Source organism: Schistocerca americana, chromosome 2, assembly GCF_021461395.2.
Source record: "Schistocerca americana isolate TAMUIC-IGC-003095 chromosome 2, iqSchAmer2.1, whole genome shotgun sequence".
NCBI lineage: Eukaryota > Metazoa > Arthropoda > Insecta > Orthoptera > Acrididae > Schistocerca > Schistocerca americana.
The window spans coordinates 876,958,235-877,030,323 of NC_060120.1; the positions used below are offsets into that span (position 1 = coordinate 876,958,235).

Consider the following 72,089-nt stretch of genomic DNA (forward strand, 5'->3'; position numbering starts at 1 on the left):
AGTCAGTATCCCTGGCTATACGCCGCGGCCCACTGGACTCACGTGGCGAGCTCATATGCGCCGACGCTCAAGACGGAGAAGTCATCTTGTGTCTCAGTGCGCGACCGACCAACCGATCGATCCAACCGCCAATGACCATTGCCTGAGCAAACTCGAGCAGACTGGCGGCCTAACGCGCAGACTCAGATGCAGGAACTAAGCCCAGACCTGGCGACCACTCGCTGAGCTATCTTACTGGCGGAGTGAAAAGACTCTCATTTTGCCGGCTTTAAAAGTTGATCCGAACGACAGACACAACTGCCTAACAAACGCGGACGAGGGACAGACTAGCAATCTGAGGACGAGAGACTGACCCAGACTGACCCCTGGCGAGTTTTTTTTTTTTTTTTTTTTTTACTTTATTGTTATTTTAAAACATGTACAACTCAGGTAGGCTGGCAGCGGCACACTACGCCGCTCTTCAGCCATAGCGTTTTACAAGAGTATAAAACATGGTGAATGACAATGAACAAAGTGACGGGCAAAAGAGAGAGGTCACAGAGACATAAAAAACACGGAGTCGTTCACATGTGACGATAACAACACTGAAAACACGTCGGCACGGCGCACAAAACACTGATGAGTCCGACGGCACAAGTGAACGTAGGAGTGGGACGGCGGACACCAAAAACACTATACGTCGTCACACACACGAGACACAAAAGGCGACGATCTCCGGCGCGCGAATGTTCACTATACGTGTGCGAGTCCGGGGACCTGCCAAGAGAGGAGGAGGAGGAAGGGGAGTGGGAGAGCGAGAGGGGAGAGCAGAGATGCCACGGGCAGGGGAGATAGGGGGGAGGGAGTAAGGGGGAGAGGAAGCCTGGGGGAAGAGGGGGAAGGGAGGGGACAGGGAGACGGACAAAGAAGGGAAGAGAAGAGAAGGGAGGGAGGGTGCCGAAAGGAAAGGACACGGGAAGTGGGGGGCGGGGCAGGGTCAAAGTTGATAGGAGGGGTAGATGGAGGGGACGAGGACATCATCAGGGAGAGGGAGCTGGCGGAAGCCACCTTGGGAGAGGGTATGGAGGGTGGAGAGATGGAGACCGGGTGGGACGTGAGAATACAGGCGCGGCAGCGGGCGGGGGTGGGAGAGGATCGGGGAAATGAGCGGGTGAGGAGGATCAAGTTTACGTGAGGTGTACAGGATACGTATCCTTTCAAGGAAAAGGAGGAGGTGGGGGAAGGGGATGAGATCATACAGGATCCGCGTGGGGGAGGGGAGACGGAGGCGATAGGCAAGGCGGAGAGCATGGCGTTCAAGGATTTGGAGGGATTTATAGAAGGTAGGGGGGGCGGAGATCCAGGCTGGATGGGCGTAACAAAGGATAGGGCGGATGAGGGATTTATAGGTGTGGAGGATTGTGGAGGGGTCCAGACCCCACGTGCGGCCGGAATGGAGCTTGAGGAGACGGAGTCGGGAACGTGCCTTGGCTTGGATTGTCTGGAGATGGGGAGTCCAGGAGAGGCGACGGTCGAGGGTGACGCCAAGGTACTTAAGGGTGGGAGTGAGGGCGATAGGACGGCCATAGACGGTGAGATAGAAATCAAGGAGGCGGAAGGAAGGGGTGGTTTTGCCTACAATGATCGCCTGGGTTTTGGAGGGATTGACCTTGAGCAACCACTGGTTGCACCAAGTGGTGAACCGGTCAAGATGGGATTGGAGAAGGCGTTGGGAGCGTTGCAGGGTGGGGGCAAGGGCGAGGAAGGCGGTGTCATCGGCAAACTGGAGGAGGTGGACGGGGGGCGACGGCGGCGGCATGTCTGCCGTGTACAAAAGGTACAGAAGGGGGGAGAGGACGGAGCCTTGGGGCACACCGGCGGAGGGGAAAAAGGTGTAGGAATCGGTGTTATGGATGGTGACATAGGAAGGACGGCGGGAGAGAAAGGAACCGATCAGACGGACGTAGTTAATGGGAAGGGCAAAGGTTTGGAGCTTGAAGAGGAGACCGGAATGCCAGACGCGGTCATAAGCGCGTTCGAGGTCAAGTGAGAGGAAGATGGCGGAGCGACGGGAATTAAGCTGTTCGGAAAGGAGATGAGTGAGGTGAAGGAGAAGATCGTCGGAAGAGAAGGATGGCCGAAAGCCACACTGGGTGACGGGAAGGAGGCGGTGCTGGCGGAGATGCTGGTGGATGCGGCGGGTGAGGATAGATTCTAGGACCTTGCTGAAGACCGAGGTAAGGCTGATGGGACGGTAGGAGGAGACGGCGGACGGCGGTTTGCCAGGTTTAAGGAACATGAGGATACGGGAGGTTTTCCACAGGTCGGGGTAGTAACCGGTGGACAGGACTACATTGTAGAGCCTGGCCAGGGTGGAGAGGAAAGAGACAGGAGCTTCACGAAGGTGACGGTAGGTGGCACGATCGTGACCAGGAGCGGTGTTGCGTTTTGTGCGGAGTGTAGCAATGAGATCCTGTGTAGTGATAGGGGCATTGAGTTCCGTGTGTGTAATGTTGTCCAAGTACTGGAAGCCAGGAGCGAGGGGAGGGGAAGAGGTGTCAGTTCGATCGCGGATATCTGGGAAGAGGGAGTAATCGAACTGGGGTCATCGGGGACGGAAAATACATCGGAGAGGTAGGAGGCAAAGTGATTGGCCTTACTAAGGGAGTCAGGGAAAGGGTGATCATCATGGAGAAGAGGATAATAGGGGGAGGGTTTAGTTCCGGTAAGGCGACGGAAGGCCGACCAGAACTTGGACGAGTTGATTGGTAGGGTTGCATTTAAACGGGTGCATGTCTGTCGCCAGTCCCGGCGTTTCTTAGCCGCGAGCAAATTACGAACGTGTCGCTGGAGTCGCCGGTGGCGTCGTAGTGTGTCCGGGTCATGCTTGCGGAGGAAGGCACGGTAGAGACGACGGGATTCACGGAGGAGGAGAACGGCCTGTGGGGGTAAGGTAGGACGGTGGGGGTGGATGGCGACAGTAGGAACGTGGGCCTCCACGGCCTCAGACAAGGTCCGCTGGAGAAAGGAGGCGGCATGGGTGACATCGTCAGGGTGGTAGTAGGTGAGAGGGTGGCTATCGACCTGGGTGGAAAGGGTATCCCGGTAGGCATTCCAGTCGGCTCGGGAATAGTCGTGGACATACTTAGGGGGAGGGTCAGTACGAGGGTCGGGGCGAGGGCGACGACCGTCTGAAACGGTGAGGAGGACAGGGAGATGGTCGCTACCAATAGGCTCCAGGACATCCACCGTTATGCGGCCAAGGAGGTTGGGGGAGGAGAGGATAACATCAGGAGAGGAGTTGGATTCAGGACGGGTATGCCGGGGGATGGGGACGAGGTCACCTTGAAGGGTGGAGAGGAACCGATGCCATCGCCGTAACTGGGCAGCGGAACGACTATGGATGTTGAGGTCGGCGGCGATCACGTAGGAGGAAAAGGTACGATCGACGTGGGAGAGGAAGTCGAAGGGAATAGGAGCGTTGGGGCGGACATAGATGGTGGCGCAGGTAACGGTAAGGCCGGGGAAGAAGAGACTAAGGATCAGGTGTTCGGTGGGGTCGGGAAGGAGAGGTTGGAGCCGAACGGGGATCTGGCGGTGGTGACCAATGGCAACTCCGCCACGCGCAATCGGGAGGGGATTATCGGAGCGGTGGAGGAGGTAGGGCGAAGTGTGGACTGTGTGGTGGGGTTGCAGGAAGGTTTCATTGAGGAGGAAGGCATCCACGCGGTGGGTGGCAAGGGTGTGCAGGAACAGGTTTTTGTTGGCGGGAAGGGAGCGGATGTTGTTGAAAAGGATACGTTGCTGTTGCGCCATGACTGGGATTTAAACGAGGGTGTCAAGACGGGAGAAGGTGAAATGGGCCTGGTTGTTGGAGTAGGTGGCGTACATCTTGAGTTGGAAGATGGAACGGGCAGCAAGGGAGATCTGCTGGAGGGTGTGAGGGCGCTGAAAGGGATGAACATTCTGGAGGACGATGGTGAGGAACCTGATGATGTCCTCAGCGGTGGGTGGGGGACGAAGGGAATTGCCAGGAGGGGTGGGGGCGTCCAGAGGACGGACAGGTACGGTGAGTTCAGGAGTGGTTGGAGGGGGTCGGGCTTTACACTTTTGGGAGTAGGTGGGATGAGGGAGATTGCAGGTATTACAGGAGGGAGGGGATTGGAGGTTAGGGCACTGCCGGAGGAAGTGCGCCTGCCGACAATGCGGGCAGGTGGGGGCCTCGCGGCACTCAGCTGTGGGGTGCGCATTATAGCGCAGACACCTCTGGCAGCGCAGGGATTGAGGAGGGGAACGGGAAGGGTCGACCTTGTGCCGCTGGTGGAAGAGGAGGGCACCCTCCTTCAGGAGACGGTCAATGGAGGGGGCGTCCTCAGAGAAAACCCGCATAAGGCGGGTGGGGCCGGCCGAGTTGAAAATGCGGCGGACCGCCCGCACCTCCAGCGTGGGATGGGCCTGGAGCTCCGCCAACACCTCCTCCTCCGTGATCGACGGACTGAGCCGCGTGATCACAGCGGTGAGGGTCGGCGGGCGACGCGGGGGTTGGGGTTGGCGGGTAGGAGATGGAGAAGGAGCAGGGGTAAGGGAGGCGTTGGGACCAAAACGGGTGATGGGGAGACGGGAGAGGATGTCAGTATGGAGGGTTGGGCTGGGGGAGGAGATGAGAACAGAATCTCGGCGAGGAGTGAGGAGGGAGATGGGGGCACCAGGACAATGCTGGCGAAGGAAGAGGGTGAGGTTCCGGGCTTCAAGGAGAGAGGGATCAGGATGGGAGAGGAGGTAGCGGTAGGAGGAAGGGGGAGAGGAGGATGATGAGGGGGCAGGGACAGGCGGGGAGACTTCCATGGCATCATGGGTGGGGGAAGGAGGACGAGGCGCAGCCTTTTTGGAAGCAGAGGAAGCAGGGGTGCCACCGGGGCGCTTGACGGCGGTGGAGGAGGTGTGGGGGATGGGAACAACGGGAATGTGGCGGGGAGGGGCAGGTCCCGGGGCCGGAGTCGGCGCCGGAAATGGTGACGGTGACGGTGAAGGCGACGGCGACGATGACGATGACGGTGGCAGTGGCGGCGGTGATGGCGAAGGTGATGGGGAGAGCTGGGCGTGGGCAGTGGCCCGACGGGCCACCACCCGAGCTGGAGCTGCAGTGACAGGCTGGGGGAGTGGAGGGAAGGGATCAGAACGAGAGGAGCGGGAGGAAGAAGCGGGAGAGGGGGCGACAAAGATAGAGGGTGAAGGGAGAGTGAGGAGAGGTGGAATGGAAGGAGGGGGGTGGGACTGGGCACACCAAGTTATAGTGGTGGAGGCGGCGGAAGGGGAGGTATAGACAATGGCGGTGGTGGTAGTAGTGACAGTGGTGGTGGGGGCGGACATGACGGGAGAGAGAAACAAGAACGAACAGAACGAAGAGGAGAGGACAGAAACTGGGGACAGACAAAGACGAAGACGGATGAAGACGAAGACGGCCGTAGACCAGGGTCAGGACGGCGGCGATGGCGGCGACCAGGCGGCACCGGATGGCGGCGGCGGCGGGCACCGGATGGCGGCGGCGGCGACGGCGGCGGGCACCGGCGGCGGCGGCGAGCCCCGGCAGGCGGCGACGGCGGCGGCGGCGGCGGCGGCAGCGGCGTCGGTGGCGATCAGCAGGCGGCGGCGGCGGCGGCGAGCACCGGCAGGCGGCGACCAGGCGGGGGCGGCGAGCCCCGGCAGGCGGCGACGGCGTCGGCGAGGACCGGAATGCGGCGACCAAGCGGCGGCGGCGGCGGCGGCGGCAAGCAGACGACACGGCAGGAATCTTCCACGTCGAAGGCGCACCCTGAGAGTAGCCCAGGCAGTGAAACCCTTCGATGAAGAAGAGAGGGAATCCAACCCTCGAATGCCCCTGGCGAGCTCGTAGTGCCCCTTAAATGCACGTGAACAGGCAACCTTTCCCCTTTCCCACAAGAGGGAGACACCAAAACTGCGATTGCCACAGCAGCGCCACCGCCAGAAATGGAGGGCGACTTTTTCACACAACGCGCTACGGCGCGCTCTTCAAAACAGCAATTTTTACCACAACTCAGTCACCTTGTCAGCAGCGCTACTGTTCAAAGCAAACTGCCGTGCAATAGCCACAAAATGTTTGTGTTGAAAGTTCGCCAGATGCCGCTGCTGTAGGCGATTAATTGTACAATGTAAAATAAAGGGGGGATACAGTCACTGTAGCTTGTAATGGGTCTATGTGTAAGAGACATTAGTGTAATAAAACCAATGAAATAAAACATGACAGAAGTTAGATTGTTAAAAAGGAAAATGTTATGAGACGTAACTGAAATCCACTCAAGTAGCGATGTTATAGGTAATCACATAAATAATAAACAGCATCTCGAGTACACATAATAATATAAAAAATTACAAAACACGTAGCTAAAGAAGCGCAATGAATCAAAACAGATTGCCGCACGTAATCAGCGCCCACTGTCAGCGCTAACGCCAGAACGCTGTATAGGCGAGAAGTGGTTAGAGGACCGTGGCCACCAGAGGACCACTCGTACCCTAGGGACTCCGTTCCAAAAAAAGGATGATAAAACCCTATATCAGTGTATGAGCAAGACTATCTAGCTAATTAAGTGTATTATATAAACAGAGAAGCAACTAGAAAGCAATGGAGTTATGGGCACAATGTAAGAAACCGAAGTAAATATGTAAGGCACTCTATACTATGTGAAACTGTCAACAAGATATATAAAACAGAGGCGTTTAGTGCTTATGAAAAATTAGTGCTTAAAGCCTCAGAACAACCCACGTGTGCCCGTTGTTTGGGCGCTGCTCACGATCACAACCGTTTGGCTTCCTGGAAATTTTGATGATGTTTGGTTTTGTGGGGCGCTCAACTGCGCAGTTATCAGCGCCCATACAAATTCCCAACCTTTGCTCAGCCAAATCTCGCCACATTCATGAATGATGATGATATGATGAGGAAAATACAAACACCCAGTCATTCCTGGAAGAGTTGTCATATATACCAGAAGGCTATGAAGTCTTCCCGCCATTCACTAAGGAAACCAAGGACGATTCGGCCATCTCCGCGTTCAGGGTACCGCATCCATTTCCCTGTCTTACGGGGTAAATCCGATGACCATCCCACAAGTGACACTTAGGTGTCGCAGGATCAAGCAGCCCATCCAGGATTTTCCCCCAGTGGTGGAGACATATGCTTCTTTCCGGGATGGCATGCGGGAGATACTCCAGGTCATCTCTCTGTTCACATGGCCCCACATTATGGATGTCATTCGTGAAACTGCTTAGAAGATCCGTCAGTCGGAGAATGGGCTCACTAAGGTCATGGCCCTTGCTGAAAGGCTGACAGATTTTGTTACAATGGCTAACCGCCCACCACACAATCATCAGCCCCCTCTAGATCTAGTTGTCTGCATTTTTAATGCTAAAGGCCTTAAAGCTATGAAAACTGAGCTGAACACTTTCCTCCAAGACCACTATGTGTACAGTTTACTTGTATCAGAAACCCCCGTGAAACCTTCCGACGATTTTCGTCTCCACAAAATGGTTTGCTATCGTACTGACCGACTCCATCGCTGAGGAGGGGGCACAGTAGTGTTTTTATATGACTCACTCGTCCGTAATCACGATTTTCTCCAACTACTCAAATATATAGAGGCTAATGCGGTCACTGTTTCTACCCATCTTGGTGGTATAACTTTTGCTGCAGCTTATTTGAGCCCTAACCTGCCATTTCTTGAAGCTGATTCCGTACCTTGACATCTTTTGACAAACTCATTGTTGGGGCAGATCTCAATGCCAAGCATCTGGCTTGGCATTCTCGGGTTGCTAATCCCAAGGGCAGACTCCTCCTTCACCTAGAAGATCCTCTGGTGCTGTTGATGTATTGCCCCCACAATCCCACCAGTCTGCACTGACTGCCAGCCGGATATTCTCGATGTGGCCACTTTCAAGAATACAATGAAGCGTTTCACGACTAGATATTTCAGCTGCTGAGAATTCTTCTGGGTTGTATGGCCGTAGTCCATAGAACTCTCCAATCCCTGACGTTTCGTCCAAGGCTACGTTGGACGTCTTCAGAGATGCTCCTGGTTGTGCTGAGTCTTGCCGACTAGTCGGAACATCAGGGGTTGTAGAGTTCCATGGACCACAGGAATACAATCCAGAACAATACTCAGCACATTTTGAAGAACATTATGGCGCAGTTTTCATTGGAAACACTCCACGAACTAATCTCTAATCACAACTCCATGCTCCTGCACCTTACCGTCGTCGCGCTATTCTTAGACGTCCATTCTACCTTACGATCATGGACTGGGACAAATTTTCCAGCATCCTTTAGGACACCACTCGGCAACATGTCGACCTGACAACGCCTGCCAAACTTGTTTGTGTTGTTGATTATCTAAGTATAAAAATCCCAAAGGAATTGAAGGCCTGTACTTTCACTGGCACAAGGGCGTTAACCACGCTCGATGATTTACCTCCCCTCTTGTGCGAACTCAAAATCCAGAAGAACCGTTACCATAGGTGGTGGAAGCAATTTTGTGAACCTCAGGACAAGCATCACATGAAGCATCTCCAGCGTGAATCTGCCACTGGCTAGCCGATCGGAAAACAGAATAATGGGAGGACAAGATGTCCGCCTTACTCCTCCAATATAAATCCGAATGTGCTTTTGTCCAAGCCTTGTGGCGCTCTGCAGTGAAGACCATCCCATCCACACTGTGGATGGCTTAAATTATGATGCCCTCTGTGTGGTAGAAACTCTGGCCGATGCGTTTGAGGCTCAAAACCAATTGATTATCTAGGACCCCACGCCTGATGAGCTCCAAGATGAACACGATATTCTAGCGGTCGTTGCCGATTTCAGACAGAGACCACCTCTGACTTTCCCTCACCTTACGTACCCAGTGGAAATCCAACTGATCCTCTGGCGGAATCATGGGCAATCAGCTCCCGGTTTGGATTGTATTTTAAACAAGACTCTGGTCTTATTTACCAGCATCCAGAACCACTGTCTCACAACTGGCAATTCCCCCCCCCCCCCCCCCCCCACACACACACACAGTGGAAGAACGTCAAAATGATTTCCATCCCGAAGCCTTCAAAGGATGCTACAGTCTCTACTAACAACAGGCCCATTAGCCTTCTGAATACAATGGCCAAGTCCTAGAATGTTTGATCCTCCACTGCATTTCCCAGCCTCTTGGGGCGGCTGGGACAATCCGTCTAGGATACTTTGGCTTCACTTCCTGTCTGTCAGCCAAACTCCAAGTTTTTAGGATCACAGAACATGTCAACAAGGGCTTTAACTCCAACTTGTCGACGCCAGCGGGTTTCCTGGTTTTGCAAAACGCGTTTGACAAGATCCGGCAGGACAATCTTGTGTACAAAATAGTGACACAGAGCCCCCCCCCCCCCCCATCATCTATGTGAAGGTCGTGGATAATTTCCTCCACGAGAGGATGGTCAACGCTCCAGCTTACGTCGCATGTCGATGAGTATCCCTCACGGATCTGTGTTGTCTCCTGTCCTTTTTAACATTTATGTTAGCGCTATGCCGGTCCTCCCACACTGCCACTTGGCCTAATACGCCGATAATACGGCGCTCTATACCATCGGCCGCAACACAGACCAGCTCATTGCACGCCTTCAGAGATAGGTGGACGTGAGAGTGACCTTGTGTCGTCCCAACAAGATTGCCCTCAATGCCGCCAAACTAAGACACTCTTCTTCACTAAACAGCGCCCCATCCTCCGCCACAACATCACTATCGTAGACGTCCAGGTCCCGTGGTCCCCTGATACCAAATACCTAAGTGTCCAGATGGATAAAACACTGGTTTTCCATCGTCATACAGAATTTTTAAACCAAAAATGACTCAAGGTGATGAAAGCATTGTACCAAACGTTCACCAGCAGGGAACGGAACCTTGACACCAAGCTCCGGCTGTACTCGATGGTTGGCCACCCTTCCCTCACCTATGGCTCCACTGCGTGGGCTATGATTAGTCATCCCGAATGCAGACCCTCCAGCGCTTGCAGAATAAGGTGCTTCGGTGGAGTCTGCATGGCACTCCTCTTACGAGGGTAGTTATCCTCCATGAGGAAACGGACATGGCCACCCTTAAGACGTCCATGCGAGAGAATGAGAGCCCTACACGACATGGTCGCTGGCTTATAAAACATTGGCACAACGCCTCCTTAGCACTGGCACTGACATCCTGTTCCTCTCACCGTCCTTGAGGACTCCGATTCTGACCAGAGCTAACGATAGCACTGTTAGGGCCACTAATGAATCGTTATGGTTGACCTTACCACTCGATGGGTATCGACCATTGACAAGCACCACTGTTGGTGTGTAATATAGTTCGTAGTTAGTTAACACTTGCCTGCGATCTGAACTTCCACTGTCGGAGGGTTGTGTGGGACTTCAAGTCCCACCGCCACACCTTCAACGTGCACTCCAGTCATGTTTTTGGAATGACATCATTGTCGAATGGAACAGTTTTACTGTCCACCAAGGCAGTAAGACCGAGAGCCATTGGTGAAGAAACTGTATTAAAAAAAAAGTGCTTCAAGATAAATTTCAAGCTCTTCTAACAAACAAACAGCCTGGCCTTTTTCCACCTTATGGAGAATAAGCATACTATTCTCAATGTTTCCTATAGAATGACCAGTTTTAGATAAATGCTGTCCCAAAGCAGTTTTGTTCTGTGACTGTGAATGATCTTCATGCCTTACGTTAAAAGAGCGGCCCGTTCTACCGATATAATATTTGTCACAGTTACAGCAATCAATCTTGTATACTCCACAGCCATCAAATTTGTCAAACGTCCTTTTCAGTTCATGGTTTACTCGCGGTTAAAGGGTCTTGTTAATCTGAAAGACGCGTCTACTGTCAAATATCCCAATACACTTTTCTATTTGCAGGGACATTTCAACATTAAATTTCGTAGGAATGGTTTTCGTTCTCTCTTTACTGGTTCTATTTTCTGTGTGAGAGTATGTGTGCCTGCTGTTTGTCATACGTTTCTTTAGCCTATTGTAAGGGCGCGTGGCGTTGTTTACAGAAAAGTCATAGCTACTGCGATCTGCTTTAAAATGCTGAGTTCTTTACGTATTTCGCTTTCGTCAAAAGACAGACGAAGTAACAGGCGAATCATTGAGGGGAAGAAAGCGTTTTTGTATCGTGGATGATGGCATGAAAAATAGATATATCTTTTCATATTTAAAGCTCACAAATTCGCATGTACGTCTGTAATACTTTTCATTATGGTCTATTTTATTGTTTTAAGTTGTGGACAATCTGCTAGTGTGGTTGTGTTTCCACCTTTTACTGCAGATCTGAAGAGGGTCATTATAGACCGAAACCGGTAGACTGATGACGAATTGTGACAATAGACGTAAAGTAAAGGAAATTTATTCTATATTTTGGTCACTGTTCAATTCGCGACTATGTCGCAGCTTGTTGAATTAATTTACCCAGTGTATATACCTTTCGTGCTTAGTGAGAGAAAAATAGTTTAATAATTTAGAAAATCGGATACGCCTGCAACTTGAGGATGACTCTCTATGGAATCGTTGTGTGGCGGAAAACAAAAGGGATTTACATTAGCAAGAGAAGTACGAACGGGTTGTTTCCTAGTGCCACATTTCGTGAGTGAAGCTTGTTTTATGAACTAAAAAAAATACATGTCTCGCTTTGTATCGGTAGGCGGGAGGCAGAGTGCTTCTCTGATGAGCTGACCTGAAAAAAACTGTTATTCCTTTAATGTATTGACCGTGAAGTTAAAGGCTACAAGCTCTTGAAAAGGGTGAGGATTAAGCTCTTTATTTTCACGTCCTTGGAGCCTGGAGGGTGGGGGGAGGCAGTATGTCTTGGACAAATGCACTCTACGAGACAGCGCTCACCACGTCTACGTCATATCCGCAAAGACCCAATGCTTGTTTGCAGGCAGAATCCGCTTTCAGCGCTGAAGACCACAGCACGCATTCCATATTTCAAGTTATCCCTTGATGGCACCAGGTGAGCAGTGCGGGTCTGTGCTATGGCGTGAGCGGAAGAGGGTCTAGAGGTGTGCTTTGCCGTAGTTACACCACTAATAACCTGTTCTCAACAGTTCGTGTCAACATGTGTAGGCTCACAAGCCGTCTTATTTCTCTGGTAGCTGCACGATCCGCCTCTGCCGTCCTGGGTGGTGTTAGTGCTGCATGGGTGTCCAGAAACTCATCGGTGTGAGGATGTTCACGTAACCACTGATACCAGCATCATTGCACAACTGATGCAGCACATACAACTTGGGTGGCAGTTCGCCGAAGGGACCTTCCCAGCTCGGAAGGCCACAACTTCATCCCTTTCAAACTCGCTCAGTTGGTTTTAGGAAGTGCACGTGTATTTCCGTGGCATGGTTGCCTGCTTGCTTCACATGTATGCACCATGCTGAGCTTTCTGACTGTGAGCATTCCCTGTTGAAAGGTAGACACAGATGGCGGTGTGGTAGCAATGCATCTTCGTTATCTGTTGACGGACGACGTTTATATCTTTATCTGTACATCTACTATCCCCCAGGTGACACATGCCGTCATCGGATCAAAAAACGATGTCGTCTTTCAAGGTGTACAATTTTTTTTTTCCGACGGTGTAGGTAAACGACCTTCCGTCTAACGAACATCAAGTAAAATTCCTTCTTTTTGCGAATCACACTAGTTTTGTATTCATCCCAAACCTACATGCAACACCAGAACAAAATGTAAATAACGTTCTTAAGAGCATTATTGGAGTTGTAATGCGAATGGTCTCACTATTAATTTCAAAAAGGCACAAAGTATTCATGTCCGGACATATTGAGATAAAACACGAATCATGAGTGTAAATCGTGGAAAGGAGATTATAACTATACTGGAAACTTCAAAGTTTTTACGTGTCCACACTGATAGAATGAAAACTAGAGGATACACGCCTTGGAACTCCTAAAACAACCTAGTTCAGCGATATTCGCACTTTGAACATTGCTGATCTTGGGAGAGACAAGTTAATAAGTCGACATATTTTACACATTATTATTGACTAATGTCTGTGGAAAAATGTCGTGGGGAAATTCATCTGAAACAAAAACGTCTTCATTGCTTAAAATCTGTTGTAAGAGATATATGTAATGCTCACCCATGATGATCTTACATAGACACTTGTTTAATGAGTTAGGCATTTTGACTACTACTTCACAGTACCTTTATTCCCTCATGAAGTTTCTTGTAAATAGTCCACAGCAGTTCAAAAGGAACAATCATTCACATACTTACAATACCAGAAAAAACGATGTCATTCATTACGCTACTTTAATCTTGTCTTTAGCAAAAAAAGGGGTGCACAACGCTGCAGTCAAAATATTTGATTGTTTGTCCCAGGGTTATAAAACATCTGACAGACAGCGAAGTTGAATTTTAAGACAAACAGAAACAAATTCTCCTCAACAACTCTTTCTGTTCCGCGCAAGAATTCCTTCCTTTCTAATGTGTGAAAGGTGGCGGATAGCATTACTAACTCATATATGTATTTCAAACAAAAGGGAAAAAGATTGTCATCAGGTAGTCATATTTTTAATACAAAATGTTTTGTTGCACATCATTATGATAAATAGCACAAATGACTCCTGGAACACGAAAGTACCTAATTAACGAACTTATGAGATGAAGTTTGGTAAATACCAGACAGATGGATCATGGTGTAATAGTTTCCGTCTGTGTATTTATGTCTTATTCCGACAACGAAGTGTTCCGCGTCACCTCTGGATAGGTAAACGTATTTTCTTCTACGAGAAATATTGTTTTGATTATTCACAGAATGAATAGAAATACTTTCAGATAAATGCGGGCGCATTGTTTCGAATGGAACCGGTATTTCCGACAAAAACGATGCCTGACTATTTCGGGTGAGGGGAAGCTCAGAACATGCCAAGACTACGAGACATAAATCTGGAACAAAAAAACTAACTTCAAATCGATCATGCGTGTAATTAAACTGGCCACGCCAAATTGCAGCTAACTGCCAAAAGGTCAGAATGTAATTGGTTCTTCCGCGTGATGAATCACAAAATATGGCCGCAAACGACGAGCTTAGCCTTTCCGACATCGTGGCCCAACCGGTAGTGATCAGTGTGATTGTACCAACGAGTTTCTTATTCGGATTGCTGGAAAGCTTTGTCGGCTGCTGTCACACGGTAAAAATGGTAAATCAGCTGCTGTTATTTTGAATGAAAGCTTTACTGTTCAAGGGTAAGACATTAATAATTTGTCAGACATGGACGAAATTGGGCCACTGGTGAGAAAGAAGATTTATTCTAAATTCAAATGAGATTTCAAATATCTGACAGGGCAACGATATAATCACTTATCAGTTACTTTACTTTAGCAAGGAAGTACCTCTTAGGTGACGGTCAGTTTGGCTTTAGGCAAGGTAAAGGCATCAGAGACACAATTTTGATAATGCGCTTGGTAATGCAAGCATAACTTAAGGTAAGTCAAGATACGATTACAGTCTTTGTCGACCTACGAAAGCGTTCTACAATGTAAAATGGTGAACGGTGTTCTGAATTCTCAGGAAGAAAAGTGTAAGCTGTAGGGAGACTATTTGTGTAGGAACTAAGAAGGGCACATAAGAATGGAAGATCAAGAGCAAAGTGCTCGGACTAGTAAGGGTATAAGATTGGGATGCGATCTTCTTCCCCTCCCGTTAAGTCCATATATCGAAGTAGTGACGGCAATAAAAGATAGGTTCAGGAAATGGATTAAAATTCAGAGTGAAGAATACCTATGATAAGACTGAAATATATGTATTTTCCAACACAATCACAATTCTTTTTTTCAGATTACGGTTTTGAATGTCTCAAACGATTACCTTCAGATCTAATTGTGGTGCAGCAGGGCCATGCGTTGAGAAAAGATAATGGCACTTTGGTCGGAAAATAAGAAACCTTTTATCTATTCATGCAATCACGGTCGCTTCCAGACGATATATAAAAATAATGTCGTTATTCGTAAAATTATAAGATTCACTGATGACATAGCTATCCTCAGTCAAACTGAGGAGGAAATGAAGGACATGGTGAATTGAATAAACAATCTACTGAGCAATGAGTATGAAGTAAGAGCAAATTGAAGAAAGTTGAAAGTAATGAATAGTAGGAGAAATAAGTTTAGCGATAGACATAACGTCAAAACCAGGTACAATGAAGTAGACGAAGCGAAAGAATATTGATTCCTTGCAAACGAATTAACGCACGACGAGAAGATCAAGCAGGGCTTATAAATCAGACTACTCTCGCGAAAGAAAGCATTTCTGGTCAAAAGAAATTTTGAGACATCGAGCTTAATGTGGGGAAGAAATTTCTGGGAATATATGTCAGGAGCATGTAGTATGGCGAAAATCCAAAAGACGAGCGCTAAAGTGTTTCAGATGTGGCGCTACAGAAGAATGGTGAAAATTAGGCGGACTGATAAGGTAAGGAATGGGGAGGATCTTGGCAGACTCATCGAGAACAGGAATATAACACTGGCTGGAAGAAGGAACAGGATGATCGTACGTCTGTTAAGACGTCAGGTAATAACTTTTATAGCGCCAGTGGAAGCTGTGTAAGATAAAAACTATACGGGAAGACATAGACTAGAATAATTCGACAGATAATTGAGAACGTTGGGTGCAAGTGTTACTCTGAGATGAAGAGCCTGTCGATGGAGGAGGAGTCGTGGTGGCCCGCATCAAACCAGTCAGACGACTGATAACCCGAAACAGTAAGAAAGAAGTGTTAAGAAAGAAATTGGTCACCCGCAGAAAAATGGCACTGTTACCTTCGAGATCGATATGCTGAGCCGCAAAATTCAACATATTTTCTTTCATCGTAATAAATGATTGTGACGAAGCACTGACGTTCAGTATTAACAATATTCTGTTTAAAAGGCAACACTACAATACTGTGCTTCGTAGTTACTAATTAATTAATTTTTTAATTTTGATGTAATTTCTGAGATATGGATGTACTTTGTTAATTTTGGACATTTTCACTGCTAAAAACCTTAAAGATTTTATGAAAAACGACAAAAAAATCATATTGTAAAACTTGGAGGTAGAAACCCGAGGAATACCTTTCAGATATACGAGAGCGGTTCAGAAAGTAACCTCCGATTGGTCACAGTGCGGGTTGTGGGGGGAGTAGCGACGCCATCTGTGCGTTCACGCACTCAACAGGTCAGTCGGCATCAAGCCGTGGTCGAGTGAACGTCGTACCTGCGCTAGTTTAGTTTTTGTGGCAGTTTGAAATGTGTGCTGCAATAGAAAACCCCGCCAAATGGGAAGTGCGTGCCTACCAAACCAAGAAAAGCCTCGCAAGATTTTTCTACCAGAAAACTGATGGCAACGGTGTTTTGGGATGCCAAAGGGGTGTTGTTGGTTGAATTCATGGAACGTGGTACGACCATTAATCAAGACGTGTACTGTGAAACAATAAAAAAGTTACGACGGGCTATACAAAACAAACGCCGTGGTATGCTGATTTCCGGTATCGTTTTTTTGCACGATAACGCCCGTCCTCACTCTGCTCGCAGAACAACGGCCCTTCTTGAGTCCTTCAAGTGGGACGTTATCAACCATCCACCTTACAGCCCAGACCTGGCGCCAAGTGATTATCACCTCTCCATGCATTTGAAGAAATGGCTCGGGTCACAGCGGTTTGATGACGACGAAGAGCTCAAAGATGCGGTCACAGGCTGGCTCCAGGCACAAGCCGGTGATTTTTATGCAGAAGGAATTTCAAAGCTTGTGAAGAGATACGATAAGTGCCTCAATCGCTATGGAGACTATGTATAAAAATAGTGCAAAGATGTAGTTGTAAGATGTATATATTAAAATATTTTTATTTAACTTGGTGTATTTTTTTAAATCAACCGGAAGTTACTTTCTGAACGGCCCTCGTAGCAATGTGTAGTGCGCTAGCGCTCTCAGAGGGTAGAAAGAGACTGAGTGCTTGTAAGTCATCAGTGGTGAAGTATGGACGCAGTGTGGCAGCGCCCAAAGGCGTAGTGAAAGGCATTGTCGAAGGGTTGTAAATGCGTGTGCGGCCACGTAATTGGTCACTTTACAAAGCATGCGAGTAGAATTGGTTATTGAACTATTGGAGAAGAGTCCTGTGTGCCGAAAGTTAATAACAAAAGAATGGTTCAAATGGCTCTGAGCACTATGGGACTTAACATCTGAGGTCATCAGTCCACTACAACTTAGAACTACTTAACCCTAACTAACCTAAGGACATCACACACATCCATGCCAGAGGCAGGATTCGAACCTGCGACCGTAGCGGTCACGCGTTTCCAGACTGAAGCGCCTAGAACTGCTCGGCCACAGCGGCCGGCAAAAGTTAATAACAGTTGCTCGTTGTTGAAGAGGAGCCTCTTGCCTTCCGTTATTGTCATATTATGCGTTATATCACACCATCTGCAACTCAGCTGGTAGCAAGTACGGGCCATTTTCTTTATTAGTACACTCCTTACTAGCGTCATAGTGGCAATATTTTGAAGATTATAGTGTTTTTAGTTGAATTTTAACTGATTTGAATGTTAGCTCATTATCCTATGTGACTTACCATCATTAGGTTCCTATCCTTTCACCATTATTGCCGACGGCATTATAAGTGAAAACGATAACATTATTTTAACTAAGAGAATTTTATTGAATTCTCTGGTTAATTTAAAATCAATCAGCTCGTAAAACTGGTCGCAGAAGTAATTAACTGAAGCTCAAAGTGATTTTTAGTGAGTGCTCATACTGCGACCCACTAGCAATTAAGCAAAAATTCATATGTTTTTGGATGGGGTCTGGGGGTCGGCTTTTAACAAAACACAGTTTTGTTTTTAATCCCAAACACGTTTAACTATATTTGCAGCCTCATCAGTGGGCTTTTATTTTATGGATTTTTACCACAAGGTGTGGTTTCTTTCATTATAAAAACGTAATACATCAAAAAACAACACCAAGTCGTAAAAAACCATAAAATAAAAGCCCATTGATTATGCTGCAACTGCAGTGAAAAATGTTTGGAATAAAAAGCAAAACTGTGTTTTGCTAAAGGCAGACCCAATCCAAAAACATATGTATTGTTAAAACACTAAAAAGCATTCTGTCTTCAGACCACAAGTGGCCCATTGGGACCATCCGACCGCCGTATCATCCTCAGCCAAGGATGAGCATCGGAGGGCCGTGTAGGAAGCACGCCGGTGTCCTGGTCGTTATTATGGTTTTCTGTGACCAGAACCGCTACTGTTCGGTCGAGTAGTTCCTCAGTTGGTATCACGAGGCTGAGTGCACCCAGAAAAATGGCAACAGCTCGTTGCGGCCTGGACGGTCACCCATCGCAGTGCCGACCACGCCCGACCGCGCTTAACTTCGGTGATCTGACGGGAACCGGTGTATCCACTGCGGCAAGGCCGTTGCCTCTTGTTAAATTAAATACGGACCAAAGTGTTTCAACCTCAAGATGATTAAGTAAAAGTAGCGCATGGTAAAACTAACTTCGAACCGCTGGTAAAGTGTACATGCAATTTTCAGTAAAGTCAATATTTCATGTGTTTCTGACTTTCGTAAATTTGGTTTTATTAACTGCAGAGAATTTCTGTGTACCACTAATTAACTTAAATGCATTTCACCATACGTTGCTTTCTATTCAAGCTCGCGCCCGTGCATTTCGATTCCGCTACTGCCAACCTGCACGCTAGTAATTATTTATGTAGTTTTAGTTTCATTTTAATAATTAACAATTGGTAACTTTTGCCCGCTTTTGCCCTAGAGACCGTAATTTTTTAATTTGTAAAGTACATTCAGTTTCATTACTTATTCAACGTTGTAGCTAACTACAAAGCATTACTTTATTCCATAAGAAATTTCTTTACGATCGTTACGCGCGATAAGTATCTTTACGATGGTGATCATTTTGCACCATTTGCACTTTTCAGTTAGTATTATTTTTCGAAGTCGATGCCTTTTCTATCATATACGGAACATTAGATAACGCGGGTCGTTAGCAAAGAGTGCGGTGTGTTACATGAGTTGTTCTAGAACGTAGTGAGATGTTTGAGAGAGAGAGAGAGAGAGAGAGTGAGAGAGAGGAGGAGGGGGGGGGGGTAAGGTTGAAGCTCGGAGTCAGCAATAACGTAACCTAGCTCATTGAAACACGTTGTTACTTTCGACTCCCCTCCTGTTTCGTTGGCTAGACAAACTGCAACCATCACCTGAATCTGAATCATCATTATCAGGTTGTGAGCCATCGCTCTAGCGGTCATTAGTGTGCTTGACTACTATGGCGAATGACTTCAGCGTTATGAGTTTCCCGACCAAACTGTTCCCTCTAACACCCTTGTTCGACAGATGCTTAATATTGATCATAGATCTGGGGCCGTTATCAAGCATGCTTGGTGAAGGATGATACGAGACAGATGCGAGCATTTCATGACAGGTGCTTTCAATGTAAAGACGTTAGAGAGATTTTCGACGTACTCGAGCAGCGGTCACCACAAGACGGATATTGTGTTTCACAGAGGTAATAAACGTAAAAATATCGAGAACATTATTTCCAAGAAGAAGGAGTAACGTAAGGACAGAAGACTTTGGAGTGACACACAGACAACGACAAAGTCGTTAGAGGCAGAATGCGAGCTTGGATTGGACGAAATGTGGGTGGAAACTGACTAGGTCTTTTTCAAGAACGTCATTTGGACACTCGCTTCAATTGGCATAGAGGAACAAAGCAAAAATTGATTACTAACGGCTAGACAGAGATTTGAAAGTCACCTAAAATAAAGCGCAGTGCTGTTAGCCATATCACCTCGCTCGGTGTTCAAGACTCGGGAGTTATATGGTGTCCTCCAAAGTATACCACATGAAATAATGATGATGATAAATTCGTAACATGTCACACTTGTCCGTAGTTGCCCCACTGCTTGTAGACTGCCCTGTCATTGCGAGAATTTTTACAAACTGTTCGTTTAACCTGTGGTTTGTTGTCGTATTGATTCGACGTTGGAGTAATAGCAAAGAGCATTTCCGAACAGCTTGCACATATCACTGTAATAACTTCTATAGACGTATGACTAGGTGACGTGTGCTCTCTAACCTGCCACTATCATTGTCAAATGTAACTGATTCCCTGAGCGTCTTGAAATTTAAGTTTATGTTTAAAAATGTGTTTGTTTTATCTTGTACCTACGTTGATTTAAACTTTACACAATTTTACATGAAATCGTAGAACATTCGTATTTTCATCCGAATGAGGCATTGCGCTTTAAGATACTTAAAAACGTATAGCCAGAAAAAATAAATGTATAAATAACGTGTTTTGTAAGTGGAATTGCGTGAGTAGAAAGACAGTGGTAATATGGTCACTAATGTTAGCAGTAATCATACTCTAATATGCTGTAAACTGACATGTGCCACATCATTCCGATATAAGAATGGTTCAGATGATCTATGAAAAATGTAACTAACTGATTAATAACTTTTGTTCTCTAAACGTAAAGAAATGTACTGATCCATACTGCGTCATATTGAATCACAGAATTGATAATTCACGTCTCTATTCACGCGAACAGGAGATGCGCCCCAAATTTTCTTGAGCCAATCTCACACACTACCTGCTTACGCACCTTTCCTGCAAGCACGAAAAGCTAAGCCCATTCTATAGCAATCCCGAGTTACATGCGATTTGGGTCCAGCAGAGATCCGTAAGGCTAAGATTCGATACTTTGTGTCGTGTTTGTGTCTGTATCTGTACTCTTACACGCTCATTTCAAACTGAAATATGATAGGGTGAGTCCAACGAAAACTTTGCGAGCACGTATCAAATGATACACAACACTTACAAACAATTTCTGAAATGTGGCACAACAGTATTAATGAAACTCGTGTCTCACCAGTGATAGTCTTGGGTCGTCGTAAAACCTGTACATGTTAAGTTCTGTTGTTAGTAAGGACGTGTATCAACCATAGCAGACACTTCCTCTTGTAGACACAGTTCAGTTGTGTAGTTTATCAGTAATCTGAAGCTTCGTAAAATATAACGCTGAACACTTAAAAGTAAAATATTTTCTGTTATTACAGTAAGTCATTCGCTAGACGTTTGAGGAGGAGTAAGCGAGTAGCAGAAGCATTTTGAAGTGCTGGTTCTTCAGGGAAATGGTTAGTACAGCACTGTGCTTCTCAAGTGGCGATTACTGTTGAGCGGCACGCTGTTTATTTCAGTAGGAAATAATCAGCCGAATAATTTTTCAACAATTGGATGTCCCACAGAAAAGGGTATTAGCGTGGCATAATCACTGCTGTAGATTACACAGTAGACGTCCTGAATATTGTTTCGAATGTTGCTCAGTTCTGAAACCACGGGATGCATTTCTTAGCAGATGGTGCTTGCCTGACATTTGTGAGCATTGAGAAAAATCTTATCGTGCGGATCGTCACTTTGCTACAGATATTTTCTGAACAGACGTGTGAGAAACTGAAGCGGCTCTATGATTCACACCCTGAGATATCATAGAAACATCATTGCAACTGCACTTCGCTAATACGTTGCGAAGACCTGAAAATGCTACGACCCTCCGCGTGTTTATGAATGAGGACGTAACAGAGTAAATTTGCACACCTTGTTGTCGATGTTTGGAGCTATAGGCCTATGTATTACCGTGTACCTCAATTACACACAGTATTTCTACATGCAGCGCCTGTTGTTTCAGAGGCCGTCAAATAGCTGTCCTTCGTGACCTGACGAGATACGTTGTCGGTAAACAAATTTTGTTAGTATATTTATTGCGATACGATCACCAGTAAAGAGAACTCTGTTTGGTCATTTAACTTACGTGTTTGCTTTCGCAAGCGTTTGCTCAATTGTGCAGCCACACGCTACAACTGTTTGATGATCAATAATTTGTTAACCAGCTGAATAACACGCTCTACAAGCGATCTGGCTGTCAACTGTAAATGTTTCTCCTCTGTACCTTCGGCACACTATGCAGTATGTTCCACGCGGCGTGGACCTTTTTTGTGGTGAATTCTCGTATAGTTGCTGAAATCGGCAACATGACTTCTTGCTTTTACATATGTACCGGCCGTGTGATCTCTCCACTGTCGAGGAACAATACTGTGTTCAGCTACTAATTGTCGGCATTATCACTGTTAACAACACATTCCGCAGTTAGACAAGCTGGGAAAGACGGATACCAACACTTCTGCAAGTCTATGTGCAGCCACGCTTATACTATGAGTATCGCAGATCTGAAAGGTTATCAGTGGAGGCTACATTTAGGCCGTCACACTCATCTTGATCGCCCCAAATAATTTTGTATTCAGATGGGAAGTAAAAAAAACGTTTATCATGGAAGTGTTGTTTACTTAGCAGGTGGACATAATCTAACACGATAGCACGATAGCATAATCTAACACGATGGCTTGTACAAAAATTGCAGTATCGAGCATCCCACACTGGATGTTAACTCTCCATAGACGTTATTGTTCCACATGTCAAAGATAGCGTGGGTATTTGCTGGACCACTAGTGCATGTTATTTGTGCTGACTTGTCATTTGTTTGAGAAAGGACATTCATAGCTAAAAATAACATGGCAGAAGCTGTGGTTATCTGGGTTTTGCAGCTATGCTCACCGAAGGAACTGTACATGATTCCGGAAATTATTCCAACGCATTATTTGGTATATGTCTGCCTGTGAAGAACGCAGCTGGTGACGTGTCATAGTGCTATGTATACTGGTTTTAGGAATGCCATCGGCCTCTTTAAACAATTGTGTGCTCATGTGTAGATCTTCTGCAAAAGAATCTAGAACTGCAACTTCGCCTGTTTCGGTCGTGCGAATCGTACGACGATTACGTGGCCTTCCACTGAAATTTTCCTTTTCCTGCAGCGTCACAACAAGACGAGAAAACATCCGAGACCATGGTGGTTCTTGTAAGGATATGGCTCTTGGTTCGGTTGCTCTACCTAAGTAGCATAACACCTACAATTTTGAGACGCCCTGCTAAACGCGCAGGACAGGACAGGTAGTTTAAGTTGTGGAAAGGGCCAAAATAAGCGGCTATCAGTTACACTCGAACATACAATATTTTATTTGATCAAACATTACAAGACCTAAGATTTTTTTTTTAACACAGCCTTAGTTTTGGAACTTAATTAGCGGCTGAATGCGCCCTACAGTCTCATGCCTTAAGGGAAAGACCATTTTAATTTAAAAACGGCTTAAAGGCAATAACTTAAAGCTCAACGAAAATCAGAAATTTAAAAGGCAAAGCCTTATTCTAAAACAGTTCCTCAATTAAGCTGAATTCCCAAAGAATCTGACACTGCAAGAGCAAACAACTTAAATTCAAAATAGGCTGAAGGCCCAACACTTAAGACTCAATAACATTAATTTTAAAAATGTCAAAGGCTTTACGTAAAATAGTTCTTCAATTAGGCTGAAGGCCCAAACAATCAGACGCCTGAAGAGCAAAACAACCTTAATCTAAAAATCGGCTAGAGGTCATGCAAGTACAAACAAGAACAAACAAGAAAAGGCAGTACACCCAAGGGCGCTCAGAAGTTCTGAAGGTCGGCCTGGAATTCAAACACTAATGCTCCTTTAGGTGAGACAGGCAGTCGGCCCAACCATTCTCGATCAGACGACAACCCAATCAACGGACCCACCGACAAGATAACCTAACTGCAGGCCCGGAAATGGTGAAAGGATCAAGTATACGTCGGCCGATGAGACGACCAACCGAACGACCAACCAACGATAGTCTCTCTCCAATCTCCGTCCGACGGACAGTTCATGTATGTCACCAGCGGTCGGCGAGCACTGGCTGTCGGCGCCTCACCGGCGCTCCAACCCCCGACTTCACTGCTGCTGCTTCCCGAGTGCAATACTGGTTCATCCCGAACTGACTGGCAGACACAAGACGACCCAGAAATACTATCGGTCGCTCGAGAGATGGTACGACAGTGCACTTATCGATACGCGCTGCTGCTGCCGCTCACGGGCAAGTAAGGCAGGAAGTTAGTAACGCCAGTAACTGGAATAATAAAACGAGGCAGCAGTACCGTAATAGAAGATGACAGAAATAAACGTGATAAACGCGAGCCGTGCACGGCTGCAAAAGAAGAGTAATGATAATACCATGTTTAATCAGGGAATGCCGTTAATGTACACAGCATATACAAAGGGTTTCATTAAGTAATGCAATACAATTTTTCTCTGAAAACCCGTTGGTTTTATTCAGGACTCCAGTACACCATATTATTCTCCTCTCTTTTGTCTACAAAACCCCATTTTCCAGCATAAGCTCCGTTCAATGCAACGGACTTACGCTACTCTACTGGGAGGGCCTGTACATCCTCAGAGTAGTCCTCTACTGCTCGACGTCGGGGCCAACGTCTTGCTGCATTAATAACATCCCCATCGGCCACGTACTGCCTCCAACGGAGTGCATCCTTCAATCCAAACGGGTGGAAGTCGTAAGTAGCGACATGCGGGCTATAGGGTGGAAGAGGAAGACCAATCCAATGACTTTTTGTTAGCTCCTCACGGGGGCATAGTCTTGTGTGAGGCCTTGCATTGTCATAGAGAAGCAGAATTTCGTTTGCGTTTTTGTGGCAACAGTTTACTGAGTGTACTATCATACGCATCCGCATTGATCGCCGTCCTTTGAGGGAGGACATAAAACAGAATAACCCCTTCAGTCCCAGAAGACAGTCGCTATGACTCCGGCAGAGACTGCGGCACTGAATTTTTTCTTCGGAGAAGAAAGAGAGTAATGAACCCATGTTTGGTCTCCTGTGGCGATGTTCGCCAAAAAATTGTCACCCTCAGCCGCCTAACGTGCAAGCAATCCCCCACAGATATTCTGAGATGGCGGGATATGTCGTCGTACACTGAAAAGAAGAGTAGGCTGAAGTTCAAGACATTAGTTAGGAAGAATCAATACGCAAAGAAGTGGGATACGGAAGTACTAAGGAATGACGAGATGCGTTTGAAGTTCTCTAACGCTATAGATGCAGCAATAAGGAATAGCGCAGTAGGCAGTACAGTTTAAGAGGAATGGACATCTCTAAAAAGGGCCATCACAGAAATTGGGAAGGAAAACATAGGTACAAAGAAGGTAGCTGCGAAGAAACCATGGGTAACAGAAGAAATACTTCAGTTGACTGATGAAAGGAGGAAGTACAAACATGTTCCGGGAAAATCAGGAATACAGAAATACAAGTCGCTGAGGAATGAAATAAATAGGAAGTGCAGGGAAGCTAAGACGAAATGGCTGCAGGAAAAATGTGAAGACATCGAAAGAGATATGATTGACGGAAGGACAGACTCAGCATACAGAAAAGTAAAAAAAAACCTGTGGTGACATTAAAAGCAACGGTGGTAACATTAAGAGTGCAACGGGAATTCCACTGTTAAATGCAGAGGAGAAAGCAGATAGGTGGAAAGAATACATTGAAAGCCTCTATGAGGGTGAAGATTTGTCTGATGTGATAGAAGAAGAAAAAGGAGTCGATTTAGAAGGGATAGGGGATCCAGTATTAGAATCGGAATCTAAAAGAGCTTTGGAGGACTTACGGTCAAATTAGGCAGAAGGGATAGATAATATTCCACCAGAATTTCTAAAATCATTGGGGGACGTGGCAACAAAACTATTCACGTTGTAGTGTAGAATATATGAGTCTGGCGACATACCATCTGACTTTCGGAAAAGCATCATCCACACAATTCCGAAGACGGCAAGAGCTGACAAGTGCGAGAATTATCGCACAATCAGCGTAACAGCTCATCCATCGAAGCTGCTTACAAGAATAATATACAGAAGAATGGAAAAGAAAATTGAGAATGCGCTAGGTGACGATCAGTTTGGCTTTAGGAAAAGTAAAGGGACGAGAGAGGCAATTCTGACGTTACGGCTAATAATGGAAGCAAGGCTAAAGAAAAATCAAGACACTTTCATAGGATTTCTCGACCTGAAAAAAGCGTTCGACAATATAAAATGGTGCAAGCTGTTCGAGATTCTGAAAAAAGTAGGGGTAAGCTATAGGGAGAGACGGGTCATATACAATATGTACAACAACCAAGAGGGAATAATAAGAGTGGACGATCAAGAACAAAGTGCTCGTATTAAGAAGGGTGTAAGACAAGGCTGTAGCCTTTCGCCCCTACTCTTCAATCTGTACATCGAGGAAGCAATGATGGAAATAAAAGAAAGGTTCAGGAGTGGGATTAAAATACAAGGTGAAAGGATATGAATGATACGATTCGCTGATGACATTGCTATCCTGAGTGGAAGTGAAGAAGAATTAAATGATCTGCTGAACGGAATGAACAGTCTAATGAGTACACAGTTTGGTTTGAGAGTAAATCGGAGAAAGACGAAGGTAATGAGAAGTAGTAGAAATGAGAACAGCGAGAAACTTAACATCAGGATTGATGGTCACGAAGTCAATGAAGTAAAGGAATTCTCCTACTTAGGCAGTAAAATAACCAATGACGGACGGAGCAAGGAGGACATCAAAAGCAGACTCGCTATGACAAAAAAGGCATTTCTGGCCAAGAGAAGTCTACTAATATCAAATACCGGCCTCAATTTGAGGAAGAAATTTCTGAGGATGTACGTCTGGAGAACAGCATTGTATGGTAGTGAAACATGGACTGTGGGAAAACCGGAACAGAAGAGAATCGAAGCATTTGAGATGTGGTGCTATAGACGAATGTTGATAATTAGGTGGACTGATAAGGTAAGGAATGAGGAGGTTCTACGCAGAATCGGAGAGGAAGGAAATATGTGGAAGACACTGATAAGGAGAAGGGACAGGATGATAGAACATCTGCTAAGACATGAGGGAATGACTTCCATGGTACTAGAGGGAGCTGTAGATGGCAAAAACTGTAGAGGAAGACAGAGATTGGAATACGTCAAGCAAATAATTGAGGACGTAGGTTGCAAGTGCTACTCTGAGATGAAGAGGTTAGCACAGGAATGGAATTTGTGGCGGGCCGCATCACACCAGTCGGTAGACTGATGACCAGAAAAAAAAAAAAAAAAAAAAAAGAATACTGAAATGACAAAATACATGAGATTTCGATGCGCGCATATTCGGACGGCGGTAGTGTCGTGTACGCAATACATAAAGGGGCAGAGCAGTAGCCGAGCTGTCGTTTGTACTCAAGTGATTCATGTGTAACGGTTTCCGATGTTAAACAAGGATTGGTGGTTGGAGCTAGAGGCATGGGACATTCCATTTCGGAAATGGTAAGAGAGTTCAGTACTCCGAGATCCACTTTGCCAAGAGCGTGTCAAAAATACAAAATTTCAGGAATTACAATTTGAGTGAATTTTCTCATTATGAACATGTTTTACAACAAGAAGATTTTTAGACCAGAATATGATAACAAAAACTGTTGAAACCGGTTATCCTGGACAAAAAATAGTTTTTGCGATATTGGCCTTTGAATGGTTTGTAACAATTCAGGAATTACGTCGCACCAAGGACAACGCAGTGGACGATAGCCTTCACTTAACAGGCGAGAGGAGCGGCGTTTGCGTACAGATGTCAGTGTTAACAGACAAGCAAAAATGTGTGAAACAGCCGCAGGAATCGATTTAGGGCGTAGGACGAACGTATCAGTTAGGACAGTCCGGCGAAATATGGCATAAACAGGCTGTGGAAGCAAACGACCTACGCGAGTTCCTTTGCTAACAGCACATCACCTGCAACACCTCTCCTGGGCTCGTGACCATATTGACTCGACCCTAGACAACCGAAAAACCATGACTGGTCAGACAGGCCCGATTTCAGTTGGTAACGAATGATGATAGGGTTCGAAAGTCACGTATCTGAATGTAGCTATCGACCCAAGTTGTCAATGATGTATTGTGCAAACTTGTGGTGATTCCATAACTGTGTGTTTACATAGAGTGTACTGTTTACTCTGGGCCAATTACAACGATCGTTGATTGCCTACGTGGAGCCCATTTGCAGTCATTCATGGAACGATATAATGGAACGATATCATGTCACCTGGCCACGAGTATTCGTAATTCGTTTGGTGAAGGTTCTGGACACCCATATCGCCCAACCTTAATCCCATTGCACTTTTATGGGACATGGCCGAGACCTCACTTCGTGCAAACAATCCTGCACGAGCAACATTTTCGCAGTTCTGGGCTGCTATAGAGGCAACATGATCTAGTAGTGTGGAGTCCAACCCAAGTCGAATTGCTAGACTACGCCGGGTGACGAAGGGTCCGGCACTACATTAGGTGGTATCCCATGGCTTTTGTTACCTCAGTATATAGTTTTGTTAAGCTTTGATGAACCCTGCGAGAATACACCTTCGGGTACCAGAATTGATGAACGAGTGTGTTAGTTGTGCAGCGAGGTTTTTGATTGTGATCCATCGATCTCCACGAATGAGAGTGTCTGCACGTTCCAAAATTGGAGGAGTCACAGCTGTGTACATACGGCCAGCGGGAAATCGGACAGGTTTTCCCGGCCTTGTTTCAGTGATGACAGATGCCTAATCCAATGACTCGCCCTGCTTTTGTTCATTGCCACGTCTCCGTGGAAATTATGCAAGTGCCTATGAATACTCGCGATGCTCTGCTTTTCCGCCAAAAGAAACTCAGTGTCAGTTCTCTGATTGGAACGAACCACCGGTTCAGACCCCATTTTGAAGCCTTCGCATAGCGCCACCACCTACTGGAATTTATGAAATTATAGAGACTAAAGCGGAAATACTGCACGATGTCCCACAACAGATTCTTAATTTTTCAGCTGTAATTGGCCTAAAGAAAGAATAAAGTGTTGCCTTGCATATTAAACGCGCCTCGTAGTCACTGTTCTGCTAACCTACGTTCTGTGTAGACGACGTTCTGCATAGACGAATAGCAATTCTACCTTCCCTCTCTTGGATGCATTGTACGCTCGGCAACGTACAACTATAACCTTTTTTTTTAAATTCAAGCAAGTGGGTGAGTTATGTAGCCGGCGTACGCCCACTGCGTACTACTACGAAAGAGTTAAAATCAGTTTAATAAGGTCACATTTACCTGAATGACGTACATGTACTGCTGTATGTTTCTTAACAAGTCTTGAGGAGAGTAATTTGTATACTGAATAAAAATATGGGGTACTATTAAAGAAACGGTGCTTGATACGCTTTTTTAAATTATGTTTCTGAACAAAAAGTAATCTGAGATGGCCAGATAAATGGGGCACCCATTTTATCGATATCGAAGGTTGTCCCATGGTATACGATTGTGGGAATATGTTTCGTGTGATGCGTGCGTTATTACCCCAACTCTAATAGGCAGCAAAATAGGAGTCCAGCATTAAAGAGTATTAAATCTGACATTCAGTTTACTGAAAGAACTTAAGCACAACATCGTCCTTAAACTGCATATTAACTCAAACAAAGATTTGAGAGCCAATACTAAGGTTGCACTAGACATGCGACTATTGTCACTTTGTGAGCAGAATGAACAAACTCATTAGTAAAGTCTCGACAGTTGTTTCCGAACCAATTAAGCGTGAGATAGAATCTTTAGTTAGTAATAGGAAAAACTACGATGCCGTACAAGCCGTTGTGACCTCTTATGTAGGCCGTTTTCTTACTAAATCCAAACTGATGGTCATCAGTTCTAGGCGGGTCATGATGGGGAATTACATAGAGAGCTGGGAAGGGCAATGACTGACTACACAAGGGGAATTTTCAGTGTGCTAACAGAAATTGACAATTGTTGCAGAAAGCATACTGTAAGTTGCAGGACGCCGTTATTGGTAAAACGATTTAGAGAACACTGCAACTGGTCGATAGCAACGTGCAGCCGACAGCCTTTGGGAACGAGGGAGCTGCTATAGGGCAGACTGAAATTATGAAAAACGTTAAAAAGGAAGTTCTGTTCCAGTCTGTACGTGACTTTGTTATGAACTGTATCGCACCAAGAAGGATGCTGAATTTATTCATGAATGAGATAATTTGATTTTGAAGGTTACTTATATGTAAGTCGCTCCTGACTGTATATCACGAGACGGTACAATGGTGTTAATTATAATTACTGCTCAACGTCACTTGTAGTTTAACTGTTGATGTTTTACCTCTACACCATTGAGCTGTAGTGATGTCTTAGACTGGATTTAAAAGCTTGGTTAATTAGAGTCAGTCTGCGATGAAACTTAGAGGCATTTTTGACAAATAACAGTTCATTGAGGCTGTGCAAGTGAATCATTCCTAAAAAGTGGTGAGTTTTACCCAGGAATCGCAATAGACATTTTCACCCTCTGCGATTTCTGACCAGGCAGACAAAGTTATTAATCCAAGGCTGAGTTGCTATTGTGAGAAACGTAAAAGTGAGAAATCATCCATATGAGTACTAAAACAAATCCGTTAAATTTCAGTTACACGATAAATCACACAGGATGTAAGTTCAACTAAATACTTAGGAATTACAGTTACGAATAAGTTAAATTGGAACGATGCCATACAAAATGTTGTGGGCAAAGCAAACTTAAGACTGCGAATTATCGGCAGAAAAACTTAGGAAATGCAACAGGTCAACGGAAGAGACTTCTTACACTACGTTTGGCTGTCATCTTGTGAAGTACTGCTGCGTGCTACGGGATACGCCACAGATGCGATTGACGGAGGTCATAGAAAGAGTTTAAAGAAGGGCAATTCGTTTTGTATTATCGTGGAACAGGGGAGACACTGGCACGGACGTGATATGTACGTTAGGGTGGCAATCAGTAAACCACAGTAATTTCTGCTGCGGCAGATTGTTCTCATTGAATCTGAAACACTATCTCCTCCAGTTGAATTTTTTTTTTTTTTTTTGGAGACCACCTACGTAGGGGGAAATGGTAATCACAATAAGGTAAAAGAAAACTGAAATCGCACGGAAAGACTTAAGCGCTCCTTTCTTGGACGCTCCGTTCGAGAGAGGAACAATAAAGAAATACCTTGATGGTATTTCGAAGAACCCTCTGGCAGGTACTTAATCGTGAATTTCAAAGTAATCAGATTTACATGTAGATAAATATTAGTGGACTAATTGCAAAGGCCCCATATTTGTGTGCTATCTCTCTGGGCTAACTTGTGCTCGATGAACTCAGTATCTTGCGGGCCAACTGGTTGACAAACAACTTTCTCGCAAGAGTAATAACCGTCCGAAAGATAGAAGAAGACTGCCACACTGGCCATTAATTTCTATAGATATGATTGGTTGACCGATTGTGGAGAAGACTACAGGTGGTGAAACGCGCAACTGGTCGGGAACGGCGGACGGAGAATATCGACGGCGTGCACAGCCTAAACACCTACCCTCATGGACGATGGTCGTCGGTGCGGAGAGCTGAGAGCAGGCGGCAATGAGGGAAGTCGAGTGGCAGTCCGTGGACAGCAACAACAGCAATATCGTGGTGGGGAGGTGGTGCAGCGGTACGTTGTTCTGCTCGACAATTCGCTCGCTCTTTCAGGGCAGTTAAATAATATACCCTGCACAGTCATGTGCTGACACAAGGTACATCCTGGCCTGCTTTTAATCCTCATAGGCCTGGGTGCTCGCCAATTCTGCGTCTAGCAGCGGCGGGTACGACGCATCCGAGAGCATCCGGCCGGCCGGTGTGACCGAGTGGTTCTACGCGCTTCAGTCCGGAACCGCGCGACTGCTACGGTCGCAGGTTCGAATCCTGCCTCGGGCATGGATGTGTGTGATGTCCTTAGGTTAGTTAGGTTTAAGTAGTTCTAAGGTCTAGGGGACTGATAACCTCAGATGTTAGCCCGCATCTCGTGGTCGTGCGGTAGCGTTCTCGCTTCCCACGCCCGGGTTCCCGGGTTCGATTCCCGGCGGGGTCAGGGATTTTCTCTGCCTCGTGATGGCTGGGTGTTGTGTGCTGTCCTTAGGTTAGTTAGGTTTAAGTAGTTCTAGGGGACTTATGACCACAGCAGTTGAGTCCCATAGTGCTCAGAGCCATTTGAACCATTTGAACCTCAGATGTTAAGTCCAATAGTGCTCAGAGCCATTTGAACCATTGCGAGAGCATCAGGAGGCGGTGAGCCGAGAGAATTTGGAGGCGATCACTGCTGTCCACTGCAGCGAGACATCAATCGCAGCGGCGAGCGGTCCTCAGGGGACGCTGGTTGCCGTTCAACACTCCGAGGTCCCGCAGTCGGTTCACCACGCCGTGGTGGCATTCACCATCATAACATGACTTCGACTTGAGCGCCATTTGATTTGAGATAAGAAAAATAAGATTGTAACTAGTAAACATTGTGATATGGAGGGAAAACAGAAGGAAGAAAAAAATTGGATACAGTAAATATTACACTTGAGTGCCAAAGAAACTGGTATAGGCATGCGTATTCAAATACAGTGATATGGAAACGCGTAGAATATGGCTCTACTGTCGGCAACTAATATATAAGACAACAAGAGTCTGGTGCAATTGTTAGATCGGTTACTATTGCTACACTGGCATGTTATTAAGATTTAAGTCAGTTTGCACGTGATATTATATTCGGCGCACGAGCGATGGGACACAACATCTCCGAGGCACCGATGAAGTGGAGATTTTCCAGTACGACCATTTCGAGTGTACATTGGATTTCAAAAATCTGGTAAAACATCAAACCTCTGGTATCGCTGCAGCCGAAAATGATCCTGAAAGAACGGGACCAACAACGATTGAAGAGAATCTTTCAACGTGACAGAAGTCAACCCTTCCGCAAATTGCTGCAGATTTCAATGCTGGGCGATCAACACGTGGCAGCGTGCGAACCATTCAACGAAACATCATCGATATGGGCTTTCGGAGACGAAGGCCCACTCGAGTACCGTTGATGACTGCACGAGACAAAGCTTTTCGCCTCGCCTGCATCCGATGCTGCCTGGTTAGACGATTCCAGTTTCCAATTGTATCGAGTGGATGGACGTGAACGGTTACGGAGACAACCTCACGAGTCCATGGACCCTGCATGTCAGCAGGGGACCGTTAAAGCTGGTGGATGATCTGTAATGGTGTGGGACGTGTGATGTTGCAGTGATATGGGACCCCTGATACGTCTAGGTACAGCTCTGACGGGTCACACGTACGTAAAGATCCAGTCTGACCATCTGCATCCATTCATGTCCATTGTGCATTCTGTCGGACCTGACCAATTCCAGCACAACAATGCGACACCCCAAACGTCCAGAATTGCTACAGAGTAGGTCCAGGAGCGCTCTTCTGAGTTTCAACTCTTCTACTGGCCACCAAACTCTCCAGTCATGAACATTATTGGCTATATATGGGATGCCTAGCAACGTGCTGTTCTGAAGAGATCTTCAGCCCCTCGTACTCTTACGGATTTATGGAACGTCCTGCAGGATTCATGGTGTCAATTCCCACCAGCATGCCGGCCGTGGTGGCCAAGCGGTTAAAGGCGCTACAGTCCGGAACCGCGCGACCGCTACGGTCGCAGGTTCGAATCCTGCCTCGGGCATGGATGTGTGTGATGTCCTTAGGTTAGTTAGGTTTAAGTAGTTCTAAGTTCTAGGGGACTGATGACCTTAGCAGTTAGGTCCCATAGTGCTCAGAGCCATTTGAACCCACCAGCATACTTCAGATGTAAGTCGAGTCCATGCCACATCGTGTTTGCTCGCGGGGACCCTACACGATATTAGGCAGCTGTACCAATTTCTTTGGCTCTTCAGTGTATTTCAGACACTGAAAGGAATGATGATGTGACCTAGGAAATCCGGTAGATATGCAATTACATAAAACTGTGTCAGTGGACTCCTTTGGAGATGCACAAAAAAGGAGAATCGGAGATGAAGGAGCCTTCTAGGATGATGCACGAAATTATTAAAGTGCTGCAAGCTTTTAGGGAGGAAATTTGACTATTCTGCACCATCTGCAACTGAAAGGCGTGATAATTAATCCAGAGAAACCCGCTTCAGTTGTACTAATTATTTGTTATAACCACGACCTGTTTCGAAATTTCATTCCTACCGTGCTGCTGCCCGACGGCGCACATTTACCCCCACCATGCAGTGATTGGAGTTCTTCCACTGACTGGCCCATTATGTGTTACCAAATTTAATAATTTCATACAGCTGAAGGTGTGATTATAAAATCGCGAAAACAGTCGTGGCTTGAATAAATAATTAGAAAAACTGAAGTGGATCTCTCTAAATTAATTAACTGACTATGTTAATTTGGCGTTTAGATTAGATACTACACTAGGCGCTAAGTTCAAGGTATATAAAGACCAGCAGGCGTCCACGTTTAAGAATGAAAATAGTTTGGTTGCCTCAAAGTTGGAATCCAGTGATAAAGAACTGAAATCGGACAAACCAAAATTCATAACTGACTTACTATGTTGTATGACCGGACCATAACAAATCGACGAGAATCGAATAATGGTAAAATCTGCACTAGGTAAGTAGATTCAAGAGACAGAACAAGACGAAAAGGAGATTAAAGCTACGAATTCAGAAAAGGTACCTGTGGATCAATCGATAATATCTAGGCGCTTATATAACTAAAGCAATAACAGTAAAATCTTGTAAATACCAGAGATCTAGCACGTGGTGGTGCACCAGCAACACAGGAAACAGAACTGAGAGATATAATTGTTCAGTACAAGAGGTCATGTGCATCTATGAGTGAATATCCAAGAGTGTATCATGATCGGAAAGCTATACAAGAAAATATTTAATGTATAATCAGTATGACGACATAAGTTTAAGTATGTAGCAATGTACCGAACAACGGAGGTTTAATGTGGCTGGAGATATTGTGCTTTTTGAATTTTGTGATGAGATCCATTGAAACCGAAAAGGCATTTGACTCGAGCATTGTTCTAAGAATGCGTTTTATGTAAGATAATAGCCCTGTTCTGAGCTCATAGGTAGCACACCGCGCCTAGTACACGTTCACCGTGGCGCTCGGGGGCCACAGCACAGTTGCGATACCTGAGGATGGGCTTATGAGAGCCCGAAACCGGTCATGATAAAAAAGTCATTTACAACTGAAGCGGTATTTTCAACCTCTGGCATAATGCTGAGTTGCGGATGTTCTCCCAGCAGGATTGTTTGTAGATAATTTATTGTCTGGGGAAGGACAAAGACTTATTAATAGTGTTTCCTGCATATGTCAGGCTTGCAACTGTTTGTAGATGTTGTTTATCGAATAGTAAGAGGTCTATCAAGTAATGAAAGAAGCTGTTTGATGGGATACTTTAATCGTTACGGATACGGCTCTCCTCATGCTGGTTGTTACGAAACTCGAGTAAGAACTTTTATAAATTTTATTAGGTTGGTTATGGACTTACGGTTTTATTTATTGACTTGAGGCTATGGCTTTATGCATAAAGTTATTCGCTTATTACAGAAAAAGAAGAACTAGTTTAAAATATATTTGCGTCGTTACGTAGCGAAATAAATGTCATCAGTTTCTGAATCGTTTATCTACTGTCACCGGAATATGTAAACTATAAATCCTGATTTACTGATGGATTATGAGATTAACTTGTCAAGTTTTCAACAGTTTGTCTGCTGCGGCTGAGAAATGTAGATATTGAAAATAATTGCTGATTCAGCGGTAGACTATGAAATCATTGTTAAGCTTATCACTCGTACATGCAAAAGCGTTACTGTGTTCAATCACGTAATTACATAAATGGAATATCAGTATTTTATCGCTGAAATAGAAATTTTGGCAATATGACGCATTGTGAGCTACACGGGTTTACTGTATTGCTAGCTGCGTATATGAAGAGGTTTAATGTTAAACTAAAGTATGTTAAAGAAGAATGTGACACTCTTGCTTCTTTTTTAAATTAATTTGAGATAAAATGGTCTTATTTATTAATTTTCATTTTTACTGTATAATGAAAAGCTACAGTTACAAAAGTTTAATTATTTACGTACATTACGAGATAGTTTTTCATTTGTTTCAACTACTATCGAACTACCTTTCGTTGACCAGATCATTGAATGAATGATTAAGGCAGTCACTTAAATGGAGTTACTTAATATAGAATCCACATATAAACGCTTTTCAGTATTAGCTTTGATAAATGTAATAATATTAATGTCGTTAGCTAACCGTGAATGTGAGGTGCCATACATACGAGTTTTATTAACAAATGGGTATGATTATTGGTTTATGCTTAGAGGGAATAAAGTGAAGGTATTAATTTGCATAAAGTAAAAAATATATTCCCTACTTATGAATACCGGATTAATTTTACAATTGAGTCCGATTACGAAGCAATTCCGATGTTACATAAATATTGGAATTAGGCATGGTAGCATGCAGGACGGTTGTTCTCCGAAGCAGACTACACCAAACATGAATCGCTCAGATTTGTGAAAAATCTTGTAATGAGAACGAAGTTGACAATTTTTCATGTTATTTCTCGAGAGTAATTATCATGTAATATTATGAATCGAATGACATTTATTGCTCAGAGACGTCGAAAAAGTTAATGGTGGTTATGGTTTTGCAGTTGTTAAATATGTCTGACGGTGGTACATGTGGAGTTAAATATGAAGGTGCCAACTTTGTACTGTGCATAAGTGTCTATGGTAGCTTAAGTTCACACGTATCTAGATTTGACAGCGTATTAGTTTACAAATACGTGAATGGCGTCATACTTCATCGATGAAGAGAGTACAAAAGGAGAAGATTTATAATATGTCAGAATAGTTAACTTTTGCTACTGAAAGGTAAATACATCTCTATGTGTTAATTAGTAAGTTATAATATATGAAACTGTGTGTAATACAGAAAGTATATGATGACGTGTAAGTTGCAGTAACTACGTATTAAACAGAATGAAAGACAAAATTTACATAGGGAAACAAAATACTAATCTGCAATTTCATTTCAAGTTTTGCACTGGGGAGGAATAATCCCTTACCTACACTGGGACTGAGTTACAATGGTTGGTCGAGTTTATGATGGGTCAAGACAGACTAATAATGACTCCATAGGAGAAGTTTAACGCATTGTTCAAGGAAACGCTTAAAATACGTGGTTGTCAAAATCTTATATAGGAAAGACGTACCATCTGCAAATATTCCCTTCACATCTGACTGCACGATGGTCGCACATCCACACCTACATCCTTCAACTCGAGAACGAACATATGATGTCATTGTTTGTCGGTAGTAATGTATAAAAAAATCAATTGGCCCACCAGCTGAGAAATAACAGCCCGTTTAAAGCTCTTGAGTATGAGAAATGTTCAGCCTTGTGAAACTTATCGTCAGGTAAGCAAAACCTACGGCGAGAACACTATGAGTGAATGTATAGTGCGAAAGTGGTTAGTTAAAGAAAGAATTGCAAATGTCAGGCGACGGTCGTTGATCACCGAAGAAGTGGTGCTCTGCATCAATGATCAAGTTCGTTCAAATGGGCGAGTAACGATTTCCGATATTAATCGAATTTGCAAGACTTTCACAATCATTATTACAATGAAGACGTTACAGTAGTAGTAGTAGTAGTAGTAGTAATACCAGTAACTTTATTCACTGTAGATCTCTTTTACATGGATGTAGAAGATGTCAAAGTATTTACAAGTACAAACCAATTTAAAATAAGCTAATTCCTATACACATACATTTACAGACTTCTAGTTCGAGACAATCATTAGATTTACTCCTGGTATACAATACTTCTTTTACAAATAACTTATTAAATAATACAATGCGACACTGTTCACTCAAATCTCACTATCAGTCACTGCACACATTAGACACACATTGTTTCATAACACTTCACTCCTACACACAAACACACACACACACACACACACACACACACACACACACACACACACACGCACAGACACACACACACACACACACACATTGGTGATCTCTAGGCCATTTTCTGTACCGCCAGTTCCCATTTGCTACCCTGAAAAACTGAGTCAGCATCCCTCTATAAGGAGTGAGGTGTTGAGCTGAGAGAGAGGAAGTGGTGTTATTATTGTGGTATGCATAGCTTGGGGGTGAGTTTTTTCTAGAAAAGGAAAAAAGAAGAAAAAAATCATAGTGTGAAGGTGTTGTGTGGAATGCTGGACCTTTCATAATCTGCCTTTTTAAATAAGTGTATTTTTCAGTTTCTTTAATCTCTTTTGGTAATTTATTGTACACTTTTATTTCTTGGTATAAATGCTTTTTTGAGTTTTATGTTTATTTTTTCATGGTAAATGTAAGTTGAGTCTAGCTATCGTTCATGGTCATGGACAGAGCTGTTTGTGCAGTAATTACCAATGTTGTTTTTTACATGTGCAACTGACTGGTAAATGTATTCACACAGAGAAGCTAAAATGCCCAGTGTTGTGAAAAGACATTTGCAGTGAGCTCAGCCACTATTTTTCGTTATTATTCTTGTGGCTCTTTTCTGAAGTTCGAAAATTGTGTTCATATTCTGTGCATTTGTTCCCAAAAAATGAATGCCATAGCTAAGAACTGAATGTACCTATGCATAGTATGTAACTAGAAGACACTGCATGTTACACACTGATGATAGGATTCTAAGAGCGTAACTTGCTGATGACATTCTGTTTGCAAGTACCTTTGTGTGTTCATACTACTTCAATATTATTCCTAGAAATTTTGCATTTGTTACACAGTCTATAGAGGTGCCATCCACATTTTATTTAACACTGCCATTTTCGCTCATCAGACCGAAATTAATGACATTAGTTTTCTTTATGTTCAATGTCACTTCATTGCTTACTGACCAATCACAAGCTTCTTTGGGAGTTTCATTTGCTTTCTCTGCAAGGAGTTCTCCTGTTTTCTCAGTGACTATGATATTGTTGACATTAGCGAAGAGAATTTGTCATCATCAATAAAATTACTGGGGAAGTCATTGATATCAGGAATAGTATTGGCCCTCTAATATGCTACCTAGCAGAACCTCTATATTAGTGTCTTTTAGTTCTGATAAGTGTTTTATTAAATGTTTCGATTTATTTGAAGTCTATGTTATCTCTACTATTTGTATCCTATCTGCTAGGTACGATCAAAACCAGTTGCTAGCTACTCCTCTTATTTCTAATCCTTGTAATAATTTTAATAGAATCTTGTAGTCGACTGTACCAAAGGCCTTACAAAGATCGAAAAATACGCCTGTGACACTCTCGACTTTGTCAAGAGCATCAAGTACAATTTTTGTGAATTCTATTATGGCAGACTCCATATTTTTGTCACTTCGAAAACCAACCTGTGATTTGTTTAAAAGGTTCTATTTATTCACGTAATTCATTAATTTGTCTTTCATAATTGCTTGTATTATTTGTGATTATGGTGACAGCAGCGAAATGGGCCAGTAATTTTCTATTTCTTCTGCATTACCTTTCTTAAGCAAAGGTATAACTCTTGCCGATTTTAACTACTCTGGAAATGTACCTGATGTGAAGGATTCATTTATTATATTTGTTAAGGACGTTGTATAATCTCTATGCATTCTGTCTGTACACACATTGGTACTTTATCTAAGCCTACAGACTTCTTATTTTTTAGTTTTTCAACAGTTTTATTGACTTCATTCTCTGTGGTTGGAAGTGACATGGAACATTATTTACCGGTGTTATATTTGTTTTGGGGAATTTTTGCAGTAGCTTCCCTGCAATACTTGAAAAATGTTCGTTTACATAGTTTGTTGAGTGTTGTGGATCATTCGTTGCCTTATCCTCCTACCTTAGTAGTTGTTATTCTGCATTTGTTTGCCTCTACCCATTTTCATTTTATAACATCCCAGAATGCTTTGCTTTTATTCTCTTATCATTAAATGAACTTTTCGTAGCTGTCAGCACATTCCTATAGATCTTTTTGTATCTGTAATAGAAATTTAATAACAGTTCACAGCAGCTCTTGTCACCCTACTGAGTTCTTCCAATTCATCTCGTATCACGTTATGAGTCTCCCGTTCAAGAATATGGAATTAGAATATTAGAGGTTACAGAGAATGTTAAAACAGTGGCGATTTAAATATGCTTAATGAAATGTACCAAAAGAACGTGAAGACGAAACAGTCAACAAGGCATGATGAAATCGCGCCTAGATGGCGGAGTTAAAATGATTCAAAACATGTAATGACATGCAACGGAAAAATTTCAGGCAAAGGGACACACACGTTTCGCACGACAATTGAGTATGTTACTTTTCGTCTCGATAGTGCGCTAAACAACATCATATGCCACAACGTACAGAAAGGGCAGCCGCTTAGACAGTCTAGCATTTATAAAATATACTAGCTGAGTACCTGGCGTATTTATGCAAGGTCTCTATTAATCCATCTCCTCCTTTGCACCTCTCTGCCCATTGACTTTAAGACCTCTCTCTGACCACCTGCTGAACCTCCTTCTCTTTTCCCTTCTTCTCATACCCCTCTCCCTTTGCATCCCCTCGTAACACTCTGTCCATCAGCTCGACTCCCCCCCCCCCCCCCCCCACCCACTCATGGTCCATCTGCCGCTACTCCTCTTTCTACCTGCAACTCTCTCTTCTATCTCCTTCTCCTCACTCTAAATTCATCTCATGCTTCTCTTTACTCCTCTCGCATCTCTCTTTCCATCTCTTCCTACCCCCTCTTCCTGTCCATGCCCTCCTCCACATATCTGCCGACCACTTCCTTCACCCTTTCGCCGTTCATTCCTTTCTCTTTGCTTTCTCTGTACATGTCTTACCTCCCTGTTTCCATTCCTCTCCTCCCTCTCTGCTCATTTCATCCCCTCTCTTTCTCTGTCCATCTCCCCTTCTCTCCCAAAGGTATTAGACCCACCACAATAACAGGCCATTCGTTACCATCTCCTCACAGTATTTCTTTCCGGGTCGAGCTAATATGTGTACGGAATCGTTTCAAGGGTTTAGAATGAGATTTTCACCCGTGGCTTTACCCGTATACTCATATTTCAAATATACGTGACATCTACGTCACCTATTTGACACCTATTTATACATGTAGCTCATGTCTTTGTCTACCGAATCTCACCTAGCAGCTTCATTTCCAAGTAGTGCACTGCACATGGCGTTATATCTACTGAGCTATGTTCCATGCAATGATATACTCTAAGACAAAGAAAGAAAAAAATACCAACAAGGAATTATCTGAATGAGATGAAAAGAGCATCACAAATTGAGCAAGCCAATAACGTGTTGGTCCACCTGAGGCTCTTATGCAAGCAGTTATTCGGCTGTGTGATGGATTGAGAGGTTTGTCGGATGTCTTCCTCAGGTATATTTTGCGAAATTCAGTGCAATTGGCTTGTCAGATCGTCAAATTCCTGAGCTGGTTGGTGGGGCCTGCCCTTAATGCTCCAAATGTTTTCAATAGGGGAGGGTTTGGTGAACTTACTAGCCAAGGTAGGGTTTGGAATGCACAAAGATCAGCAGCAGAAACACTTACGTGTGCAGGTGGGCATTATCGTGCTGAAATATACGTCCAGGATTGCATGCTTGTTTTGTTGTTGACAAAACGAGTCTTGGCCAGTATAGTCGCTGGATCTGTCCGCAGTCGAGAACGTTTGGAGGATTATGGGAAAGACCCCTCAATCGTCTCGGGATTTTGATGATTAAACGCGCCATTTGCTCATAATTCGTGACGATGATACTCAGGAGGGCATTCAACAAATCTATCAATCAGTCAGAAACCAAATACCTCTTTACTTGAAGGCCAGATACAGATGAACGCCTTATTGACTTCCTCAATTTATGAAGATCTTTGTTTTGAATAAATAATGCAATTTATCTGACTTCGTGATCATTTGTTTATAGTGTACATGTATATGTACATCAGAAGTAGCAGAAGTGATAACAGCGCGAAACTTAACTTTAGAATCACTAGGCAACAAAATAGCCAAAGACGGTCGGAGCTAGGAGGACATAAAAATCAAGTAGCAATTGCAAAAAGGGTATTTCTGGACAAGGGTAATCTACTAGTGTCAAATATGGAAATTTCTGATAATTTACGCTTGGAGCACAGCATTGTGAAGTAGTGAAACATGGACTGTAGGAAAACCAGAACAGAAGATAATCGAAGTATTTGAGGTATGGTGCTACAGACGAATGTTCAAAATTAGGCGGACTGATGAAGTAAGGAATGAGGGGGATCGATGCAGAATTGGACAGGAAGGAAGTATTGAAAAATGCTGACAAGATGAAGATACAGGATAACAGGACATTTGCTAATACCTTAGAGAATAATTTCCGTGATACTAGAGGTAGCTGTAGAGGGTAGAAACTTCAGAGGAAGGCAGAGATGGGAATACATCCAGCAAATAATTGAGGACATAGGTTGGAAGTGCTGCTCTGAGATGAAGAGGTTAGCAGAGAAGAGGAATTCGTGGCGGGCTACATTTGCGATTTCCGCGTAATACTCTTTTTTGTCTTAGAGTGCTCACTTTTGTAGGTATATTCAGTTGCAAATGTAGATATTCTCTGCGAAATCTGTTGCGAATAAAGTTAGTAACGAAAAAGTAATAAATTTAAATGTTGCGGAGGCTGCCGGAGTTTGACACATATCTCAATGATTATGACGTCATATCGTCGTAGATGTTCCAGCACTTCTCATAAGCAAGCTGCTTGCCGCTCCGTCGGCCGGAGTGGCCGTGCGATTCGAGGCGCTACAGTCTGGAGCCGAGCGACCGCTACGGTCGCAGGTTCGAATCCTGCCGCGGGCATGGATGTGTGTGATGTCCTTAGGTTAGTTAGGTTTAATTATTTCTAAGTTCTAGGCGACCGATGACCTCAGAAGTTAAGTCGCATAGTGCTCAGAACCATTTCAACCATTTTTGAGCTTGCCGCTCCCGAGATGGCAACATCGAAGTAAGCGCTACATGCCGCTTGTGGAACTTCTCATTCGCCGCGTACCACATCGCTGAGGGAGTGACTGATAGTCTTCCAATACCAGTACATCTCTCGGTGCCTGTCGCACTGTCATAATCCTCATTGCTGTCTGAGATGACCATTTTATGCTCCTGTTCCTCATCACCGATACAGGCACTTCCGGGTACCAGGGCCTATCTTTCCGGTCGGGTCAGGATCGTCTGACTACACGTCTCCCAGTGGATCGCAGTGGATCATCATTACCTTCCATAGTGGGATCGTGGACACTCCAAGGCAATGTAGGCGGATAATAACACGCTGCGGCTACATCTGAAGACAGCAGAGTCCGCCCACAAGACTTCAGCCGAATAGCTGGAACAGTGGCCTCGCCAGTCAGTTGAGCCGACAAGGAGTCAAGAAAATTCTTCTGAGTCACTGCAGTTGTTGTCAGCCAAGGATGACGAGAAGACACAATTTTTCAAACCTGAATTATATATATTATCTTGCTAATGATGTTTTATCAACGTAGAAAACGCTTTAGAGCTTCCACATTACCGTCCTGACCACATAGAGTATCTCCACTCGGGACTCGGACACCATTATTGATCCCCTCGTTCAACCCTTTCTATTTGAATCCACTATGGCGAAATTTGAGTATATTGCAATAAAAGGGTGAGGACCACAAAAGCATACAGTTCAGAGCCGAGAAAATACCCGACCCAACCGGGAACGGAATATGGGGCCCCCTGGTTGAGAGCCAGCAACGCTAACCACCAGACCATGAATTGCTGAATGTGGGACAGAGAGTGTAACGATTCAGTCAGATACATTTTTACTGTTCCCCCTAGCGTATTAATTTAAAATGTAAAACTGGAATAATATATTGCAAACGTTTGGCGAGTGACGGTAAAAGGCCAGCAAAGGGGAAGAACATCTTTTTATTAATCTTTCCGTGTAAATCAGTCTCTTAATCTCGTCGGATAGGAGCTCCGAGCCGCCACCGGTCTTCGAGCTCCAGGGAGGGCAGTACCTGGATGAAGAATATGAGGACAGTGCAGGCGCGGTATAATCCCCTAGCAGCACGAATTCCATGACGTGCCACAACAAGAAGGATCTTCGGAAATGTATACGTCAGCACTCGCTCTTTGTTCTATCCTGACTGATGTATCTTTGCTCTTCCTCCAAACCTTGTCTACTCTCAAAAAAATGATTCAAATGGCTCTGAACACTATGGGACTTAACTTCTGAGGTCATCAGTCCCCTAGAACTGAGAACTATTTAAACCTAACTAACCTAAGGACATCACACACATCCATGCCCGAAACAGGATTCGAACCTGCGACCGTAGCGGTCGTGCGGCTCCAGACTGTAGTGCCTAGAACCGCTCGGCCACTGTCTACTGTCGTTAATATTAATTAATGTCTTTTAGAAAATATGGCACGTGTTCACTGCGCGGCGCAATGAATGGTTTATTTTTGGCAGAATATATGTTATCTATTCCCGATCTCATCATCTCATCTCATTTTCTATTCAAAGATTGTGAAACGCAAGGGAGACTACTTCATTAGCAATGGAATGCAGTGTACTGATTTGTTATTAATTGCTGTATGTAATTGTGACATTCGTTTAATCTTAATTTCATTGAAGTAGTCTTTGAAACTGAGTCTCGCCAGCAGCGGCAGAACTTAGTTGCTGTACTGAGTCGAACAAATCATTAAGCATTCAGATTCGTATTCTAGGGCTCCAGGCAGCTTTCTTTCTGCTGAAAAATTAATATTTATAGGTATTTTAATTAGGGTCCCTAATAGTGCAGGTTCACCTGAGACAAACTTTTCATTTTTCCAATATACCGGATAACTGAAGGTTGAAATATTTTCAGATAAACTCTGTCCCTCATTTAATAACAGAGTCGCCACAAAGGTACTCCGTTTTGCATCAACCATTAATTAAGATTTCTTCTTGTTCCATTCTCAAATGGTGTATGCGAAATATATTTGCTCGCATATGTCTGTGCGTGCTATAATAAACATGATGTGTTGTCGAGGTCCTCACAGGAGTGATACTCGTCCTTCAAATTTTGGAAGCAGGTTTCCGTCGTATTGTTAGCCTCTTTCTTCATGCTTCTGCATTTTCAGGACATCAGTAAGTATCTCCCTTTGGTCACGGTAACCTGTGACCTTTGTGACCAATCATGCACCCCTTCTTTTAATACGTTCAATATCACCAGTACTTCCTGTCAGGTGTGGGCCACACATACCTGAGCAATATTCCAGTAGTGTTTAATAAACTATCTTCTTTGTAGATAGAGTTATGATTTTGCAATGATACCATCAAATTCAGTCCCTTTGGCAGCTACGAGCGACTTTGTGCTGATGACAGCCTTCACATACGATCAGAATTTATTCGGGTTTTTTGAGTTGTCTTTCGTTAAATTTGGCCTTTCGTCAGCCAAGCGTGTTTCCGTTAACAGTTTTCTCTATCTGTAGCCTAATGCCTCGATTTTGCGCGTTTATCTAGTACTAGCTGTTTGTTTAGAAGTTTCTTTAATTGTTCTACTCAATGTAACCAGTTATTCTTCTAAACTTGAACTACAGATCTTCTACAGCAATCAATACGCAGGACTTCTGTTTCTCACTGAGAGATGATACTACTTCTTGTTCACTGAATATCTTAATCTTCCTGCTAGTTTTGGTTACATTCTTCGATTAGTAATCATTGTTCATAAAGCCGCCTTACGCTCACTGATAGTAGTTTCAAAGAGAACATTCTCACAGAGCTTGCCTGAATCTTTCTTAAAAGAAAACTGACCGCCATTTAATACATCCTCAATTGTATTTTCCACTCTTCTGCGTTTAACTCTCTTAGAAGCTAAGATGCGATATCTGTTGAGCTTACTGCGTTGTAGTTTTCACACTTACTTGCCATTGCTGTCTTAGGAATTGTGTGGATTATATTTTTCTCGATGTCTGATGGAATATCGTGAGTCTTACATGTTCTACATGCCAACTTGAATAATCATTTGGTTTCCACTTCCCTAAATGATTTTAAAAATTCCAGTCTGCCCCTGTTGTCATATTTCCCCACAAGCTTTCCAGGGCTCTTCCGGATTCTGAAACTGGATCCCCTGTCCTTCAATAACAACTAGTTTCTTTTTTAACATGTCAATGGAAAAATCTTCCCCTTGCACCTAACAAATATCTCTTTTCTTCTTGCAGTCTTTACGTTACCACCTTTACTAAAGGTTGTTCTGACTTTTCTATATGCTGAATCAGTAATTACAGGCATATTTGTTAGACATATGTAAATATATGTCAGATTTACAGGATGCTGTCCACTGTTGGTGGAAAGTTAGAACACGGCTTTCAAAAAATCCTACTGAAAAATTAAACCAACATTACATAAGACATTATGAGGTCCTTATCTATAGACGGAATTCACGATCTGACACACGTGTTTGTATTCCAGCCGCATGTGAGGTTGCTTTAGTTTGGTGCACGCATCATGCATGGCAGCATAACATTGCAACCAAATGTACTAGAAAGATCAATCTGTTCTGATACTTCTTCTACTTGAGGAGACAAATACAAGAGTTAAAAACATGTCTCTTATGTCAAAAAGTGAAACCTGCAATTAAACGTTGTCACACAAAACTGCATCCTATACTACCAACTAAACCACAACACGTCATATCTGCTGGTATTGCACCACTTCTGCCTTCAGCTAGGACAGGACTCAATTATTTAGTAGCACTTTATGAGAGTTTCTAAAATTTTGTCAAATTGTGTACCGCAATATTTACAGCTGCAGACCACACTATTAAAATAATTCTGAGTGGTTACATACCTACTGTTGGCAAACTTGCTGCCTTGCTTTCTGATAATCCTTCGAACTTCACTAGCCGAGTGCGGAAAACATTTCTGCAGGTACAGATAATAATATCAAGACTGAACCTTAGAAATAATCCCATTCAGGGCATTGCATAAATTAATAAGTTGATAGATACTTATGCAGCTAATTAACAAACACACTGGATGCAATACCTAGAATTATTTCAACATATTGTAAATAATTTTCCGCTATACACAACACAGTACACTCCAGTTAAGTAGTACGCACGATGAAAGAAAAGATGACTGGACAGATCCCATTCCACTTCTTCAGAGAGAAGAATGTTCCTGGTAAGAAAAGGGAAGGTGAACCTTAGTCACACTCAAAAAAGAAGCACGCTTAAGGAACGCCCGTTATTATAAGAAATTATGTGATATACAAAGATATTACGTAGCAGAACTATGCTTTTCAAAACGATTCGCACTAATCATAAAATAGTCGGGATTTCTCCTGAGGAAAGCTACTTAGCTTCTCCTAAAAGCAAAAGAATCAAGAGATTGTACCCCAACCGTGATCTTAAAACTAATGTAAGTGCTTCATTAATGTTATTTGTATGTTATATGAAATGTTTGTATGTACATGAATCATTAATTGTGATTTAGAAACTTATTTAACCAGTGAAGTTTGTAGAAAAGTTTGGATCCATTGTATGCATGGTATCTACATGTAAAGAAGTAAAGCTATGTTACTAGTGTTATTGAGGCTTAAGACATCTATTACATAAGGAAAATTTTGATAATTCATATTTAGGTTGAGTGGTTTCACTAGTTGTTTATGTCAGATCAACTAATTATGAGTTATTGCTCTGCCTGCGTCATCTAAACGCGAGCTGAAAGATGTTTGTAAATAGCAGTTATTAGAAATCTAAGGCCAAAGACATTTTAATATTAGTATGTATTGTGGGGCCAGCACCCAAGGCTGGTGCCACCACTATGTTCAGTATGGTCGTGGTAGATTAATGGATGCGCCAGCAGTTACAGCAACAGAAGAATCAATTTTCCACATATTCCTACACACTGTGATTCTGCGCTGAACCTCCTCATTCCTCACCTGATCAGTCCACCTAATTTTCAGCATTCATCTGCAGCACCACACCTCAAATGCATTTATTCTCTTCTGTTCCGGTTTTCCCACAGTACATGTTTCACTGCAATGCAATGCAGTGCTCCAAACGCACATTCTCAGAAGTTTCTTCCACAAGTTGAGGCTTATGTTTGATACGAGTAGACTTCTGTTGGCCAGAAATGGCCTTTTTCCGTTGCTATTCTCCTTTTGATGACCTTCTTGCTCCGTCGTCATTAGTTGTTTTGCTGCCTAGGCAGAAGAAATCATTAACTTCATGTACTTTGTGACCGTCAATCCTGATGTTAAGTTTCTCGCATATCTCATTTCTCCTACCTCTTATTACCTTCGTCGTTCTTCCATTTAGTCTCAATCCATAATCTGCACCCAGTAGACTGTTCGTGCCATTCAGCAGATCATCACTTTCACCACCTATAGCAACGTTACCAGCGAAGTATCATTGATACACTTTCACCCTCAATCTTAATTCCATTCCTGGACCATTCTTCTATTTCCATCATTGCTTCTTCGACGTAGAGATTGAACAGTAGGAGCGAAAGACTACGTCCCTGTCTTACCCACTTGTTAATCCCAACACTTGGTTCTTGGTCGTCCACTCTTATTATTCCCTCTTGGCTCTTGTACGTATTGTATATTACCCATCTCTTCCAGTAGCTTACACCCTATCTTTCCCACAATTTCGAATAACTTGCACCATTTTACATTGACGAAATCTTTTACCAACTCGACAGTACTATGAACGTTTCTTGGGTTTTCTTTAGCCTGTCTTCCATTATCAACCGCAACGCGGGAAACGCCTCTCTCGTGCCTTAATCTTTCCTAACGCCAAATTGATCGTCATTTAACACAATCTTTTCCAATCTTCTGTATATTATTCTTGTCAGCAACTTGGATTCACTAGCTTTTAAGCCGATTGTGCTGTAATTCTCGCACTAGGCAGCCCTTACAGTCGCCGGAATTGTGCGGATTATATTTCTACGAAAGTCAGATGCTATGTCGCTAGACTCATACATTTTACACATCAACGTAAATAATCGTTTTGTTGACACTTCCTCCAATGATTTTAGAAGTTCCAATGGAATTTTGTCTATCCTATCTGCCTTATTTGATAGTAAGTCCTGCAACGCTCTCTCAAATTCTGATTCTAACACTGGGTATCCTACCTCTTCTAAATCGACTATTGTTACTACTTCTATCACTTCAGACAAATCTTCTCCTCATAGAGGCCTTGAATGCACTCTTTCCACCTATTCGCTCTCCTCTGCTCTGAACTGTGGAATTCCCATTGCGCTCTTAATGTTACCATACCTGCTTTACATTTCACCGAAATTTGCTTTCACTTTCCTATCTTGTGAATCAACCCTTCGGACAATAATTTCATTTTCGATTTCTTCACATGTTTCATGCAGCCATTTCGTCTTAGCTTCCATACACTTCCTGTTTATTTAATTTCCCTGAACATTTTTGTGCTTCCTTCATTCATCAATCAAACTTCTTCGCAGTTACCTTCTTTATATGTATGTTTTTCTTTCCCTTTTTTGGAGGTGTCCGTTCCTTTTCTTCTGCAGTGCCTACTCAGCTATTCATTATTGCTGTATTTATAGATTTAGAGAACTTCAAGCATATCTCGTCACTCCTTAGTACTTCCGAATCCCACTTCTTTGCGTATTGATTCTTCCTGACTAATCTCAGTCTTCAACCCTCTCTTCATCACTAGTACGTTTAGTCTGTATCAGGTCCTGCGTAAACTTACAATTCAGTATCTTTTTTCGGAATATCTGTCTGTTCATAATGTATTCTGACTGAAATCTTCCCGTGTCACTTGCTCTTTTCCAAGCATCCCTCCTCCTCTTGTGATTCTTGAACATAGTATTAGCTATTATGAGGTGAAGTTTATTACAGAACTCAATTAGTCTTTCTCCTCTCTCATTTGTCGCCCCAAGCCCATATTCTCCTGTAACCTTTCCTTTTACTCCTTCCCCTTCCTGTCCCTCATGACTGTTAGATTTTCAGCTCCCGTTACAGACTGTATTACCATTTCAGTACCCTTATATACTTTCGATATCTGTTCATCTTCAGCTTGCTTCGTCGGCTTGTATACCTGAATTATCGTTGCCAGTTTTGGTTTGCTGTCGATTCTAATAAGAACAACCGTATCACTGAACTGTTCACAGTAACACACTCCCTTAGCTTCCTGTTCATGACGGTCCGTACTCTCTATATAACATTTTGTGGTGTCACCGCCAGACACCACACTTGCTAGGTGGTAGCCTTTAAATCGGCCGCGGTCCGCTAGTATACGTCGGACCCGCGTGTCGCCACTGTCAGTAATTGCAGACCGAGAGCCACCACACGGCAGGTCTAGAGAGACTTACTAGCACTCGCCCCAGTTGCACAGCCGACTTTGCTAGCGATACTACACTGACGAAGACTCTCTCATTTGCCGAGAAGATAGTTAACATAGCCTTCAGCTAAGTCAATTGCTACGACCTAGCAAGGCGCCGTATTCAATTGATATTTATTATATGAAGTATGTATCATCAAGAGCGATGTTATACAATTATGGATTAAAGTTAAGTATTCCAGAAGCTACGTACTTTTCTTTATAGCATTCATTACATATCCTATTTCAGACCTCACGCCAGCCTGCGTGAGTTTAAGCGCGTGCCTTTCGGCTTCCTCTCATTGTGTCTAGGCTGTCTTGTCTAGACACAACACATTTTCTGCTGCTGTTGATATTACCCTATACCAGAAATCCTGGTCTGCTTTCCATTCACTTCACTGAGATCTGCTATACGTAGATTAAGCCTTTGCATTTCCCTTTTCAGATTTTCTAGCTTTCCTACCACGTTCAAGCTTCTGACATTCTACGTTACGACTCTTAGAACGTTATCCTTTCGTTGATTATTCATTCTTCTTCTCGTATTCTTCTCCCCCTTGACGGTTCCCTCCCTCAGACCCGAGTGAGGGACTGTTTTGGTCTGTCAATAGAGACGTCATCATGACACTTTTTCAATTACACGTCTCATATCCTGCGGATACAAGCTGTGTGTCTTTAATGCAGTGGTTTCCATTGCCTTCCGCATCCCATGCCATTTGTCATTGTTAATTCTTCCACCTTTAGGAACAGTTTCCCAACGACAAGAGAAGGCCTTGAATCTCTGTCCACTCCTTTGTCCTCTTTTGTAACTTCTTATGCCGGACGCCTTCGGCTTCCAGTGCTGACTATCAGTCAGTGGTGATTCTTAGTCAAAATATAAGCGGTGGCAGGTCTGGAACCCGACAACGAGGACGTTTTGATTATCAGTAAAAGACGCTACCCCCAGATGACGGGTACCTCTGAATCAATGGAAAGACATATTTATTCAGCAATTTTTCAACCCAGATGGCATCTAATGTTCTCTACAAGGTTCTGGAGGCGGATCCTCACGTCTCTCTGTTGCTGTGCTCCTCTGGCGGAACCTGCGAGAGGATGCGGAAGTGCTTGGTCAGCGCGGCACCTCTTGCGTTCCTATACTGCGCTGTTGAGCTGTCGGATGCCATGACGCCCGGCACTATTGCCCTACCAGGCATTGCATGTTGGGGTTTGTCGGCTGTCGTGGTGACCGATGTTGCTGCCCATTAGGTGACTGCCCGGCACTATTGCCCTACCACGCATTGCATCTTGACGTTTGTGTGTTGTCGTGGTGACCGATGCTGCTGCCCAACAGGTGATTACGTTTTCGTATTGTCGTCATGTTCACCAATCGCGGCCCACCCTTCAGCAAGCAAGTGGTGGATCGGAGGTTGCAAAATTAGAGCCCAAGCTCAGTGTCATGGAGACATTCTCCTGAGTGGCTCATCAGCGGCATTTGTCCTTTCAGTCTCGAAGGGGGCCCCTGGCAACTCACATAGACGCAGTTGTCCTCACAAAATAGCGTAGCAGAGAGGTACCGGAGAGCTGGAAAAATCATGCACAAACTGTTACCAACAGTACTCAGAGAATCATGTACAGACGCCATCGATCCTTCTGACTGAATAACTACTGTCCTGTCGTCTGGTCTTTTTGTTACGGATGGCGAGAGGATTTTGCTATCAAAAGATATTCATAATGACTGAACCGCCCTCCTTTATTTCTAGCCGTCAGAAGTTTCTTCCACTGCTGAATTTGGTTAACGATTTGTTTCGGCTCGATAACCCTTTTGACAGATCCACAGCGAGGTTACTTGCTATGCGAATCGTGTTCATTGCGTAACATTACAGAGACACACTGAGGCTAGTCTAGCTCTCTGTTTTGTACACTTCCTGCTGATTCGGTCACAGTTACACACTGCTTTGCTGAGTTTGCTGAATTTCTGCCAGCCTGATCACCAAGCGTACTCACTTATGACACACATCGCAGCTATTGAACGCTGGTCCTGCTGCGAACACAATGCTCGGCCGGAGAAATAAGAAATTTTCTGTTTTCCCAAACTGAATTACTCTGTGGTGCAACAGTATACTGCGTGGATTGTACTCTATGATAAACAGAAACTAACGTTGTGGTGCTCCACAAAGTTCATGTACAGACTCATAACCTGAGCAAGAAGTTTCACTACCTGTGGTAGATTGATAGAAATGTCACCGTGGTATTCTGTTTGAGATTACTGTAAAGATCGGTGAATCATTTGTAATTTATACAGGTCCTTCACTGTGTGAATGATCTATTATAATGTCTGAAATACTAAGTCTTTAGCTGTAAGTAATATTTACTTACGTATTTCTCCATTACCTCTAGACCAGTTGAGATGAAAGATTAGCAGTCGAAAGCTGTGCCTTGATTATTTATTATTAATGAATACATAACATGTATCTACAAACGTAAAAAATGGCAAGGTGACTTAGTATTGACAATGTTAAAACCAGTGTAAATAATAGTGTTAACAGTACAAGCGGGTTTTGTAGTCTACATTTTTTTTAGAACATTATGATTATTAAGTAAATGTCCTGTTAAGATTTGCTCATGTGTTTATCTGATTTTTTGTTTTTGGATTTGAGTTAATTCTCACACGCGAAAGTAAATTTTGTTCCCCGAATAGAATCTGGCCCACGTAAATGCTGTCACACTGAGAATGCCAAGGTCTTACGAAATTAGGACAGATTCGTAAAACAAAAGTATTTCATTGATTGTAAACATATTCCTTTAAGAGAGTAAGGTGTGTACTGCCTCGCCTGCTGCCGCTCAACCACCCTCTGTTATCCCTTTCGTTTTAAATATGCACTACCTTTTTTAGCGCAGCGTGCTATTTGTTTACACTTGACGTGAATGAACGGAAGTGGGTCTAAGGCAATTAACATTCTGAGATGGCTTGTAAAAAGAGAATCATTATCAACTGAGGATGCGTCTTCTAACGGAGTAGAATCGTTCGTGACGTTTAATAAAAATTTATCTACAGCTAGTGCGGATTATTTCTTTCGATACTTGGCCAAGATAATAGTATGACTTTGTGTGCGATGAAATATGTAGTTATAGAAAAGTCGTTGGGATTATACTCATTTCCCTCTCTCCATGACTGACGCCTCATTTTGAAGAATGGGTAATTAGTGCCGGACTAACTATCACACCGTTTCCCATTGATTGGGAACTGCCTTCTCATTTTACCAAACAATTCAGAATGCTGAAACCCGATACGTGCTCTTTTATATGCGAGGTAGGTATCCTTGCTAATTGACTACATTTGCTAGGATTAATATGCACACTGTTTGTATTTTGAGGTTCCTTCCAGTTTGCAGCAGTATCAGTTGTCGTTCGAAGAATGTCGGTTGTATTAAACTGTTACACCAGTTTGTACTTGTGAATACCATCTGTATCATATAGCACAATTGTTTCCCTAAGCGAAAGCAATCCGTTCGGATACAAGCGAAATCGTTTCTAAAGCACATAGATCACAACGGTGTAATTAAATTATACTGCTGGTATATAGAGTTTCGATAGGAAAACAGCGTTCATCTGACAAGTGAGTGGCGTATACCAATAGTATGTGGGGAACAATGTTTTGGTTACTGCAAATGACTGAAGCGGTTTTCTCTAAATACCGTAGCACTATAATCTTTGTGAAGCGCCCAGAACATTCCGGACGTTAAAAAAAATTTCATAAAACGTTGATTTGTCGAATTGTTTCCTTTTTCTGAATCGGAGTCAGAAATCATCTGTTTGCAGAGATGAGAACACGAACATTCAAAGCCACTTTTGTCTTTAGTATAACGATAATTCAGACTCCATTGCAGAATAGTAAGGTCAGTTACAGCCGCATAATTTATCTCCAAGACGAAATAAATTGAGCAGTCTACAGTTACTAACTAAATGGTTTTGTTCGTGCTGTCGAGTTCCTTACTTGTAAAACAATTTCTTTTTTTTGAGCCTTAGTCTTCTGACTGGTTTGATGCTGCCCGCCGTGAATTCCCTCTTCATATCAGAGTATAACCTACAACCTACGTCTTCAATTATTTGTTGTATTTATTCCAATCGCTGCCCTTTTGTACAGTTTGTACCTTCTGCAGCTCCCTCTAATACTGTGGTGGTTGTCCCCTGACAACTTAACATATGTCTTCCTCTATAGTTTTTACCCACTACAGCTCCCTCTGCTATCGTGTAAATTATTCCGTGATGTCTTACGCCCTACCTTCCTGTTCCGTCTTCTTTTCAGCGTTTTCCATATATTCCTTTCCTCGTAGATTCTGCGGAGAATCTGCTTAATCCTTACTTCAGCTGATTTTCAAGATCCTGCTGTAGCATCACATCTTAAATACTCCGATTCCTTCCTGTTCCAGATATCCCACAGCCCATTATTCACTACCATACAATACTGTGTTCTGTAGGTACATTCTTAGAAATTCCTTGCTCTAATTAAGGCATTTGTTTGATGTTAGTGGACTTCCATTGGCTGGGACTGCCCTTGTCGCCTCTACTGCTCAGTTTCTTGTGTCCTCCTTGGTTCGTAGGTCATGGATAATATTGCTTCCGAGGTAGGTAGCAGAATTCCTTACAGTCGTCTACTTCGTGATAACCAATTCAGATAGTATGTTTCTCGCTGTTCTAATTTCTGATACATCTCACTCCCAGTTCATAGTCTGTAGTCATAGACTGTTCTTCACATTGTTTCCAATTTCACTGAGGGTAGCAATGTCATCAGCCAATCATTTCACCTCTAACCTTTCACCCCGAATTTTAATCCCACTCTTGTACCCTTCCATTATATGCGTTAAAACTTCATCGATGTGTGGTTTGAGCAGTAGGGAACAAACGTTGGATCCCCGTCTTAATCTCCTTTTAATCAGACCATTTCATTCTTGCTCTTCCAGTCACATTGTTCATTCTTCGTTCTTGTATATACTTTCACCATTTTACATTGTCGAACGCTTCTTCCAGGTCAACAAAGCCTCTCACTTTCTCTGGATTTTCCGTCTCTCTTGCTTTCATTACCAAGCTCACCGTCAGGAGTGCATCTTGGTGCCATTTTTTCCTTTTTTTGAGCCGGCTTCTTACTGGTTTGATGCAGCCGCCACGAATTTCTTTCCCGTGCCAACCTCTTCATCTCAGCGTAACACTTGCAACGTCCTTAATTACGAGGGTCGTCCATAAAGTAAGTTCAGTTTGGTTATATAAAACAAACGTGTACAGATACAGAAAAAATATTCATTGTACAAAAATCTACAACTGTTAAACTACTTTTTACATAACTTCCGGAATTCTGTAGGCACTTGTCATAGCGTGGCACAAGTTTTTGTATGCCTGCTTCATACAAGGTTGCCGCCTGTGTATTCAATCATGTGGTAACATGTTCTTTCAGCTTTTCAGTAACAATTTTATGAATTAGTGAGCGTGAGATTTGCGGAACTTCCATAGCAAGCGCACTAAGTGTAAACTTATGGTTGTGCTTAATCTTCTGTTCAGTTGTGTGAACCAGTTCATTAGTAACTGCAGACGGGCGTCCACTTCGTTCTTCATCGCTCACGTGATCACGTCCTTCATTGAACAGTCTGCCCTATCTTCTAACCATTGAATCACTCGTAGCATTTTGTCCATAAGCCTCGCAGATTTGCTGATGAATTTCCTTTGGTTTAACTTTCTTTCATTTAGAACACGAATCACAGATCTGATTTCACGCGCGGCGGTATTTTCAATTACGTCTGACTTTATGAAGAAGCAATACAAAGCACACTTCGGCAGCAGCGATCTGAAAATGGCGTACATGTCTTCTCCTTGAGTCAGAGTAACTGCCGAGCATGATCGGAACTGCGATCATTGCGCTGCTGTGGATAGAGGTAGAAACGGAATTTACCTTGTGGACGACCGTCGTATATGCTGGATGTATCCCAATCTCTGTCTTCCTTCACAGTTTTTATCCTCTACAGCTCCCTCTAGTACCATGGAAGACGTTCCCTGCGGTCTTAACAGGTGTCCTGTCATTCTGTCTTTTCTTCTTGTCAGCGTTTTCTATGAAATCCGTTCCTCTCCGATTCTGCGAAGAACCTGTTCATTGCTTACTTTATGAAACCACCTAATTTTCAACATTCGTCTGTGGCACCGCATGTCAACTGCTTCGATTCTCTTCTGTTCTGGTTTTCCCACAGTCCATGTTTCACTATCGTACATTTCTGTGCTCCAAACAATCGTTCTCAGAAATTTATTCTTCAAATTAAAGCCTAGTTGACTTTTCTTGGGCAGGAATGTCCTTTTTGCCATTGCTAGTCTGCTTCAGTGACAGGGTTGTTCTTATCAGAATCGGCAGCAAACCAACACCGAAAACAATAGTTCATGTATAAATGCCGGCGTCGCAAACTGAAGATGAAGAGATAAAGAAAGAATACTGAAAAGGTAATACAGTATGTAAAGGGGGACCGGAACGCTGTTGTAGAGGAAGGAGTAGAAGAAAAGGTTACAGGAGAAAATGGGCTTGGGACAAGGAAGACTAGTTGAGTTCTGTAACAAGTTTCAGCTAGTAACAGCAAATACTCAGTTCAAGAATCACAAGAGGAGGTATACTTCGAAAAGCCCAGGTGATAAGGGAAGATGATTACGTCATGGTCAGACAGAGATTCCGAAATCAAATACTGGATTGTAAGGTGTACCTAGGAGCAGATACAGATTCAGATCACAATATACAGGGTTATTACAAATGATTGAAGCGATTTCACAACTCTACAATAACTTTATTATTTGAGATATTTTCACAATGCTTTGCACACACATACAAAAACTGAAAAAGTTTTTTTAGGCATTCACAAATGTTAGATATGTGCCCCTTTAGTGATTTGGCAGACATCAAACCGATAATCAAGTTCCTCCCACACTCAGCGCAGCATGTCCCCATCAATGAGTTCGAAAGCATCGTTGATGCGAGCTCGCAGTTCTGGCACGTTTCTTGGTAGGGGAGGTTTAAACACTGAATATTTCACATAACCCTACACAAAGAAATCGCATGGGGTTAAGTCGGGAGAGCGTGGAGGCCATGACATGAATTGCTGATCATGATCTCCACCACGACCGATCCATCGGATTTCCTATCTCCTGTTTAAGAAATGCCGAACATCGTGATGGAAGTGCGGTGGAGCACCATCCTGCTGAAAGATGAAGTCGGCGCTGTCAGTCTCCAGTTGTGGCATGAGCCAATTTCCCAGCATGTCCAGATGCACATGTCCTGTAACGTTTTTTTCGCAGAAGAAAAAGGGGCCGTAAACTTTAAACCGTGAGATTTTACAAAACATGTTAACTTTTGGCGAATTGCGAATTTGCTGCACGAATGCGTGAGGATTCTCTACCGCCCAGATTCGCACATTGTGTCTGTTCACTTCACCATTAAGAAAAAATGTTGCTTCATCACTGAAAACAAGTTTCGCACTGAATGCATCCTCTTCAATGAGCTGTTGCAACCGCGCCGAAAATTCAAAGCGTTTGACTTCGTCATCGTGTGTCAGGGCTTGTAGCAATTGTAAACGGTAAGGCTTCTGCTTTAGCCTTTTCCGTAAGATTTTCCAAACCGTCGGCTGTGGTACGTTTAGCTCCCTGCTTGCTTTATTCGTCGACTTCCGCAGGCTACGCGTGAAATTTGCCCGCACGTGTTCAACCGTTTCTTCGCTCACTGCAGGCCGACCCGTTGATTTCCTCTTACAGAGGCATCCAGAAGCTTTAAACTGCGCATACCATCGCCGAATGGAGTTAGCAGTTGGTGGATCTTTGTTGAACTTCGTCCTGAAGTGTCGTTACACTGTTATGACTGACTGATGTGAGTGCATTTCAAGCACGACATATGCTTTCTCGGCTCCTGTCGCCATTTTGACTCACTGCGCTCTCGAGCGCTCTGGCGGCAGACACCTGAAGTGCGGCTTCAGCCGAACAAAACTTTATGAGTTTTTCTACGTATCTGTAGTGTGTCGTGACCATATGTCAATGAATGGAGCTAAAGTGAATTTATGAAATCGCTTCAATCATTTGTAATAGTCCTGTACTAGTGACGAAGACTCGCTGAAGCTTAAGGCATTAGCCAGGAAGAATCAATACGCAAAGAAGTGCGATACGGAAGTGGTACTATGGAATGACCAGCTACGGTTAAATTTCACTAAGGGTGTAGATACAGCTATAAGGAATAGCTCATCAGGCTGTACAGTTGATGAGGAATGGTCATCTCTAAAAGGGGCCATCACGGAAGTTGGGAAGGAAGACATAGGCACAAAGAAGGTAAATGCGAAGAAATCGTAGGTAACAAATGAATTACTTCAATTGATCAATGAAGGGAGTAAATAGAAAAAATTTCCGGGAAACTCAGGAATACAGATATTCTGAGGAATGAAATAAATAGGAAGTGCAGGGAAGCTAAGACGAAATGGCTGCAGGAGAAATGTGAAAACATCGAAAAAGAAATGATTGTCGGAAGGACGGGCTCAGCATACAGAAAAATCAAAGCAGCCTTCGGTGACATTAAAAACAAGGGTGATGACATTAAGAGTGCAACGGGAATTCTACTGTTAAAATCAGAGGACAGAGCGGATAGGTGGAAAGAATACATTGAAACCTCTATGAGGGGGAAGATTTGTGTGATATGATAGCAGAAGAAACAGGAGACGATTTAGAAGCGATAGGGGATCCAGTATTAGAATCAGAATTTAAAGGAGCTTTGGAGGACCAAGTCCGAATACGGCAGAAGGCATAGATAAAATTCTATCAGAATATGGGGGCAGTGGCAACAAAACGACTATCTACGTTGGTGTGTAGAACGCATGTCATACCATCTGACTTTCGGAAAAGAATCATTCACACAATTCTGAAGACGGCAAGAGCTGACAAGTGTGATAATTATCGCACAATCAGGTTAACAGCTCATGCACTCAAGTTGCTTACGAGAATAATACGCAGAAGAATGGGAAAGAAAATTGAGCTAGACGACCAAAGGTAAAGGCAAGAGAGAGGCAATTCTGACATTGCATTAATAATGGAAGCAAGACTAAATAAAAATCAAGACACGTTCATAAGATTTGTCGACCTGAAAAAAGCGTTCGATAATGTAAAATCATGCAAGATGGTCGAAATTCTGAAAAAAGTAGGGGTAAGCTACAGGGAGAGACGGGTCATATACAATATGTACAACAGCCAGAGGAAATAATAAGGTGTTGACGACCAAAAACAAAGTGCTCGTATTAAAAAGGGTGTAAGACAACGATGTAGCCTTTTGCCCATACTGTTCAATCTGAACATCGAAGAAGCAATGATGGAAATAAAGGAAAAGTTCAGGAGTGAAATAAAAATTCAAGATGAAAGGATATCAAAGATACTGTTCGCTGATGACATTGCTACCTTGAGTGAAAGTGAAGAAAAATTACATGAAAGGAATGAACAGTCTAATGAGTACAGAGTATAAACTGAGTCTAAGTCGAAGATAGACGAAGGTAATGGTAAGTAGTGGAAATAAAAACAACGAGTAACTTAACATCAGGATTGATATCCACGAAGTAGATGAAGTTAAGGAATTCTGATACCTAGGCAGTAAAATAACCAATGATGGACGGAGCAAGGACGACATCAAAAGCAAAAAGGGCGTTCCTGACAAAGGGAAGTCTACTAATATCAAATAATGACCTGTAATTAGGGTATTTAGGTTTTTTATGTCCGTAACGCCAGGTAGCGCTCTGCATGAAAATCGCTAGCTGTGCTGTGTGCAGTGTGTGGCTGGCTGGCATTGTTGGAGTATTCTCTATCGTAGTGTTGGGCAGTTGGATGTGGATAGCGCATAGCCTAGGCCAGTTGGAGGTGAGCCGCCAGCGGTGATGGATGTGGAGAGAGAGATGGCACATTTTTGAGCAGACGATCTGGGCGTGTGTCCACCAGAAAAAAGGAAATTTGTTTCATTGGATGTCACAAAATTATATATAATGAATTTTGAAAGCTGTTATGGTAAATACATTGTTTGTTCTGTATAAACATCTTTCATTTGCTAACTATGCCTGTCAGTAGTTAGAATCTTTTATTTAGCTGGCAGTATTGTCGCTCGCTGTATTGCAGTAGTTCCAGTAACGAAGATTTTTGTGACGTGTATGATTCATGAAAGGTATAGGTTATTGTTAGTCAGGGCCATTCTTTTGTTGGGATTATTGAAAGTCAGATTGCGTGGCGCTAGAAATAATGAGTGTCAGTTTAGTGATGATCAGAATAAGTGAAGGGAGAACTGTTAGAGTACGTTGAGCCTGAAAACCAAATAGCATAAGAGGTTTAACAGCACAGTAATTCATAAGTTTTCCAAGGGGACGTTTCAGGCCTTAATCTGAGAAAGAAATTTCTGTGAATGTATGTGTGGATTACAGCATTATATGGTAGTGAATCATGTACTTTGGGAAAACCGGAACAGAAGAGAATCGAAGCATGTGAGATGTCGGGCTACAGACGAATGTTGAAAATTAGGATGACTGATAAGGTGAAGAAAGAGGAGGTTCTGCGCAGAATCGGAGAGGAAAGGAAGATATGGAAAACACTGATAAGGAGAAGGGGCAGGATGTTAAGACATCTGTTAAGACATGAGGGAATGACCTCCATGGTACTAGAGGGAGTTGTAGAAGGCAAAAAGCTATAGAGGAAGCCAGAGATTGGAATACATCCTGCAAATAATTGAGGATGTACGTTCCAAGTGCTGCTTGAGATGAAGGGGGTAGCACAGGATTCGTGGCGGGCCGCATCAAACCAGTCAGAGGACTGACGACCAAAAAAAAAGTCATCAGTCCTGATAAGTTTCCCACTGCTCTCATTTCTGCTACTTCTCATTACTTTTGTCTTTCTTCGATTTACTCTCAATGCACATTCCGTAGTCGTTAGGCTGTCCATTCCATTCAGCAGATCCTGTAATCTTCTCCAATTTCGCTGAAGATAGAAATGTCATCAGCGAATTCTATTATCGATATCCCTTCACCTTAGATTGTTAATTCCACTGTTGAACCTTTCTTTCGTTTTCATCAGTTATTTCTCGGTGCATAGATTGTACAGTTGAGGAGAAACACTGGTTCCCTGTCTTACACCCATTTTAATCCTATCAATTCTTTCTTGGTCTTCCACACTTATTATTCCTTCTGGGCTATTATACATATTGTATATTACCCGTCTCTCTCTGTAGCTTACCCACATTTTCCGCAGAATATCGAACATCTTATACCATTTAACCATGTCGAACGCTTTTTACAGGTCGACAAATTCTATGAATATCTCATGATTTTCCTTTAGTGTTGCCTCCATTATCAACCGCAACGTCAGAATTGCCTCTCTGGTATTTTTATCTTTGCTAAAGCCGAACTGATCGTCATCTAACTCATCGTCAGTTTTCTTCTTCGTTCTTCTGTATATCAGACTTGTCAGCAGCTTGGATGCATGAGCTGTTATGCGGGTTGTACAATAATTCTCGTACTTACCAGCACTTGTTGTCTTCAGAGTTGTGCGGAAGATGTTTTTCGAAAGTCAGATGGTATACCAACAAGCTCATACATTCTACATACCACAGTGAATATTTCTTTTAATGCAACTTCCCACAGTGAGTTAGAAATTCTGATGGGATGTTATCTATCCCTTCCACTTTATTTGGTCTTAAGCCTTCGAAAGCTCTATTAAATTCTGATTCTAATACCGGATCACCTATCTCTTCTATATCGACTCCTGTTTTTTCTTCTATCATATCAGAGTAACCTTCACCCGCATAGAGGCCTTCATTTTACTCTTTCCACTGCATTTAACAGTGAAATTCGTATTGCACTCTTGATATTCGCACCTTTCATTTTGATTTCACGGGATGTTACTTTGACTTTTCTATATGTTGAGACAGTCTTTCCGAGAATCATTTCTTGATCGGTTTCTTCACATTTTTCATGCACCTATTTCGTCTTAGCCTCATTTCCTGTTTATTTTGTTCCTCAGCGACTTTTGTACCTTTATTCCTGAATTTTCCATACTATTTTTCTACTTTCTTCTTTCATCCATTAACTGTAGTATTTCTTGTGTTACCCATGGTGTCTTCGCAGTTACCTTCTTTGTATCTGTGTCTTTCTTTCCAGCTTCTGTGATTGCCCTTTTTACTTTTTTTTTTCAAGAGGTGGAGCCCCTCCACGCCCACACCGGCATAATGTCCAACACAATAGGTCTACTGCCATCTCTGCATAAGGGTTAGTATTCACTAAGGTGAGGTTTCGCAGGATGTGGGTACTGCGTTGTTTGCGTACGTCTGGTTACGGTTAACCATTAATACGCGCTCATCTGGAGATAGATTGGGTCGAAATCGAACGAAGGGTAGCGGTTTGAAGAGCAGAGGAAAAACGTGCCAAGGCAAGAGCCAAGGGAAAAAAACCTCTGCGATATTTAGGTCGGGTGGTAAGAGCAGTAGCGGTTGTCTTGCTGCCTGCGATACGTTGTGCAAGGATAGGATTTGTTAGTAGTGGGTATCATGCATGTCGATACCTTGACGTTGTGCGGTTGTGTAGCTCGGCGGCTGGCGCTGGGTGCTGGTACAGAGTCTTCGTTCAGCGTCAGCAACCTGCAACAGTTAGGTTTATTATCGATCTTGTGTCCGACAGGTCATATACCGGAAGCACAGTGTGGCGGATTGTTTGTGGGTCTGTGGGCGAGCTCGTGGGTGTCCCTGCTGTGGCCCATTGGTCGGCTCTAATAGCAGCTGGTAGATACCAATCAGTGTTGCTGATATTCAGGGGCTTGCCGACGTTTGTCGCTTGTTTGAGTATGTTAGTTTACCATAGGTGGCTATGCCCTAGCTAGCAGTGTGTTTGGCCGCTTGTGCTCCCACCTGTGGTTGTGATCGTGGTTTCCCAGAGTGAGGATCAAAGGATTGTTGGAGTATCTCGAGTTCCTGTATAGTCGTGTGCCGTGTTTTTTGAATATTTACTTGAGGGTATCAAGGCGGTATTCATGGTGAAGATCCACGGTGCGTGTGTAGCGTGGAGCGTTGCTAATGATGCGTAGCACCTTGTTCTGTATGATCTGCAGGCGGCGCAGTCGTGTAGGAGCTGCATATCCCCAGACGGGAGCTGCGCACGTCATCAGAGGTCTAATCAGTGTCATGTATATGGACCTCGACACCCTCCTATTCAGTGTGCTTTCTCTGTTGAGCATTGGGTAGAGCTATTTGAGCCTCGCGTGCGCTCGGTTGGCAACGTATTCGATGTGGTCCCCCCACGTAAGTTACCGGTCCAGCCAGACACCAAGGTATCTGACTTTCTCTCAGAAACGTATTGGGCGTGTATGTAGTGTTATTGGCCTACAGTGTTGATGTTTGCGCAGTAGTTTCGGTCTGCGTGTGAACAGAACTGCTTCGCACTTGTCGACGCTTACTTTAATACGCCATCGCTCCAGCCAAGGCTCAGCTGTTCTGAGTGCTGTCTGTATTCGTGAAATGATGTTCAACGGTTTCCAATCTTGCGCAAAGATGGCGGTGTCATCCGCGTAGACGGCTAACGACGTGTTTTGTGTCTCTGGGAAGTCATTAATGTACAGGTTAAACAAGATGGGCCCTAGGATGCTTCCTTGGGATACTCCAGCTTGGATACCGTGTTGTGTTGATTGTTTATCCTGCACGTTAGTGTTGAAACATCTGTTCGTGAGATATGAGTGTATGAGACGTACGAGTCCGTCCGGGAAACCAGCTTCGCTTAGTTTGCGTATGAGTCCGTTGTGCCAGAGACGGTCGAAAGCCTTTTCGATGTCCAGGAACACGGCCCCTGTGCCTTTGTTCATGTTGTAGCCGTGTGTTATATATTCGACTACGCGGAGGAGTTGTTGTGTTGTCGAGTGGTGATTCCTAAAGCCGAATTGTAGGGTGTCATTGGCGATGCAATGCCTAGTGATACGTTTCAATATTACCTGCTCAACAATCTTGCTGAGAGAACACAGCAGACTGATGGGTCGGTAATTTTGTGGGAGGGAGTGGTCTTTCCCTGGCTTCCTGAACATCAGGACCTTGGCCACCTTCCAAAAGTCAGGGAAGTGTTGGTGTTTCAGGATGGCATTCGTTAAGTCTGTGAGGTATTCTACGGCTTTATCCGAGAACTCCTCGAGGACACGGTTTAGAATGCCATCAGGCCCAGGGGCGTTGGTGTGCTTGATAGCCCATGTGATTTCATTTGTGCTAGTACGTCTAATTTCGTACGCGAGGTCTGGGCTACAAGTCGTGTAACCTCCTGGTCCGTTTCAAGTGTGAATACTGGGTCTGAGGGAACCAGATTCGGCATGAAAGACGCTGCAAGTGTTGTGGCCATAAGCTCTGCCTTCTCCGTCGCGGAGTGGGCTGGGCCGTCTGGTCCTTGTGACGAGAATGTAAAGTTTCTCCCTGGTGAAGTGTCTGGCCAGCTACCACACGCCAGGACGTGTGGTATCCAGCCCAGCGAGTTTCTGTCCTCACTGCTCGTTTCTGAATGTTTATATTTTATTCCGCATTATGCCCTGGAGTCTGTCGACGTGCAGTTTATAGAACGGGCGCCTGGTACGCTGCCAGTATCTCCTGAGGCGGTTCTTCATTGAGATAAGGCCCAGGATCTCCTGGGGCAGGGCCTGGGGCAGGCCCTTTTTACGGATGTCCGCTTCTCTTTAATCAAACTGCGTGCTGAGCTGTTCTTTATCTTAGAGTCCATAGCCTCAGAGAACCACAGCTCTTCATTCCTTAGTTCTTTCCCTTTTTTTGCGCATTGATTCTTCCTGACTAGTCTCTTGAACTTTAGCCTACTTTACATCACTGTAAAGTTTTATCTAAGTCTATATCTGCTTCTGTGTACACTTCGCAAACTAGTATCTGATTTCTGGATCATGTCTGACCATGATGTAATCTAACTGAAACCTTCCCGCGTCTTACTGGTTTTTCTAAGTATACCTCCTCCTCTTGTGATTCTTGAACAAAGTGTTCCCTATTACTAGCTGAAATTTGTTACAGAACTCAGTTTATCTTTCCGCTCTTTCATTCGTTGTAATAGGCCCATATTCTCATGTAATACATTCTTCTAATCCACTTTCTACCATCGCATTCCGGTCCTCTTCCCTTTACGAACTTCATTACCCGTTCAGTATCCTCATATTCCTTCTCTATCTCTTCCTCTTCTGCTTCCAACATAGTGATGTATACTTGAACTGTCCTTGTTGGCGGTGGTTTGCTGCCGATTCTGACGAGAACAACCCTATCGCTGAACAGTTCACAGTAACACACTCTCTGTCCTATCTTCCTATGTATACCGAATCCTACTCCCATTATACTATTTTCTGCTGCTGTAAAAATTACTCTTTACTCATCTGACCATAAATCCTAGACTCCTTTCCATTCCACTTCACTGACCTGTCGCCCCCACCCCCCTCCCGCTAGCCACTATATCTAGATTGAGCCTTTGCATTTCCCTTTTCGTATTTTCCAGCTTTCCCACCACTTTCACACTTCTGAAATTCCACGCCCCAAATGGTAGAACGTTATTCTTTCGTTGGTTATCCAATTTTTCCTCATGATCACCTTCAGTTTGGCATTCATCTCCCGCAGATCCGAGATGGGGAATATTCCGGAATTTTTTACCACTGGAGAGGTCATCGTAACACATTCTCAATTACCGGCCAACATGACCGAAGGTTACATGTTATGCGACTTTAATGCAGTGCATTTCACCTCCTTCTGCGTCCTCATGCTGCTCGATTTCTGATTCTTCCGTTTCCCACTCCAAGGGCAATAGAGTGGCCTGAAGGTCTGTCTGCTCCTACTCTCTCTTTGACAAGACCCGTTGGCTGAACGAGTGTGACTTATTATTGCGGAAGTCTTCGGCGGTCGACACTGGTGATTTTTAATCAAAATTTAAGTCGGGGCTCGATTCGAATTCGGGACCAAGGATGTTATGTGTACTAGTCAAAGACGATATCCTTGCACCAGGTATACCTTTGTCTTGAAGCCAAAGTGCTTCACATTTAACAATTTCTGAAGTTTCTTTTCCATTGTTTCGTATATTACTGTTGTCGGCAACTTATACGCTTGGGCTGTTAAGCAGACTGTACGTCATTTCTCGCACTTATCAACTCTTGCTATTTTCAGAGCTTTATACTTTCTATACACCAACCTGAATAGTTGTTGCCACGTCTCCAATGATTTTAGACGTATTGATGCAGTGTTAACGGTCCCTTAAGCCTTAATTAATTTCATGTCTCCCAAAATTCTTTTCAATTCTGTCTTTCACATCTACTCCAGTTTCTTTTATCACGTCATCAGACAATTTCTCCATCTCATAGTGTCTCCAAGGTATTTTTTCCACATGTCCCCTCTTCTCTCCGTGTTCAGCAGTCTAATTTCTCTTGCATTTAATTTTACCAGTGCGCTGAGTCAGGTCTTCCAACTATCATTTCTTTTTCGTTTTCTTCCTATTACTACTGCAGACGTTTCGCCTTGGTTTCCTTCTCTTGTTACTTATTTATTTCCTAAGTGGTTTGTATTGGTGTATTCCTGTCTATCCCTAACTTTCGTCAGTCAGTCAAAGTATTTATTCCGTAACCAAAGTGTCTTCGCTGTTACCTTTGCAGTACCTATGTTTCTCTTTCCAACATCTTCGATTACTCTTTTTAGGAATGTTCACTCCCCTTCAACTGAAATACCTATTGTGACATTCCTTATCGCCTTATCTACATTCTTGGTGAACTTGAAACGCTCCTTACCGTTCCTCGGCACTTCAGTATCCCACTTCCTTCAGACTGATTCTTCCGTATGATTGTCTTCGATTTCAGTTGAAAAGCGGCAATTCCCTTCGCTTTCCTAGTTGATTAGCTCCATTTCCATTGAGCTCTTCTCATGCGATCTCTTAGGAACAGCAAAGCGTAATTAGTTCCATGCTCCCAATACGCCTGTTAGTTATCTCCTCCCAAGCAAATAAGAAATAAAATATCGATAAATAATGAAACCAACACCAATAATTCGTGTAATCAAGCTGTGGTTCCTATTTTTCTTCCTTTTTATTTCGTTTTCTCTTACTTCTCTCTTTGCCCTATGCTTACTCCATTCCGCAGTTCCACTGTTATCTACTGTGTTACATTTCTTATCCTGTTGCAGTACAGCTTTGTTTCTTCTGGTGCAGGGATCGCACCTTATTCCTTACCTGAGAACGGTACTTCACACAAAACACAACAGAGACTATTGCAGCCGGCCGGGGTGGCCGAGCGGTTCTAGATGCTACAGTCTCGAACCGCGCGACGCTACGGTCGCAGGCTCGAATCCAGCCTCAGGCATGGATGTGTGTGATGTCCTTAGGTTAGTTAGGTTTAAGTAGTTCTAAGTTCTAGGGGACTGATGACCTCAGAAGTTAAGTCCCATAGTGCTCAGAGCCATTTGAACTATTGCATCACAATTCAAAATTATGTTTCTTAGTCGCAGAGGTGGTAAAGTAGTAGCGCTTATGCCGTCCTCGAATATTATGTTAATAGTTCACGTCCTTTATTATGTCTTGCGTTTTATCTTTCAGTGTTAATTCTCTTTTGAACATTGTCTTTGCGAAATTTTGTCGTGTCTGCGACCATTCTGTACCAACATTATGTCCTTCTGCATCTCTATTCTCCTGAAATTTTAATAAATAAATATTCAAAACACATTATTGCAATATCCTGAAGATAGGACAGCCATTAATTGATGTTCGTCTAACTCTACGATGTGTGACACCTTTGATGGTAGTTCGTCGTTTCCGTCCCTCCCAAGCCAAGAAACTCTCCTCACCCTATAGTAACACGCACATTTCGTGCCCTTGTAAAAATTATGTTCTCATCGAACTACCATTTTTTTGAAACGTACCCTGACGCTAAACTATCTCACAATAAACTCTCTTCCCCATAAAAGTATGTCGAATCGCAACTTTGGAGGAGATTAATACTCAGAATAACTGCCGTCCGAAATCGCTCCATCGATGTGGACGAAACACATATAAGCACTACTCAAACATTACCTTCCAACTCAGGACAGTCACAGCAAATCTTAAAAATACAAATACGATATGGATCAGCAGCCATCTCTCCAAGCAACAGTACCCCACGCAAGGTGCATTCCTATTCTCACTTCTCATTTACAACCTCATTATATCTGGATACTCACATGCCTCTGATATTCCTGTTTCATCAATACTCTTTGAGGGCGTCGATTTGACCCAGCAAACTTACGCATAACCCTCTAAATCGCAAATTACCTTTTATGTAAACATATCAGGATTCTCAGATATGACACACTTTTACTATATCTGATTTATCTGTAATTCAAGACACTACTCCCCCATTTACATACGAAAATCTGTCACTTGCTGATAACGCTGTCCCAAATGCTTTCGTGCCAACTCTGTGTCCTTCCCGGTAATTACTCAACATCTGATGCTGTTTATGCACATTGTTATGTTCTCCCAGTTACGTTAATTTTAAAAATGGTTTTACTGTCGAAGTTTGTTATTCCGAAATGCAATTAATGACTACCTGTGGGTTAAATATCTTGATATGTTTAAATGTTGAATCCTCAGTTTGGGACAAAGAGGACCAGGCAGCGCAACAATGAACTCGAGGAATATCAATGTACTCTGGTGGAGTCTTTTACCCGTTGCAGATAACTATAATTCTACTTGTTTGTAGTCTGGTCGATGCTTCACTCTTTTCTGTTAGCCTGTGTGTTTTACAAAACGTATCAGCCGATTTACTACTTATCAGGTTCTATACCAGATATATACACTCCTGGAAATGGAAAAAAGAACACATTGACACCGGTGTGTCAGACCCACCATACTTGCTCCGGACACTGCGAGAGGGCTGTACAAGCAATGATCACACGCACGGCACAGCGGACACACCAGGAACCGCGGTGTTGGCCGTCGAATGGCACTAGCTGCGCAGCATTTGTGCACCGCCGCCGTCAGTGTCAGCCAGTTTGCCGTGGCATACGGAGCTCCATCGCAGTCTTTAACACTGGTAGCATGCCGCGACAGCGTGGACGTGAACCGTATGTGCAGTTGACGGACTTTGAGCGAGGGCGTATAGTGGGCATGCGGGAGGCCGGGTGGACGTACCGCCGAATTGCTCAACACGTGGGGCGTGAGGTCTCCACAGTACATCGATGTTGTCGCCAGTGGTCGGCGGAAGGTGCACGTGCCCGTCGACCTGGGACCGGACCGCAGCGACGCACGGATGCACGCCAAGACCGTAGGATCCTACGCAGTGCCGTAGGGGACCGCACCGCCACTTCCCAGCAAATTAGGGACACTGTTGCTCCTGGGGTATCGGCGAGGACCATTCGCAACCGTCTCCATGAAGCTGGGCTACGGTCCCGCACACCGTTAGGCCGTCTTCCGCTCACGTCCCAACATCGTGCAGCCCGCCTCCAGTGGTGTCGCGACAGGCGTGAATGGAGGGACGAATGGAGACGTGTCGTCTTCAGCGATGAGAGTCGCTTCTGCCTTGGTGCCAAAGATGGTCGTATGCCTGTTTGGCGCCGTGCAGCTGAGCGCCACAATCAGGACTGCATACGACCGAGGCACACAGGGCCAACACCCGGCATCATGCTGTGGGGAGCGATCTCCTACACTGGCCGTACACCACTGGTGATCGTCGAGGGGACACTGAATAGTGCACGGTACATCCAAACCGTCATCGAACCCATCGTTCTACCATTCCTAGACCGGCAGGGGAACTTGCTGTTCCAACAGGACAATGCACGTCCGCATGTATCCCGTGCCACCCAACGTGCTCTAGAAGGTGTAAGTCAACTACCCTGGCCAGCAAGATCTCCGGATCTGTCCCCCATTGAGCATGTTTGGGACTGGATGAAGCGTCGTCTCACGCGGTCTGCACGTCCAGCACGAACGCTGGTCCAACTGAGGCGCCAGGTGGAAATGGCATGGCAAGCCGTTCCACAGGACTACATCCAGCATCTCTACGATCGTCTCCATGGGAGAATAGCAGCCTGCATTGCTGCGAAAGGTGGATATACACTGTACTAGTGCATGCTCTGTTGCCTGTGTCTATGTGCCTGTGGTTCTGTCAGTGAGATCATGTGATGTATCTGACCCCAGGAATGTGTCAATAAAGTTTCCCCTTCCTGGGACAATGAATTCACGGTGTTCTTATTTCAATTTCCAGGAGTGTATTTTAACTGCCCTGCCTGGTCCTCTTTGTCCCAAACTGAGGATTCAACATTTGAACATATCAAGATGTTTAACCCACAGGTAGTCATTAATTGCATTTCGGAATAACAAACTTCAACAGTAAAACCATTTTTAAAATTAAATCTGAGCTTTACAACGGAGTGCTTGAATAAAATGTTTTCGCTTAACTTGCCTCGAGAAATTCTGTTTACGATGACAGCCTCCCTTATCATCATCAGCAGTTTACTGTCGGAGACCTGGTGACATTCCCAGTTTTATGCCCAGAGAACAAAATACTGTTTAGATTACATCACGAAAATACTGAAATGACGCCCTCTGCGTCCGTGCAGTGTGCTTGTGCTCATTCCCAGCGTCGCTTTCAGCGCTACAGCTCGTAACAGGCGGTAAATTACATAAAGTCTTGCTCTGTGCTAATTCTGCAGGTGCACACTTACATACATCGCTAAATGCGTAGCTGGTGTGCCTACTGAAGATCTGCTGAAACGTTTGAGTGCAGCTACTTATGCTATTAAGGTCACTGCAAATTTTGGCGATATACATCTCAGTAAATAAGCTTACCACGCTTATTTTCATTATCCGCTTTCGTATGGCATCATATTCTGCGGTAATTCATCATTTAGTAAAAGAGTGTTCATTGCACAAAAGCGTGTAATCAGAATAGTTGCTGGAGCTCATCCAAGATCATCCTCCAGACACTTATTAAAAGAGTTAGGGATCTTCACTGTAGCCTCACAATAAATATATATATATATATATATATATATATATATATATATATATATATTCACTTATGAAATTTGTTATTAACAATCCGAACGAGTTCAAAAGTAATAGCAGTGTATATGGTTACAACGCTAGGAGAAAGGATGATCTTCACTACTCAAGGTTAAATCTAACTTTGGCTCAGAAGGGGGTAAACTATGATGCCACAAAAGTCTTTGGTCACTTACCTAATAGCATCAAAAGTCTGACAGACAGCCATACAGCATTTGACAGAAAATTAAAAGAATTTCTGAATGGCAACTACTTCTATTCATTAGATGAATTTTTGGATATAGTAAGAGGGTAATTTCAACACCCTCACCCCAAAAAAATTTTAAATATTAAGTGTCATGCAATATTTTGCGTAATGTAATATCTTGTATAGACCCCTTTTATTAACCTCACACGTTCCACATCATTACGAAGGGTCGTATTCATGATCTATGGAACAAGTACTAATCTAATATAATCTACTGAACTGGTTACCTCACTCAGTAGTCTATTTTGCACTGCTTCCCTAATCACAGAATCCAACCGTGAGCTACAATGGCTGGAAAAGCAGTCTGAGTCTTTCAAAAGAACAGTTTTCGGTGATAAAACTTAAATTTTTAGGCCTCAGATATGAGTTATTTGGAAAGATATTTATTTCTTATTTTGTGTGTGATCTTGAGACAGGGATGCTGCTGTGTCTCATATATTGATAGAGGGTCTTTAGTCCTCTTAAGACATTTCACTAGGACAAGGGATCTTGTCAACCAACTGAGACATGACAAGTTTCATTCTTTTATCACTCTGAAAACTCTCTGTCGTTTAACCTGACGTTGTAACACATTTCTTGTGGTGCTTTTTC

The 72,089-nt window shown here is 43.7% G+C and overlaps 1 pseudogene; it reads right to left on the minus strand.

Annotated features, from left to right (window-relative positions):
- Window positions 1–18,342: 18,342 nt before the first annotated feature.
- Window positions 18,343–18,460, minus strand: LOC124597074 (annotated as a pseudogene).
- Between the last annotated feature and the right edge of the window lie 53,629 nt (window positions 18,461–72,089).